The 72,089-nt window shown below is 42.2% G+C and overlaps 2 protein-coding genes across 2 annotated transcripts; both read right to left on the minus strand.

Moving 5' to 3' along the window:
• Nucleotides 1–15,185: 15,185 nt before the first annotated feature.
• pdgfra (platelet-derived growth factor receptor, alpha polypeptide) lies at nt 15,186–36,202 on the minus strand. The gene is made up of 29 exons (XM_085773259.1): nt 36,030–36,202; nt 33,853–33,928; nt 33,465–33,743; nt 32,789–33,067; nt 31,709–31,848; nt 30,631–30,793; nt 30,020–30,212; nt 29,262–29,377; nt 28,807–29,106; nt 28,451–28,717; nt 28,177–28,304; nt 27,182–27,350; nt 26,867–27,056; nt 26,591–26,706; nt 25,928–26,054; nt 25,610–25,806; nt 24,347–24,441; nt 23,674–23,806; nt 23,272–23,376; nt 22,363–22,473; nt 21,796–21,949; nt 21,101–21,252; nt 20,674–20,789; nt 19,972–20,094; nt 19,758–19,869; nt 18,905–19,004; nt 18,585–18,690; nt 17,632–17,864; nt 15,186–17,000 (listed from the first exon to the last, which is right to left on the minus strand). Exons 2-29 carry the CDS (start codon nt 33,908–33,910, stop codon nt 16,853–16,855), a joined length of 4,410 nt encoding a protein of 1,469 aa, XP_085629385.1. The 5' UTR covers nt 33,911–33,928; nt 36,030–36,202; the 3' UTR covers nt 15,186–16,852.
• A 5,083-nt stretch (nt 36,203–41,285) lies between these two features.
• Nucleotides 41,286–42,500, minus strand: gsx2 (GS homeobox 2). Its single transcript, XM_085775374.1, has 2 exons — nt 41,964–42,500; nt 41,286–41,737 (listed from the first exon to the last, which is right to left on the minus strand). The coding sequence occupies exons 1-2, from the start codon at nt 42,334–42,336 to the stop codon at nt 41,397–41,399; spliced, it is 714 nt and encodes a 237-aa protein (XP_085631500.1). The 5' UTR covers nt 42,337–42,500; the 3' UTR covers nt 41,286–41,396.
• Between the last annotated feature and the right edge of the window lie 29,589 nt (nt 42,501–72,089).

The following is a 72,089-nucleotide window of genomic DNA, read 5'->3' on the forward strand; positions in this document are numbered from 1 at the left end:
ACAGTTAGGCCCTGTCCCAATTCTCCCCCTAACCCTAAATATTTGCCCTAACCCTACATTTTGCGCGTTCACGTGTAGGGGTAGGGTGTCCCATTACTCTAGTAAGCAAGGGGAAGTGCGATTTTGCCCTTAAAATCAGCCCTCAAAATGTAGTGAGGTCCGATGCGGGCTTAAAACGAAGTGGAAAATGAAATTACCCGTTGTCACGCTCGATCGCCGTTTAGACAAATCTGAAATGCTTGAAGAAACATTACTATTTCTCTCTGTGTGTGTTTTGTGTCGCTATGTGTGGTATTTATTGGGGGAATCACGGTGTCGCGTCAGTGGCTGCAGCTGACAGGGACAGCTGATGGCGGTAGCTAAGCTAACGGTGGTAGCAGCAGGACGTCAGCTGTTAAAACCCTCCCGTTGTGGGACACGACATGAAACTACTCCAGTTAGCTCAGTCATGTTGTAACTCAGATATCTGCTGGAGAAAATATTTTTTCACGGACCGTTTATTGAGTCACTGAGTTATTAAAGTTAAACAGGTAGCTAACCGTTAGCCCCGCTAATCTCTGATAACCATGACTAATTACAAAAATTGTTTAGACTGAGATAAACAAACACAGCTAACGCAACAGGCAACACAACAGCGGAACCGCCGGCATTATTCCTGAATGAAAATAGTAGCACGCTCCACCGGTATAATTGTAAACATGTGACGTATGTTATCACGTTCGCTACGTTCACTACACTAGTGGTGTCCCATTTCCATAGGGAAAGATTTTCTGCCACTTTCCCTCAACGAGGGGAATTTACGGTTGAGGGCACTCAAAACCAAGTGGAAGATTTAAGGGGGAGAATTGGGACAGGGCCATAACCCTGGACTCAGAGAGGAATAGCACTAGCGTATCATAACAAAATATCGGTAAATGAACAAGTTTCGCAGCTGATAATGTGTTATTTAGAGGCTGCATTCCGGTGCCTGATAGACTTGCATTATACGGATGGCTCTTGGCGGGAGCTAATTTCATCAGAACGACTATGCTAGAAATAGGTCCAGATTGTAAAAAAAAGTCCTCTTTAGTGTCAAAGTGAAGAGGTGCTCAGAGCTGGAACACTTTTTGTTTTACGTATCAACATGACATTGCAAGGGGGGAGTGGACTTGATTACAGGTCTGGTGAAGCACAGCAGAGGCCTGTACCCTAACACTACACTTCCAGGCTTTATTTCTGCCTTCGAGTCAAACCACAGACACTAGCTGCTCTCGGATGCCCGCAAGGCCTGTGCATTAGTTACTGTTTTAAAGGAGGATGGCCTTCAAGATCGGTATAAACACACAACTCTGACAACTCTGTTTGTTTATTTATTTTCACATATCAAAGTTAAAAAAGATATAACATATAAAATCCAAAACAATATGAAGGGGAATGCCAAAAAACCCTAACCCTACAGTTCTAAGCTAATGAGCATACATTTGTGAGGTACAAAAGTTGTTCATACATAATAAATACAAACATGGTAAACTCTGCTCTTGTCATTATGCCAACAACAAAATAATAATTTTTAAAAAAGCAAACTACCAAATCTCTGAATTCTATTGTGAAAATAATGTTATGATGACAGCAAAAAAGGCAAAGAAAAGACATGGCATATTTACACTCCCAAAGGGGCAAATGCTAAAAGGTGACCTATACTTGTTGTGGTTATTTGTAAAGTTATGTTTTTTTGTTTCATTGTTCCCAACGGTCACCACAGACTTAGTGGAGGACAACCACAGGGCATCCGGGCCGACCAGAAGGTCACTCTGCGGGCACCCGGGGGCAGCTAAAGTGTCCGTGGTTTGACTCGAGGGCAGAAATAAAGCATGGAAGTGTAGTGTTAGGGTACGGGCACATCCTGCTTAACAAAAGGACACAGCAAAAACACAGACACATACACACAGAAAAACAAAGCAATGGAAGTTAAACAAATTTGTTGCACACATTGTTGATGGGGGAAAAAGCAACAACATGTGGACTGTAGATTATTGAACACTATGAAGGAATTTTCTCAGAGATGTGATGGAGTCTTGACAAACCCGAGCCAGAAGCAGAGCCAAGTAAAGTCTTTAGAAACATTTGAGAATCTCCTCCATAGCTCTAAGATGCATGATCGCAAAAGCAAAGAATTTCTGGGTAACAGAGAAGCTGTACGACCAACAGGTCATCAGCTGATTTCACTGTGTATGTAAAACTTCTGACTGAAGATGATCTGGTATCCATGGTTGAGGTCGCAGACGTCATGGTGTTGACATGACAGTTGAATGACAGCAGAGAAATTTTAAAGCAATGTACTTTCTCGACCTTAAAGGGATAGTTCAACATTTTGGCAAATTCCCCTATTGCCATAACCCCTATAATGATAGGGGTAAGTTCATTACCTTTAATTATCTGTGCATGTTATTTTTAGATCTGTGGGGCAGAGATGCAAGCTGCTCAGCGAATACAATGGAGGTGAATGGTACAGGTTCCCTGTCTCTCATCAAACTCATCAAATCCAACAACTCCAAAACGCTCTCGTGGACAAGTTGTGACCTGCACATTCACCAGGCTTTGAGATAATAATGTAATATTACGAGAGATTTCGAGGCAAATGCAGCCAGAACTACAATCCAGACATGGCTGCTGGCAGCGTGATTTCAAAAGCACAAGTAGTTCCAAGTGATGAGATACAGGGGACCTGTACTATTCACCTCCATTGTGTTTGCTGAGCAGCTCGTGTCTCTGCCCCGCTGATCTTAAAACAACATTAAAAGTAATGAACCTGCTCCTGTGACTATAGGGATTATGGCAATAGGCAAATTTGCCAAAATGTTGAATTATCCCTTTAAAACATTGTTTCTGAATTGTGCCCCCGCTGCAGGCTGAACTCCCTCTGCAACTGTACTCTGCAACTTTCCTGTGCGGGTAGGAATGCAAAATCCAACTCCCCCTGTAACTCTGACCAGGGGAGTAATCATTCTGGTGAGGAGTTGTAAAATTCTGCAACACCGGTCCAATATTTAGGCAGTCCGTGTTCAGAAACTACATAGTGTTGCTTTAAAGCTGACTGGCTGAAGGTCACCACGTAAAGTTGTGATTTAAAGGGGAACTATGCAAGTCTGGTCACTTTTCCACTGTTTTGCTAACCCTCCTCCTGGCCACGTGCATTTGTTTTCAACGAAGCTTCAAATAAAGCAATCAATAGAGCGGTACATAATGTTATACTGTATATCATATCCGTGTTACAACGTGTATATTTGTGTAGTCTTATCTGTCACAAACAGGAGATTGCGGGTTACAGGGCACGTTTGTGTCGCGGTGCCGCAGAGATGAGAGCTGGGACACCAGGTTGGCAGCACTGATCTTGCAAAGTTGGTTTTCAAGTTATGTGTCATGTGTTAGACCAAAGCTGTTTAATCAAGACAAAAATGGAGCATAGTTAAGCTAAAAATCCTGCATAGTTCTTCTTTAATTAAGACATGTGAGTCGGGCCTGTAGGTAACAAGAAAGTTATGATTTAGCTTTACAAGTTGTTGTTGACTGAAGCAGTTCATAGCTGTATCTGTTTCGTATCTTAGCAATGAGCTGATGGTGCGCCGGTACACTGCAGGTTCGGTGCCAGGACTGAGGTCAGGAACTCAGTGGATGTGTGACATGTGAGTGACGGCTGCAGAACGTCTTTCAGTGCCTAGTGTATGTAAACATGTCTTAGCATAAACACTACCAGTACCTGCAGAAGAGGCGTGTAAAAAGTGTGTCGCATGATCTAGAGATCTGGCCTCGCACACTTAGACACAGAGAGGACCTTTCGATGTCGTAGCCTATTGACATCAGGTTAGCCAAAGCACATGAAAGTGACACCTTTCGCCATGGTTGTCTGTGTTTAGACGGAAACTGAATATGATAGAATGTCATTTCTTTGCCAAAAACAATTCAGACTTTAATTCAGAGTGAAAAGAAATCACAGTTAAAGTCAGTGCCGGTGCTCTTCTCCTTAGCAGCCACCATGCACACGCTTTGCAGACAGCGTTTACTGCATAATGTTGTTTTGCACAGTTTGCATTTCATACCGCCTCCGAGCTGGACAACCACGCTGATGACTTCTCTCACGGTGGTAACCCTCTGAGGGAAGCAGGTATCTGATATCCACATTTACACGCCTGCCCTGCAGTGTGAATTTTCAGCCTAGCACTTCCTCCAATTTTACACATATCAAATGAACTTGTTGTCATCTCTTCTAAATATAATGCTTTGTTTTTATGAGCCATAAACCTATCAACGAGATACTAACAGACGGCAATGAAATTTTGAGAGCCACAAGAGGGGAAGTAGCAGGTCTGACACAGCTTTACTTTAAAATGCCCTATGCTATATTTTCAACGGCGTGGAGTCCCGGCTGTCAGTGATGTATCACCCCACGGACTGTAAAAATCAAGTTTCCCATCGAGGCAGGCTGTTTGTTGCTTGAGTTCAGACACATTTACGATGTAGATAAGATTTGAAATTGCTGCAGTGGGAGAAAAGACATTTTTATGAGAGCTGGATTTACTCCGCTGAAGCTGTTTTGATATTTTACTCAAGAAAGTTTAGTTGCATATGAATCACAATCAGACAACTCTTCAAAACTCCTCCCTCTGTGGCCTATTGTTTCAAAATTTCTCTGGAACACGTAGGTGAAGAAGAAAAGCCTGTGAGAGTAAGCTCCTGCAGTTTTCCCCACAGGCCCTGTTTGCATATGCCAATATTGACATACTGTATCCAATGAGCGCACTGTGCAGGAACCTAAATACAAGAATCTTTGCGCAGCCCCTATATGAAAATGAACACATGACATGTTGAATCCTGTCAGTTCAACAATCGCTGATCCAAATCACCTCCAGAGAGGGATTGGTCATGTTGAGTAGAAACACAAAATATATAATGTCCTAATTTATATCTGTCATTCACAGTTAATAAATTCTCCCTCACACGCAGCAGTCTTTGATACTTCCTCCATCTGGTTCACCTTATATTCAGAGCTGTACGAGGGCTTTGTGATGTCAGAGTGCCAAGTCAATCTTAAGAAATGTAAAGCATGTGTTGATCATTATGTCTTGAACTGCCCATGTGTCCTAATGTGATTTCTTGTTGATTTCAAAACCACAGATGAACTGTTGCTTGAATTCATGAGGTCTCGCTCTCCTTTACAAACAGTGCATGAGGGAACCAGGGTGTGTGCATAATATAACTATATCAATCTTCCCCTCCACACATGCATGCACCATGCTTTACAGTTTGAGGGTGCATGCTCATCTCCTCTGGGATCAAACCGAGAAATCTGTTCCCAAGTCATTTTCAACAGTGGTTTTTCCACTCAGGCTGCAGACAGTCTACCAGTTGTTGTGCAAAGAAATTTACAGAAGATTGTTGTCTTGTCCAATTTCCCTTAAATCTGTTATTTTCGATACCGTGTATTTGTTTTGTTTTTTTAATAGAGTGTCAGTCTCCTCTATCCGCAGTGTGATGTCTGCTGTGAGCTGTAATTTCTCAGAGCCCTCGTGTAGTTACAGGGTGCAAGTTTATAATTAAGTTGTTGAAAAGAAATGTCATACATAGTTTCCAGGACACATCTGTCATCAGTGGTTTGTGGCTTGTTTCTACTCTTCACTCTATAATGACTTAACATGTACAGACTAAATGAAATAATATTTACAGTAATTATTCAGTGCAATTTGTAACCACTTTAATCCCTGTACCTCTCACCTGGTACCTGTGCTCTATACTGTATGCACACTTATAGAAGACTTTAAGATAGAGAACTACAAATATTTGTGGTTTGCACATGAATTATCTGACAGTCAAAATATATAGGCTATTATTATTATTATTATTATTATTATTATTATTATTATTATTATTATTATTATTATTATTATTATTATTATTATTATTATTATTATTATATAACTAGAAATATGGTGTGAAATTATGAAGCAAACCATCATCCATTACCCTCCTGATGAGCCTTAACTGTTGTTAATGACATGGAGGTCTGAACAATTTCATGGACTTTTCCACTGTAGCTGAAGGATTATAATGACCGCTCTGGGCAACAGTAAGTTTGGAAGACAAATTGTAGGTAATTTTTCTCTCATACCCGTCATCTGCGCTCACATGAACAGTGAGAAACTTTTATTACGCAGAGATGGCCAGAGCAAAATAATCAATAGTTCTGCAGCTGCGATGGAGAAACCAACAACCCATTAATAACCAATTCATTGGTTCTGTTGCACACATGGAGTTGAATCATGCTCCATGTATGATATAATGTATTTAGTCAAGGGATTTAGAGACTGTGTTTTGACAGCTCAACTCAGTGCAGCTTAAAAACACATGCGAATAAACACAGCAAAGGAAGGAAACAACAGTGGTTTGACCAAATGTAAGAAAACATGGATCCTGAAACGCTGCATCTTTTTTTTCTCTACATCTCTGTCGGTTGTTTTTCTCTTCTGTATTTGGTTTTGTTGTGTACTGTACCTTTGTTTGCATAATATTTTCCAGGTTACAATGTCTTTAGCTCTCACGTCAAAGCAAACTGATGAAAACAGCCATGAGTAACTTACTGCATCCTAAATTCAGAAAAAACATAACGTTTGACAGATTTCCTAAAAATGTTTTACTGTAAGACACCTGTGGGAATCAAACCTGCAAAATATCACAACTTGGATTTAAAAGAGCAGGTAGCTCAGATGTTATTCTAGAAATATTTCAGATGAAGACTCTGTGGTGTCTGCGCTGAACCAGATGTTCTGGCTCACCTCAGGATTAAAACTGTCTCCTCTAAACATCAGTTTAGGGCAGTTTACAGCACACAGGGAAAATATGTGCAGTTACAGTGTCTGTGAATCTGATTAAGTTGGCTTCACACCACGCTGAGGGTCGATCATGGCCATTATATGAAACAGTTTTGGAGACAGATGCACTTTGCTGACTTCAGAGAGTTTATTTCTGTCAGTCTGGCAAATGAAAGGAGTGTATCATTCCCACTTAAGCCCGGGGCTCCTCCTGAGCACCAACACAGCCCACTGTCACTGATCACATGAATGGGAGGGAGTCATCCCCAGGCCAAGGTCACAAGTCAAGAAGCACATGACTACTACATTGGCTCGGTAGCACACAAGTGCATATGCGTCCACAGAGGCGAGCAGACACACCAGAGCAAACATTGACACACACATATGCAGAGCATACTAGGATATAAAAACAATTTTATGCTAAAAGAAACTATTCCAATTTAAAAACAAGCCCCACACACAATTGCTTTGGGTAAACATTATTGTATCCAGGTCACACCCCCCAGGAAGCAACAAGAGCCGCAGTGTTCCAGACCAACAGCTATAAAACAGAGAGATAAGAGAAAAAAATTAAATAAAAAAAGAAAACAATCATCACTCTGTCCAAAATTTCAAGATGCCTGCGTGTGTTATGAAAAGAGAGGAGGGGTGTTGGGGAGGGGGGTGCAGATGCCATGGCTGTTATGTTCAGTGTCAGTCTGCTTGGTTTATACATCTGGATGAGGAGCAGTGAAGAAGAAGAGCGCACAGAAGATCACATTATTCTCAGTAACAGTCAGGACGTCTGGTGAAGAAAAAGCTTTAATTCAGCACCAACTGAGTGTAGTCACTGGGAACTAAGGAAATACTGTAATGTGAGGCGTCCTGGGTGCATTAATGTTTAAATATACTATGTGAGCAGAGTGGTGTAGGCAGCAGAGCAACTGAATAGCTGGGTGTCTTGTATCCTGAACCTTTATACCTGACCTCCACAGTCTAAAACCTAGTGGTGCCTGTCAGAGACTTTCTTTTCAAATCAACTTCCCTGTCACAGATAATTAACATAATAACATCATCTAGTGACATATGCAGATGCTTTAAAGGTGGTGAGCTGTTTTTAGCTTTGGAGAAATTGTTTTTCATGGTTTCTAACTGCTTTCATTTAAAATGCAAAAAAAAAAAGAACAGATAAATGAAATAAATAAAATCATTTTTTTTCATACAAGAAAAGAATTTAAAGGTGTAGTCTTGCATCACTGGTCTCTGACTTTTACCACTAAATAGATATGTGACCAACACAAACAATTAATTTCAGTAAATCTGTGAGGAAACATTTACTTTATATTACGTAATAAAGTGTTTGTGATAACAAATAAAGTTTCTTTGAATTCTCATCTTGTTCTTAATCTCAGTCATTGAACCTTAGACTCAGGATAAGAGATGTAAGGTGATGATCAGTTATTTTAAATGATTGTGTTGTGTCGTGTAGTCAAGGAGCAAGTTGAACCAAACAAACATGATCTTGGTGCCATAAAAGAATAAATATAAAAAGAAGTATTAAAATTGCTGTTTGGAGCCCAGTACTGTCCCAGCCTGGAGCCATCTCACATGATTCCTGAAAGCAAACTCTCTCCACAGTCATGAGTTAGCATGTTTTCCTGGCTTACAGCGATTTCCCAACAACAGGGCCTATGTGATTGCATTGCCCAATGCTTTCACAATGGGTTTTTGGTCCTTCTGTAGCATATATTTTTTGTTTATGTATGTGTGTGCGTGTGTGTGTGTGTTTGTGACAGCTCTGATCCCTCTGGCAAGCCTCCCATGACCTAATAAGAATAAGTGGTATGGCTAATGAATGAATAAACAAACACAAATTGCTGTGACACTAGCTGGGGGGGTTCCTACAAATTCTCTTGAGAATCTTTGATGTGTTTCTGTTTACCTTGACTGGATCTACTGTACCTGTGCTAGATGCAGCTGATTGGACTCTGAGCTGATAATGCAGATGAGAGTGAAGCAGAGTGATGGTCACTGACCCACATCTCTGCAGCTCTCCTCATGATCTGGACTTTATGAGTGTCCAGATGAAGTCCCTCCTCAGTGACTGTTTTCAAAGAGACATCTTAGAGAAATAAGATTCATCTGGTATGACGACAATAAGATTGAACAGTTTGGTTTCAGCTGTAAAGGAAACGAGACATAATAATGAATAAGGAACTCAGTTTGATAGGTCCACTTCCTCTACTTCTAGAAGAGCTGTCTTTGACTTCTCCCTGTGCCTTTGGGAACTTTCAGTAAAACAGTCTTGTCTTGTCCAGATCTTTGCCTCGACACAGTCCTGTCTGTCTCTGGGCTCTGCAGGCAGCCGTTGCGCTGAAAGGGATCAGAAAGCTTTCCAATTGGACCGTACATGTTGTGTGTGTTTTTAGGAAACGAGCTTAAAAGTACTATTTATGTAATCTGACTGCTGTTTATTTTAACATCCTAGTGTGGGGAATCAATGGCTGTATCAGAGATGATGTTTTAATCTGGATGCGATGCCCCCTCCAGATAAACAAATAGCTTGGGAAGTGCATGTAGGCCCCTCAGAGGAAAGGCTTGAAACGGGACACCAGCCTGGAGGGAGCACAACGGCCAAGAGACAAATCTATTTTACAGCATATCTGTCCGAGTCCTGGACTGCTCCTGGGTCTGCTCTCCCTGAGGAACGGGAGATGGAGACCGCACGGATGGTCAACGGGGCGTCGAGTTTCAGGACGGAGACTGATGTTACATATCAAACAAACCAAAGAGATCGCTAATCTAATTGTCTCACACTCACTCGTGCAGCCAAATATATCAAAATCAGATTCCCTCTCACTCTCACAAAGTAAAACATGATACAATCAAATTTCCCCCCCAATCTCTTTCATGACTTATGATCTGCCAAGGTCTCATACAGTCTTTCCCTATATTGTTAAAAGAGATCTTTATTTGTCATCCTTAATCAGATCTGGTGTCAGCTCGATTCTCAAAACATTTAGTTGACGCACCACATGTTATTGCCTTGTGCCTTGACGTATGTGCGATTCAGCCGACCATTAGCAACCCAAAGAAATGAATTGTTGTTGCAGAAAGGTGGGGTCGACCAGAATCCACTCATACAGTATGGTTTGTTTGATTCCTTTGGTTCCTGGGTTTGTTTGCCCTTTCAACCATTCGTGACATCTGGACATGGACCACAACACGGCACCAAGTCATTCCATTAATAAATGAATAGGTGATGACAGATTCAATAATGTGTGTCTTTGTCTCACCCTCATGCCCCTTCAGCAAGATTATTATCCTCACAGAGATCGTTATCTGTCTCACATTAGCACATTTGTTTTGTCAAGTTGATTTGTTTAGATTTAATGTGTGTGTGTGTGTGTGTGTGTGTGTGTGTGTGTGTGTGTGTGTGTGTGTGTGTGTGTGTGTGTGTGTGTGTGTGTGTGTGTGTGTGTAAGTGTGGCATAAAAAAAATAAGAGCTGGGGTGGCCTTTAACTCACTTAGAGCTGCCGCCCCATGTTGAGGCTTCAGTCCTCACTGCAGGTGGCCCCGGTTCAAATCCTGCATAGGGCAGCCCTTTCCTGCATTGAACCTAACAGCCCAGAGGTAGAAAAGGCACATGTTAAAAACACACATAAAAAGTGCATACACACATAAATACACACACATATACATACAGTACTCACAGATGTTGATGATTTAGATTGTTGTTCCTGTTTCATTTTTTTCAAGTTGATGAACTATGATTATCATTTCTGTTTCATTTTATTTCTACCTGATTTCACTCTATTGTTATCATATATCTGATTATTGCTGCTGTGGTTGTTATTAGTATCACTATTATAAGTTTTTTTTCTATTATTATTATTTTAACTTTTTCTTTCATTCTATGTGGTTTTATGGGTGGAGCCCAGGAAGATTAGTGGCTGTTGTGCAGCTGCTAATGGGGATCCAATTAAAATAAACATAAACATAAACATAAATTCCCCCTCTCTGCCTCCCCATTTCCTGTCTCTCTCTCCACTTTACTGTCAATTAAAGACAATAAAAAGCCCCAAAAATATACTTGAGAGCGCTTTCTCCAAAGGTATACATCCGCTGTACTTTGTGTTTATTGGTAGTAAATAATATAGTAATAGTATTGTGCTCATGTAAAATCACCCAAATCATAATTATCCTGCTAAATTAAAAAAACAACAAAACAACTTTGTTGCAGATTTTCAGAAATTCTGACACCAGCTGGGTGAAAACAACAGACATGCAGACGTACTGCTGGTGAACCACTGCTGACAGTTACAGCAAAATAAAGTCCACTAACAGAATCTATTCGGCTCTCTTGAGTTATTTCCAAGTTTATTATTACTAAGATTACGATCAAAATTAACATTAGTGTACCACAGAGAAATGGACAATTTGTCTCAGGCACTTCCCCTACGCTGCAGCTGGAAAAGAAAAAACAAATCGTTCCAAAAAAAAAATCATATCGATGTGTTAATAACTAACAAAACTGGTTTATGAATAATACACAAGGTTCATTAAAAACAAACAGCAAAAAAAAAAAAAAAGTAACAAACATGCTGATCCAGGGCCAGAGCTCCAGAGAGAAGCCTGAGAGAGGAGATGTACTGTAAAACTACACTGAGATGATTTTTGGCTCTTACAGTAAAACCACAAATATATTCTATGGATCAACACTTCAAATAAAACGCAGTTAAGGAACACATTAAAAAGTCATATTGACACAGTGATTAAAGTGATTAAAGAGTTTTTAGATCTGCTGTCGGGACTCTGAACCTCCGGAGTGCAATGATATCATTCAGCCCGTAGAATATGGGAGTGGTAATTACTATCCTGTGGGCTTTTCCTTGAGGTGGCCTGTCGTCGGTGTGGAGACTCCAGGGATGTTTCACACCTAGAACCTGCCAGGTGGCATCAGGCCTTCCAGATACCGCACAAAGAGGCTCTGACGAGGCTCTCTAAAACTCCTGAAATACAGTTGTTGTTATGATCTGCCACAGAGATTAGACTCCATGTGGGTGTTCCAAGTTAATGAGTTGTCAACAAAAACACTAAGACATACAGTACTGTAAGTACAGGGAGAGCTGTGAGAGGACACACATCATCTCTTCTGTCTTTTTGACATCCAAGACAAATTGGTCGTCCTCACGCTGGTTCACAAACAAATCTATGCCAGTCTCTTTCATCAGTAGATTTCTCCTAAATGCTACTGTGACATACTGTGCTGTGACTGTTGTCTGACCCATGTCATGTCAGGTATTATTGTAAGCTCTCTCTCTCCTGAACAATGATGTAGGCTCCAAAAATTGTCATCTCCTCCGTATCCACAACCAATTGTAAAAGTATGATTTACATTTACAATCTATGGAATTTTACAGTACAAGTCTTTAAAGGCCATTTTCTCAAAATGAGTTTTTCCTCATACTCTGAACGCGGCGAAATCTCCACTTCAGCAGCACTTACAGACACCAAACCTTCCAGTTTTATTCCTGTCTATATTCTGAAGGTTTTTACAGAAGGGATTGTTGATATATCATTCAGAGCCTGCTTTATACAACATTTTATTCCTAAAAACATGGCGAAATTTGATTTTTTTTTTAGGGCTGGTGACAGTATTTTCTCATTTACAGAGTGATAAAAAGAGATATCCAAAATCTCCTTTGTAAAAGCTTCTGACTCTAATATGTCAACAAAATAAAAGAAAAAAATTGAAAGTGGCTTTATCCATTGTTCAGATTTCAGTTCTGGAAATGTATGCAAATTAGTGCATATTTCATCAGATATTGCCTCATTTACATATTTAAACATTCAATTTGACAAAACTTGTAATACATAAAATATTTGTCTTAATGTGTGTAATAAACTTGGGAAGTTTCATGGTGATGTCTGTTATTTAAAATTTTGACCCTATTCACCTGTTGTGTCTCCCCTTAAACATCGGAACTGTTGCTAGAGTTCGTTAGCTCACGGACGTTAGTGAAACACACAATTTTTGAATTTAAGGAGATAAATTCTCATGAGATACAGTTCTCTGGAATGGATTTCCATAAATCCAGTACTTCAGTTCGGCTCACAGTTATTTTATTGCTGCATGTTCACCACTGTAGCCTACTTTGCATACATGCCTCATGTCAGACAAAGTCCAGAGACAAGCACCTTGTTATTTTTTATATAGGGAACTGTCTCCTCTGCCCTGCACACCACAGGGGACGTCATAATACTCAGGAGGAAAACAGCCTGTGGAGCCATTCTGGGCACAGTTTGGTCTTTTCAAATAAAACTTGAAAATATTATTCTGACATATTTAATAGTGTTATTGGCTTTTGTTACAAAGTGATTTGCTCCATTTCAAAGCCCTTGCTGTGAGACAGCAGTTCCCCTCTTGCTTTGACAGACTCTCCCAATTATTTCACTAAGCCCCACATGTGAGAGTTCTTTTCATGTTTTTGGCCCAGGTGCCAATTTTTTTTTAGCATAAAGACATTAAAAAAAAGAAAGAAAGAAAGACAACTGTTGTAGTCGTTCACACGGTTTCTGCTGCATGAAAATCTTGAAACTATTGACACTTAGCACGCAGACATATTTACCAGCAGCCTCCAGCACAGCTCCGCTCATCAGCACTTGTCTATCCAACTCTTGCTGATCCATGGAGCTGTTTTGGAGTAGCAGATATTGACCCTGCTCTATCAGCACAGGTCTGCCTTAAGGGTTCAACAGTCTGAGCAAACTTAGGGGAAAAAATGGGAAACCAGTAAAACTGGCTGGTAAGACTGAATTTGTTTGACAACTATCTATGTCAAATTAATTTGTACAGCACATTCCACATGACAACTGTAGGTCAATGTGCTTAAAATAACAGCAATTTATATACAATATACATATAAAATAAAGCATATAAAACAATAGTCTATTATTCTTGGTGCATTTCTTTTCATTTGCATTGGTGTGAGTTTGAAAGTTTGAAGTGGTGGTTTCAGTGTTCCTAACAGCACAGGGGCCTCAGGACACACAACTTCTGGGACTGATTAGGCCAGGGGTAACGCTGTGGAGGGTGTGTACTCTGGATCGCCAGCGTCTGCTGAAGTCATCTTTACATCATGCTGATCTGCCTGCTCTCCTGCTGTCTGTCCACACCCTGAAGCCACAAGTCATCATTTAGTCACTACCTCCCTCTAGTGGAGGTAGATGTTAATGACAATGTCGGCAAAATACACTGGAGCTCTTTTCTTTTGTAGTGTGAAGTCTTGAGGTGAGATCATCGCCCTCTGCTGTTTCAGATTGTATCTGCAGGAAAAGGAAAACTCACACAGCATCTAATCAGCATTCAGTTGACAGGTAAACTCTGTTTGCAGTGATTTCAGAAGTAAGGTACTTGGACTTTTACTCCATATTCTTAAAAAAGAAGGAAAAAAGAGAAGAAAAATGTATTTACAATTAAACTTGTTTCCTTTAGTGTTTGACTTATCACCTCTTGCCTGTTGCTCCTCTTCCTTTATCACATCAATAAAAACTTTCACGACTGTTCACCAGTCAAAGCTTCAGCCAGGAAATATTTTACCTTCTCACATGGTTTTGTGCAGAGATACAAAAGAGTTATTGTATCCAGTATGTCATAACAAGAGCTTGGATGTCAGAAAGCCTAGAAATGAACACAGACTTATAAATCAATGTTAAGTTGTTTTCTTTCTTCTCTCCACTGTAACCACTGGACTGAGCTTTGTATGAAGTGGCCCAACCTCAGCCAGCTGCAACAACAACATGCTGCTTTCACACTGATGACTGGTATTATAAACCATCTGATAATGTCTTGAATTATATGATGAAAATAGTAATAATATATGGGTAAATGCAGGATGAGCTCATTTCTGTTTGATATGCACATTTTGCCAATTATACTTATGTGCCTGTATATCAGTTTTCTGAATGGAGGGCTATTAGTACTTAGTGATTCTTCCACCACAGGCTGCTTTTGTGTATTTGACCTTTCCCATATTTGGACAGGACATTTGTTTTCCTACTGTTGTGTTATTTATGTTGCTGTTATTTATTCATAATATATTATATTGCCCAATATCTAAAGTCAGTGCCATTATTCTTGTCCGTATTTCTTGACTGAATCATCCACTGCAGCTCATTTTTTTCCTGGATGAAAATCTACAATGTATTTTTTTTTATTTGCTCCCATTGCACACAAACATCCACCTTGTATTATTTTCTCTATTGTGTATGACCTCTTTTTCCTTGTGTATTACATCACAGACAACTTCCTTTACATTATAAATCATTTATTGAAATATAAATCATCTGAATGTACATGATGTAACATAATGAAACATAGTATTAAATCATCGTATTGGGTGTGATTACCTATAATTACAGATACTGTACCGTTAACAAAACGTCACTCATCTGCGGCACAAACATTCACATCCACGCAGCTTCAAACATTGAAAGCCATGACAATAATGCTTTTCCTTTTTTTTTTCTCCTCTCTGCCCGAATTACTCGTCTGCAACGTCCAAAACACAATGGAAAAAGGAAAAAGTGCAACAACTGATTGCAGAGTATATCACAGTCAACAGACAAGAGGCAGTGGCATAGCTGGTACAGTAGCTGGACGATACAGAGGGTTACAAAGAGTCTACACACACAGTAACTGATGTATGACATCAGATCCACATGAATCTCTAGTTCATCTAGTGTCTTTGTGTAACTAGAACCTGCTAACAGACTTCAGGACAATAGATATAATATGAGACTAGAGGACATAACCTGCTGTTCTTTTTTTAATCTCCTTTTATTTGGGTCTGTATTTACTACCATGTCTTAGATCACTCACATGAGAAAATCTGAATATTTCTCATGAAATGTAAAAATAAAAATAAAAATCTAAAGCAGTTTGGAAAATGTTTTCTATTTCCTTTGTTGTAAGTGTCTTCACTTGAGCAGATCGGGGTGCAGAAGCCTCATGTGCTTATCTAAAATATTTAAGTTCGATCCCAATAATTCTCTCTCATAAAAAACAACAACTCTGGCATTATTTACAAGTACAATCATACTTCACTTTTCCATTCCAGCCTACATGACAGGTGTAAAATATTGAGAACATCAGGTTGGGTTTTTTTTTTTTTTGGGGGGGGGGGCAAAAGGTGAAACAACTGCAAAGATACATGCAACTCAAAAGCTCTATTTTCATAACCATTCAGACAGCTATTGGTCATTAACTATTCGGTATTCACAAATAATACATGTATACATAGGATGACGTAAAAAAATAAAATTGAAATACTGCAAGTATTTAACCACTGAAAACATTATATGGTCATATACAAAAAAAAAGCACATAGTCCAGATTTTTGTGCTCTTAAATCCAGGTATTGCTTCTGATTGTGCCAGCATCAGGTGCTTCTCTCACAGGAGGTGAGTGTGTGGGGCGGGTTTGCTAGTATTGGACTCATCATCTAGTTTAAATAGTGCATCTGTAGTGGTTAAATATACTGTATCATATGACTGATTGTGAATATCCTGTGGTGTGTGTTGGTTTGGAGTTGCTGACCGACGTGCTTGATTTGTCCCTTCTTGCTTATATTGCTGTTAAAATGCCCGATAGACTAAATTCCAAAGACAATCTCTTTATCTGTTTCATCTCGATACATCCATCTCACAGCCTCAGTGGCTCTGCTTCTTTGAATCCTTGATGCCACGATCTCGTCAATGCTCGCTCACTCCTCCAGCCCAGCGGGGGGCGGGGGGCGGGGGTCTAGGGTCCAGGGAGAAGTGAAGGGGCGTACCGTACTATCACCACAGACTCATCCAGACAGCAAAGTGGTTTTGGTTCTGTCCTCTGAAAAAGGGCGACCGAGGAGGCGGGGGGTTTACGGGGTAGACACCAGAGTCTTTGGTTGATATATAAGTCTTTCTATGGTTCTTTCATGTCCTCACACCCCTTGTCCATGCTGCTCCTGCTCTACAGGCTGGGCAGGTGTCACAGGAAGCTGTCCTCTACCAGGTCACTACAGTCCAGACACATCTCGTCCAGCAGCGTGATGTCCTCCAGGGTCTCGCCCTCGCGCTTAGCAAACGTGGAGCTGCTGGAGCCCGTCTCGATGGCGCTCTCCTCGGATGTCTGAGAACTGCATGGGGGGAGGGGGGGGCATAATGAATAACACAGGTTAGTGCCAACTCTGGTGCAATGAAAGGAAGGAAAGAAGTAAAATCTATCCTGCAAAGGCAAAGTGCATTATCTGCATTTTTTCGATTTTTTTTTTTTTTTCTACCAATCAAAAGTGTGGCATATTCTCTTCAATCTGGTAGAATTTGATATTGGTACTGCTAAAAATTTCCAGAATTATTGGGCTTTTTATTTTGTTGTCCATCCAAAAAAGCACTGTGAAACCAAGGCAAAGTGCAGTAACTGCAAAGAGTAACTGTACTCCCTACATTCTATAATTTACTCTATGAAACCAAGGCAAAGTGTCGTATCTGTAGCTAATACCAAGCCAAAGTGAAGTATCTGCACCAAAACCAAGGCAAAGTGCAGTATCTGCCATAAAATGGTCAAAATTGGTCAGAAAGACAAACTACAAAATACATTTAATTCAGTCCACCTTTATCTAATCAATTATAGACTTGGTAGTTATTCATAATTTGATTAAACCTGACAATGAAAAACACAAAAGGCTGTTTTTCTCAGTTTGGCATTTCTACAGATACTGCACTTTGCCTATAGGGCAGAAATGTTCAAGAAGTGTTTGCTCCATTCACCTGTGCCTGTTCCTTTTTCCGTATTCATCATCAGATATGGGGTCCAGGTCGGGGAGGGGGATGATGTAGCCGCTGTCGGAGCTCAGCCGCTGCTCGTCGAAGCCGCTCTCTCTGTCCTTCAGCTTGCCCTGGTTCTTGTAAGCGATGCCGATGTACGCGTCGTTTTCCATGCAAACCCGAGTCACGGCAGGGTGGTCGCTCTTCAGGAACTCATGGTTGACCCTCTCATAATGCTGCGCAAGACAAACACACATTACATTAAAATGATGGAAAACATCTTTCAGCACAGAAGCAAATGATGGAACAACACAGCGAGTAAGTGTAACAGAGCTGAGCAGGGGAAAGTGTGGTGTGAGTGTGACTGTTAGCTGTGCTGCCAGTTGGATGGTGCGATCCAAACTGGAAACTGAAAACACATCACACATCCCATCCAAGCCAGAGGTGCTAAAACAAGAGCCGGTTCCTCCTGTGCACACGGCCGTTAAAGCTCTGTGAAGGAGGCAGAGGTGAAGCTTGTTTTGATGTGCCATGTGTGGTGGGAAGTTTAATGGGGTAATTAAGGTTGGGTGGGTGGCGGTGGCGGTGGCGGGGACTGGAGCTGCGTCATTACCCAGACTCGGTCCAGCCGCCCTGACAACCAGCTGCTGCATTTGCCCTGTAATCACTCGTAGGTTTGTGTTTTACAGAGGCTCCGCAGAAACACCTCCAACAGCGGAAGAGGTGCCACTTTAAGAGTGCATTTCATTCCTACTGCGCTTGGGCAGGATTAAAAAAAAAAGAAGATAGAAGACATCCTCACAATGCCCAGAAAAGGTCTATTATCAGCAAGAGTATAAAAAAAAATGAAGAGAGGAACAGAATGTGAAGGTTCAACCACGAGGTCAAGAACAAGAGGCGGTAAATTAGAAAGCAGGTGTTAAGAGTCCGAGGCAGGCGGCCACGAGGAGACTCACCCTCTTGTAGCTGGAGGGCAGCAAGGAAGCAACAGTGTCACTCAGGCCCAGGAAAGAGGGCCTCTTCTCCGGCTCGCTGTTCCAGCACTTCATCATCATCTCATACCTGAAAAAGCAACAAAAAAACAACCCTCGTTACCATGGAGAGCAGCACGACCTGTCCTGAACCTTGTAATTTTGCCAGTGACTTATGTCAGCGCTCTGTATATCACCAGTCAGAAACAAACTGGTCTGGCTGAGGTTACAGCCCACTGCATTCCTACTCCTCTCACATGGACACCTTATGTCACACACACAGCAACAACACAGTGATGACTTACACATCTTGAGGTGCATGTTCGGGTTTGGACATCCTGTATCCGCTCTTGATCTTGTTGTAGAAGCTTGAATCCACGACCATCCCTGGGTACGGGGTCCCGCCTTCAGACCAGAACATGGATGAGTTTAGAAATCACTATCATTATTTATTTATTTATTTTAATATTATTTGGGGGCTTTTTTGCCTTTAAAGGGATAGTTCAACATTTTGGCAAATTGGCCCATTGCCATAATCCCTATTGTTTTAGGAGTAGGTTCGTTTAATTGTCGGTGCAAGCTATTTTTAGAATGGTGGAGCAGAGCCGTGAGCTGCTCAGAGCTACGCTACGATAATAACGGGACAGAGTTGTTTTTGAGGCAAATGCAGAGACTGCTTGCTGAAAAACTGCCCTCGACAGGAATGCGCATCAGCAGTTTTGCATGAATTTACCTCGAAAACAATTCCGTCTCGTAACATTCCGTTATTATCTCATAGCGTTGTGAATGTGTAGATCACAACTTGTCCACCAGAGCGTTTTGGAGTTGTTGGATTGAGTATATTTGCTGAGTTTGATGAGGGAAACCAAGAAATCCCATGAGCCTCTGTAGCGTAGCTCTAAGCAGCTTGTGGCTCTGCTCCACCGTTCTAAAAATAGCTTGCACTGACAATTAAAGGTAACAAACCTACTCCTAAAACTATAGGGATTATGGCAATGAGCCAATTTGCTTAAATGTTGAACTATCTCTTTAATTAATAGGATACTTGAGAGAGACAGGAAATGGGGAGGCAGCGAGAGGGGGACTGACATGCAGCAAAGGGCCACCAGATTCCCCCCCACTTTCACTTTTCTTTAACACATTTTTGCTGCTGCTCACCTAAGGAGAATATCTCCCACAGGAGGATGCCGTAGGACCAGACGTCGCTGAGAGTAGTGTACAGGTTGTCAAAAATACTCTCAGGTGCCATCCACTTCACCGGGAGGAAGGTCTGTGAGACGACAGAGAGGAGATGAGTGTCATCATTAGGGAGAAGCAACTCGGAAAACTCCACATGAGGCGTAAAGAAAAGTGAAAAGAGGAGAAGACTTACGCTGCCTTTGGAGACATAGTTGTTGTCGTGCATGATGTCTCTGGCCAGTCCAAAGTCACAGATCTTCACTATCTTTCCCTGAGAGAGGAGCACGTTCCTGGCTGCGAGGTCCCGGTGCACGCACTGCACAAAAAAAAACAACACAAAAAAGACACATTGCATCATGCACAAGCCGCTCCATCACATTCCCCCGCCGACACATCCAGCTTCCCACAGCCACCGACTGCATCTATTTCTGCACATATTTCATTCCAGCTGAGTTCGTTTTTAATGCCGTTTCATATTGCTTTATAAAGCGCGGTCTTTGTTAAACATGCCAGTTGGAGGGATGGCTGTGACCACTGGATATTTAGGGATAATAACTATGAAGCTGAATGAGTAGCTTCTGGCTGCAGTGTGTGTGTGTGTGTGTGTGCCTGCATGGTAATTCCAGCCCTGGCTGTGCTGCTACTATATTCAGCCCCTGGCCTCTCTCTCTCCTGAGTGGGCTCAGCAGCCTTCACAGGACTGCTTATCACACAACCACTGATTTCCTTGCCCCCCCCACCCCAACCCCAACCCTGTTGGGCGACACAGCTGTCAGCATATAGGACACAGTTCATCAGAGCAGTGGGAAGCGGGGGGAGTGTGAGGCTGTGGAGGAGTTTTGTTGTGTTCAATCTCCAACTGTGAAAAACAAAAAAAGATAAAGGCACAACTTACATTTTTGGAGGCCAGGAACTCCATGCCTTTGGCCACCTGGTAGGTAAAGCTGAGCAGGTCGGTGGTGCTGAGGCCCTCGTTCGTGTCATCCGACAGCAGGATGTCCATCTCGCCTTCTGGTTTAGAAAACACACACACACACACACAGGAAACACCATGGGTATATGCTCATTGTATATTGCAAATATAGCACTGGCTTCTCCAACCTGACTTTTACTAATGGCAGGGAGAGACCTGGCATTATTATGCATGCGCTACAATTATCCTCTCTGTGTAATTGCAGGGTTGTACCAGGCCTAAATTCTGACAAGGGTGTACCCTCTTCAACCAACAGCGACTGAAACACAGCAGTAAAGCCGCAACGAGTCAACGAGAGAGAGAGAAAAGGAGGACGGAGAGAGAGAGGTGCAGCGGGTACGGCTCCAACCTTTCTGCAGGGGCGGGTGGTCGTAGTTGGACCTCTGGATGTCTGAGTACTTGGAGGAGTTGTTCATCTCCAGCATGGGCACATACTGAGTGTTGTCTGCCTGCTTCATGTCCATGTAGTCGCCTTTGCTCTCGAAGGACAGGATCACATAGCTGGTCAGAAACATAAAAAAAAGGAATGCTGTTAGAGATGCACCTGCGGTCTATCCACATTATGTTACACATGCTACAGAATGTCAGTGTGTATGTGTGTGTGTGTGTGTGTGTGTGTGTGTGTGTCTGAGTGTGTCCTTAAACTCCCTCTGACTGTGGTTGGAAGGAGATGCGGTTGAGGCAAACACAGTAGCCAGGGTTAAATCATGTTATGGTCATTTTGAGGTGTGGTCACTGTGAATCATCCGTCAACACAGATGAGCCTTGGTAGAGAGAAATGGGGTGGGGTGGGGTGGGGGGGTAGGCTGAAAGCTGAGACCACTTTGGGCTGCAATTTGATTAGGTGAAGACACCAGACAATCTCCTCAACCGCAGAGAAAATGGCGATAAAGTTACTGATTAAGGGGGCAGGGGGAGGTGGTGGTTGCGTGTGTGCAAAAATTTGGTGGAGGAGTGTGATGATGGGAATGGTGCATTTATATGTATCTGTGACTTATGCACATACAGTATGGCAAACCACCAAACATAAATACAGTACTGTACCTCCTGCTGCTCTCATCTGCCGGGTTGATCCCGAATATATCCAGCTCCTTCTTATTTTTCTCCGGGTTCAGGCTCAGGAAGTTCTCCCTGTTCTTGTGCAGGTAGTTGACCAGGTCCCCGTAGAAGCAGTACTCTGTGATAATGTAGATAGGGCCTGGGAACAACAAAACAAAGGAGTGCATCGGCGTCAGTCTGCGGGCTAATCTTATCAGGGGCTCATAACGGCTGAAAGCCAGTCAAGCCTCCACTTTCCCATAAAAAGGCTATTAAAATACCACACCCACCCAGAGCGTAGACAGGCCTGTCAATCTGTCTTGCCTTGCACAGCTGTAAATGTCTCCAGCTAAAAAGTCTGAATGAGCATATGTAGGTTTTTGGCAGCATGAATGTGGGTGGTGTTGTGTCTTTGTAAAGTGGTGACTAGATTTCCAGGGAAAAGGCAACAGCGGTTAAACTACACTGTTATTATACAGCGTGTGTTTACCTATGCATCCATGCATGCATGTGTGTTTGTGCTTATGTGTGTGTGTGCCCTTTTGTCCCCAACTTTGTGAGTGTATTATTCACCTGACTTGGTGCATGCACCCAGGAGGTTGACAATGTTCAGATGAGGTCCGAGGTGAGTCATAATCTTGAGCTCAGACATCAGAGCTTGTTTCTCACTGGAGCGTGCTGTGGCTGAAAAGAAACACACCAACCATGACTATCACTGTCACACATTCAAGCGAGCCAGCAGACAAAACAGCCAAGCAGGTACACCAGCATCTTCATCTGAATCTCACAGGAAATATAACTTCATCTGGCCAAAAAGAAAATGTTATCTTTCTCTCCATCGCTTTATTCTTCTTTGATGCTATTATGCACCAGTTGAATAAAATCACCTGCTGGTTGACATGCTGTTGCATGTACAGTACAGGCTTGTTGTTTTGTGCCACTGACTGCGTTTTAGAGGCTTGTAAATGTATGATCAGGGTTTTTAAGTACCACAACACCACCCATATTAGAGCCTCACTTTTCTATGACCTTAAAATATATTTAAAGGTCCATATATAGTCTAATGGTAGCTGTCAATATGTAGTATAATTATGGATCAGATTTAGGCTCTATGTTATGTAATACTGTGGAAGTATCAAAGCCTCGGTCCACAGAGAAATGCACACAGCCTGTATTCTGAGCCTTAAAAACAGCCGTCGGGACTTCTGTGACTTAGTGATGTCACAACAAAGCAGTCAGATATGCCTTAAACCCAACCACCAGGATTTGGTTAACCTGGAATCTGCTATACCTGTACGTTTATTGGCTCACTCAGAAAACATGCTCAGAGGAGAGACTCCTAACCCCAAAATGTATGTTCTTGCTGATCAACACTGTAAAAGTTTAAAACATTGGATTTTTAGGACTGTGGGAGGTACTAGCTTCACTAATGGTAGCATCATTTTCATGTCTTTCATGTTAGTTATTGTCTGTTAAGCTCACGTTTTAGCATCTTCACTGCCACTTTCATGACGGGCTGGGAGCGGCTGAGTCCATAGGCGGTTCCCTCGACTACCTTCCCAAAGGCTCCAGAGCCCAGGATACGACCTGATGAAGACAAGAGGACACACCATCAATTGCTAAGGAGGAAAAACAAAGAATGTGCAAACACACACGTGCACTTTAGATGACTCTGCTTCCCCATCTGTGACTCCTACAATGGCTGAATGTCCCCTTGATCACTGAGTCAAACCAATCCCCCACTGCCCAAGACAGATTAGTTTATCACAGCCTCACTTCAAAGACAGACTGAGACATCCCGACTGGAACATCCCTGCAGGGATGCTGCAGAGTCATCAGCACCAGACTACAGTATTAGCAGACTGAAAACGACTGACGGCTCACCGAGCACGAGTCTGTCACGGGGGAACTCCCATCTGGAATCGTAGGGAAGCTGCATGGGATCCACATAGATGTACTCATGGCCGTCTGGGCTCACAGACTCGATGACCCTCCAGCGGATCTCATATCGTGGTTTCTGTAAGACAGAGGTTGTGTGAAGAGCAGATTAATTAACCTCTGTCAAGTCATAGCTGATGTTGGTTTTGCTACTGGGTCTCATTTTTGGCTCTCAATACCATAATCAGGTGTCTTTAAAAGTGATTTGGCCTTGGCTTTGTCACAATCCACCTATAAATGTAGTTTTATTTACTAATTATCATTATCATTATTATTAAAGTTATATGTTCATGTATCTTTTTGATCATAAAGAGGGTCTATAGGTTCTATTTATTCCTTAGTTACTCTGACATCTGTTATTTCTGTTGGATCACTCTGAAAACACTCATCCAATCAGAATAGAGAGCCTCCTCTCTTCTGATTGGCTCACTGACTTGTGGTTACTTATAGATCAACATTTAAAAAATAAAACACAGGTTGAGGACTAATATCTCACACTAAAAAAAACACATTTTGTTTTACGACATTTTCAACAATGAATACAGAGAAGAAGGAATGAGTCAACGAATGAGTGAGCAGGTGAGACGTGAGAATAAATGCAGAGTGACAACAGCAGTACCTGTTTCCAGATAACAACCAAGACAATGAGTGAGATGATGACAATGACCAGCAGCACCAGCACAGCAGCAGCTACAGTCAGCTCAGGGTGAGGGCCTGTTCAGGAAGAGAGCCAGTCATCACACATGTTAGATGGAGGCACATCAGTCACACACGCTGTAACAACCAATCAAACATTTTCTACGTGCTGCATAAGAAACATGGGTAACACTTTACAATAAGGGTCCCTTAATTAACGTTAGTTAACACATTATTAAGCATTAATATATAAACTAATGTGTTAATTAATGCTGAGCAATGCATACATAATGATAACTAATTACATTATTCAACTTTTATTAATAATTTATTAACTAACTTTGAGTAGTAAACATTAATCAACTGCTTACTAATAGGCTACATTAATTAAGATAATACATAATAATGATTGTTACTGTAATATACAGTATCTGTAAACAGTTAATTAATGCTTAATGTGAGCACTTTTAAATCCAGGTCAAAAACATTTCTTTTTTCATGTGCTTATAGCTGAGCTCTTTTTAAGAACTTTAAATTTTATTTATTTTATTTTATTTTACTTTTTAATTCTTCTTTGCCCTTGCTTTTAACTCTGTGTTTTTTGTTTTTATGTAGTTCTTTTAAAAAAAAAGAAAAAGTTTTGTCTTCATGTAAAGCATTGAGTTGCCTTGGTATGAAATGTGCTTTATAAATAAAGATGCCTTGCCTTGACTTGCCTTAATAATGTACTAACTACTGTAACATAAATTAAGGGACCCTTATTGTAAAGTGTTACCGAAACATGTTTGTCCAGAGCAGACAGTTCAACCTGTAGCATGTCTAGAAATCTCAGGGCCCAAAAGGTATGCTGGGGGAGATAACATGAGGGTGGGACTGGGGAGGATGAGGAAGGAGATAATGCTCTGGCAAATGGGGAGTGGGTTTAGGGGTGGGGGGGGGTGTAAAGCTCATCTGGGAGGAGCAAATGGCCTCTGGTTTCCCTGAATGAACTGTTAGGATATGAGTCCCTTCCTATCAGCTGTCTCACCACAAACTCATCATGTGACAGCTGCTGCCACACTGACAGCACTGACCCCCCCTCTAACACACACACACACACACACACACACACACACACACTCTGAGTGTCAGAGACAAGGTGCAAACAACAACATCAAATGTCAGTTCAAAGCTGGGTAAAAAAATTAATTAATTAAAAGAAAAATGAGTTGAGAGTGTATGTGATGATTTGTGTGTGTGTTCTTACCGTTAGACACCAGTTTGACCTCCCTGCTGACCACGGCCATTTCGTTCCTGGCCAGGCAGCGGACAGCCAGTGTGTTTTCCAGATGACCAAACATAACCTGGCTCTCCAGGTTGTTCTCCTCGTCCATGTGGGAGTCCACTGAGATCTCTGTGGAGTTGGTGAGGAGGGGGGACCAGGCGGACGAGTCGTTGGCACAACTGGATGGGAACATAGTAAAAGAGATATATGATCAGTCAAAGTGCTGAGGGGCCACATGTATGTAAACCAAGAGGTGTGAGAGCAGATGGATGTAGTAGGAAAGAAGACTGGACGACGTACTGTTTGATGTTCTTGCAGATGAACCACTCCACCACAGGGACGGGCTGTCCTCTTGTAATGCAAACAACAGACTGGCCTGTGGCTGAGCCGTGGTGGATGTCCATCAGCTCCACAATGGCTGCAGGCACTGTAGTAGAGACCAACACCAGGTGTCAGAACAGCTCAGTGTGTGTAAATTACGGTAATTAATGAGGAAATAAAACTGTAGCTGGGTTTAAGGCCACATCCAGAATGATGAGTTTTCATTCTAAATATAAAAATAGTGGTTTATTATTTATCAGAAATAATCTTTGTCCATACTATCACACCTGAGAATGTGTATACATTTATGTGCACTGGGCATGGATGAGCCAATGTATGCAGAAAGTAGATTATCTCCTCTGCAGTTGGTTGGCTGCAAGGAAAAACTGTGGATGTCTACGTCTTTATCACGTTCCCAATGCAGTTCTTCTCCATTCCAACTAAAATGTGTCGAGCTTTCAGCCAAAAATGGGATATGCAGCATTTCTAAAACTCTGCATTTCAGAAACTCCAGAGTAGCCTGGATGCCAGCGATAAATGCAACTAGAATGTAGTAGCGTGGATGCAGCCTAAAAGGTTGTGTGATCAGCATCCAAGGAAAAAAGAAAGATAATGAAGGGTTTGGGCATTCCTCTCTCTGACCTTTGACCTCGAGGTTTAAGCCAACGTCCTGACTTTGGTTTCCATTCTCCACCCGCATGGTGTAGTTCCCATTGTCCTCCTCCTTGGCCCGGATCAGTGTGAGAACACTCATGTAGCTGGACGGAACAATAAAAAAAGGAGAAACCCCGATCACCACACGGTCATGGAAGTTCACACTGAACCTCTAATGACAGGCCGGACCAGCGAGTGGGAGTGTTACTCCCAGCTTGTCATTACGTCTGCTGTCATTACTCGACCTCGAATTGAGAGTCTCACCTGGTCTCGCTGAGCTGCCGGAGGCTGGTGGAGATCTCCGCTGTCACGTCGCCCAGTCGGTTTCCATCCTTGAGCCACATGACACGAGGAGCGGGGAAGGAGCTGATTTCAGCCCTGAACTCACGGACCTCATCTAACTCTGCTGATTCATATTCTTTGAAGTGCGGCTTTATGGACATGAACTCACTTGCTGTTAGAGGAGAGAAAGTCGACAGACAGAAATCAGAAATCATACAAAACTAAAGGAAATATAAAAACTGATGAAAAATTGTTGCATGCTTTTTACTGGAAATAAACAAAGTTCAGCTTTCATACCAAAAACATTAATGGCCAGATGCTTCGTCTGGTTCTCATTACTAATAATATCAGTGATGGAGCAAGAGTAGATGCCGCTGTCTTTGGTTGAAGCCTGTTGGATGGTCAGGGTATAGAGGATTTCCTGATTCCTCTTATTCTCACGTACTGTTTTGACAGCACGATTAGCCTGTCAGTCAAAAGGAGACAACAGACAGTGAGCAGTAACCCTATAAGGGAATACATTATTATCACATTCCTTGGTTATATAAAGATTAAGGTTTTTATCATACATGAAAAACACATACAGTAGATAAATTGTATAGTAGATACATCTGTGTAATGCACTTTTGTATGGTGTAACATTTTCTCTGACATGTGTGTTGTCACATTCTGGGGATGTGGTCTCAGACTTTTGGACAAAACTGTTGTCATAACAATGTATATTGATAAGCTTTATGTAACTTATGTAACACAATGTTTATAATATAGACATACATTACATTATATATGATTTCCCTATAGGTACATATATTTCATATAGTTAAATATGAATGCAAAACCGCTGATACGCGTTCCTGTCAGGAGCAGTTTTTTGGTAAGCAGTCTCTGCATTTACCTCGAAAACAACTCTGTCTCGTAACGTTCTGTTATTATCTCATAGCGTGGTGAATGTGCAGGTCACAACTTGTCCACCAGAGCGTTTTGGAGTTGTTGGATTGTGTATTTGATGAGTTTGATGAGGGAAACCAAGAAATTCCATTAGCCTCGGTAGCGTAACTCTGAGCAGCTTGCGGCTCTGCTCCGCCGTTCTAAAAATAGCTTGCACTGACAATTAACGGTAACGAACCTACTGCTAAGATTATAGGGATTATGGCAATGGGCTAATTTGCCAAAATATTGAACTATCCCTTTAAATTCAGCATATGTACAGGTATTACATTTGCCTATTGGAACGTCAAAGTGTTTGAAATTCAAATTGGTCTTTGTGCTGTTAGGATGACCTGTGTTCTCACCAGTTTGCCAGGATATTTCCAGTGATCATCCAGAATCTCAGACCCCCGGGCCAGACAGGTGACTGTGATGGTGTCTCCCACCAGCAGAGCAGTCCTGGTGGCTGTCAGCTCCACATACAGCCCGGACCCTGAGATACCACAGATGACCAAGTTAAAACGTCTGTCACAGTAAAATAGTAAAAAAAAAACTAAAAAAAAACCACAGCCACAGTTTTGAAAGGCATGATGCCTCTTTACTGGCTGACACCCAGGACGCAGACATGTGAACACACACCTGTCGAGCCGTGAACGATGTACTCCTCGCTGTTGTGGTCCTCTCCGTTTATTATGGCCTTACACTTATAGGTTCCAGCAGTGAATATCCCCAGTGCACCCCTCTTGCTGTCATAAACACAAGGCACCGGCTGCTGGGTGTCAACATTAATCAGAGTCACGTTAGCGTTGGGATCAGACACCCGGCAGTGGATCTCCATCTCCTCGTGACCGTACAGGACATGGTTAACGTAAGGTGTCGACGATGGCACAAAGGGAAAATCTGGATCTGAGTTGGAGACAAAAAAGTTTCTCTAAGTTTCTAATTTTAACATAATGACATAAATTATGAGCACAAAGCTGCCGGGCTCCACAAACCTGGCACATAGATGTAGGTGGTGCTCTCCTCTGCCTCATCATCTGTGGCGTTTCTGCTGTAGAAACATGTGTAGTAGCCTGTGTGCATCACTGTGGCGCTATCCACAGTGATGGTGGTGACAAACAGGCCGCTCTTGTCCTCCTGCGTTTGCTCGGATACATCGAACGGCGCGTCCCAGGCCAGCTTTGCCTCTCCATGGCAGGTCAAGGTGAAGGCGGAGTGGAGGGGCACCACCATCTCATCCGTCTGAGGCAGCAGCACCGGGCCGGAGGACGGAGGGAACAGCATCGTAGTGGAGGCTGAAAGAAACACATGAGCAGCACTCAGTCACAGATCATACTCTATCTATCTATCTATCTATCTATCTATCTATCTATCTATCTATCTATCTATCTATCTATCTATCTATCTATCTATCTATCTATCTATCTATCTATCTATCTATCTATCTTACCTTTCACATTGAGGATAAAGGAGAACTGAGCAGTGCGAGAGCCGCTCACAGCAGTGATGGTGTAATTCCCGTTGTCTTTCTCCAGTGGCTGCCGTAGCGTCAGGATGCTCTGGTACCTGTTGGACCGAAATCAGAAAATATTTATGTTATTTACATTACAGTAAATGAATGAATTTACATTTTGTGAAACATTCTTTTTCATTCTGTTGCCGAGAGTTAGATGGGAGACTTTGAATGATGTTTCTTTTATTTGCACTAAAAATGTCAAATGGATATTTTGTGATTTTACACCAGGGCATGAGACAGACTATTAGTTCAGGAAGTAAACACCTCTCTAGCCAGGAAATAGTCACTCACTGAACTGACATTTTTCCTCTTTGATTTAGAAAAGTTAAATTAGTGAGTTATTAATAAGTGTATTTTGTTATTGTAGGCAACAGCCAGGATACTGTAGTTGTTTCACCATTTCTAACCCTTATGCTAAAGTAAGCTAATCACCCACTGGCTTCAGCTTTGAGCTTGCTTGCTTCTGTAACTTTGTGATGTCACAAAAAAGCAGTCATCTCTGGTTCGTTGTTACTAGAGCTCCACAGAGAAGCCTGAGAGAGGAGATGTAAAACTACATAGAGTTCATAAAACCCTAAATATAGTATATCGTCTTATGGATCAAGAGACCTTTACACTCAAACTACTGCCAGAAATACTACAGAAAGAATCCATTCATTAACCTCTTATCAAATCATAAGCATTATTCTCACCTATTCCCCTCAATGTGGCTTGTTTTGGTGTGGGTATAGAAGTTTTCAGACATGGCTTTGCCATCTTTCAGCCATGCCACTTTAGGGGCCGGGTAGGCATTGATGAGAATAGTAAACTCAGTCTCCTCCAGAAGGCTGACAAACTCCGACGTTAGAATCCCACTGTGGTCCAGAGCCACGAAGGAATTCTCCGCTGAAGTAAGAGACAGAAAAGGAAATGAATGAGCTGGTGACTGTGGATGAAGTTGAATAAAGAAATGGATTCAGAGGGGACAGTAGAGCAAGGCAAGGACAGAGATGAGGCACAGGGACAGAGAGGGCCAAGGTGAAACTGAGGCCTGACACAAACATCTGTTGAAGCCATCCCATAAAACACAGTAGCTGATGTCGAAAGCAGAGGTGAAGCTTTACGGTCGGAGGGTAGAAAATGACTTCCCCAAACCACTGAAAGCACTTTGTGCACACATGTGAAACCAAGACTCATTTAACGCAATGATGATGGGAATATTAAATGCGGATGAAGTCAGTGGTGTTAGTCCTTTTATAGCATTTAAATCCTGTGAAAAACTCATTGAAGGTGTCCAGGAAAAGTCTCAGGGGGGACGACTTACCAAAGACAGTGACAGCCACGGTGCCGGCTCGGACCATTCTGTCTTTTATGGATGTGATGGAGCACTCGTAGGTGCCACTATCCTGAGAGGTGGCTTGTGGGATATGGAGGGTGTAGATGACCCGGTCAGGGAGAGTCTGTTTCATTTGAACTGCATCCACAGCCTGTAAGAATAGAGGAACAGTATGGATATAAGATTCTACTCAGCGGAATAGAAAAGACGGCTGGTAACAGGATATTTGAATCTTTTAACTCTCAGTGTTTTTCCATTTTACAGGTACCTTTTTAACATATCAGAGTGAGTGCAGCTGAAGGCAAATGGTTAAAACACTTGTGAGGCCACAGCAGATAAATCAGGATCACAGAGGTTTTTAAAAGCCTGTAATTGCAGCTGAGACCAAAACCAGGAGTCAAGAGTCCTACGTTCCTACCCTCACTGTCTCTGGAAAAGGCTTTAGAGGAATTCCATGCAAAAAAAAAAAAATGACAACATGCTCTATAGATTAAGAATCTGAAAATAGGTACAAACAAACATAAATTGCGCTTGAGACTTCTTCAGGTCTTTGCAGTTAACACTTCAAAAGCATTAAATGTTTGACTGGCTGTCATGTGCAGACAGCATCTGTGCTGCTCCTCTCAAGGTCGCCAGGGTCAGAGAATTTACCGTCCTTCTTCTCCTCCTTTTGAACTGCCTCCTTCCCTCAAGCCATCCAGGCTGAACTTTAACTACGTCAGTGTCTCTTGCATGGGGTTAAGTGCAGCAGGAGCAGCTTGGCGGACCATCCTCATAATGAAGACGTAACATCCAGTTACTGCTTTCCTAACACATACTTTGTAACCACTAAGGGCCATTCTCAGAGCTATATTCCACTTGCCACTGCTTGGGTTTAGATCCAAAACCATTATTCGCTAATTTAAGGCTCGGTGCTGCTGCTGGGTAGGATATGACATGGAAACATGACAAGGGGGTTGAAGGAAATAGTGCGAGACAGACAGGGCGGGCAAATGAACCCATTGAGGAAGTTTAAATTGAAATTCTAAAAAACACAGAGAGGGGAAAAGGGAGGAGGCGCTCTTGCCTGTTTTTTGGGATGGAGCCACTGCTGCTGGAAGCCCGGTCCGGTGGGGGCCGTGCAGGTGATGTTCAGGGGTTGCCCGGCTCTCACGTTCTCCTCACTGGCTTTTACTTCCACGTCGAAATCCTCCATCTGCGCGGGGGCTGCAGGGGGGGAGGGGGGGGGACCACCACAGAGCAGATATCAGCACCATCATCCCACAGGTCCCAAGACAACTCGATTAGCGTGAGCTCATTCATCATCGAGGGGTGGCTCAATAGGTCGTCATTACTCACACACTCACACACTCACACATACATAGAGTAAAAACAGGCGAGTTAAGTCATCTCCCCCCTGTGATAATGACATAACGTCATTGCCTCTCATGCAGTGAGATCACCCTGCAGCCTTCTCATGGCAAACACACTCGGGGAGTGTTTTCAGCTGTGCAGCTTGTGAATCGCGAGCTTCACTTTTAGAAAGAAATCCACAGTTGTAACTTGACCCCATCTATTGTCTACGTTGCGTATCTACAGTATGCAGGATTGCATAGATAACATAAGGTGAGGGTGAGGTACACCCTGCACAGGTCTCCAGTCTAACACAATGTCAACATATAGAGACACACACTCACATTCACATCCCCTTATTTCACACATATACACTGCAAAAACTCAAATATCTTACCAAGAATATTTGTCTTATTTCTAGTCAAAATGTCATTTCTAGTCAAAACAAATCTCATTGTAGCCTACTTAAAGAAACATCACATAAAAAGTAGCTTGCTTTTAGACAGTTTTTACTTCTTTAAAGCATATTTTCACTTAAAATAAGTAGAAAAATCTGATAGTGGAGCAAGTTTTTCTTCCTTATTACAAGCACAAAAAACTTGCTTTCACTGGTAGATTATTCTACTTATTTCAAGTGAATATTTGTTTGAAACAAGTGAAAATGATCTAAAAACAAGTTAATTTTTAGTCTTATTTTAAGTGGAAAGAGATTAGTTTTGACTATAAATGAGACATATTGACAAGAAAAAGGACAACTATTCTTGGAAAGATTTTGAGTTTTTGCAGTGTAGTGTAGATGTCTGTCCCCACTCACCCTCATGTTCCACAGTATAAACAGCGCTTTTGCCCGTCTGGCCATTCACAGTGGTCTCACACTGGTACTGCCCAGGAGCCAGGGTTCCAAAGAAGCCCATCCTGTTGTCATAGAAGGCCGGCACCTCCTCTCCACCGGGGACACTCCTGAGGATGACGTCCGAGTAGGGGTCAGAGACGCGGCAGGAGATGTGGGCTCCCACAGAGATGTGGGCTCCCATCGGGTCCACAGCAACCATCAGGTTTTCAGGGGTTTCAGGAACAAATGGGGCCCGGGGATCTGTGTGTTCAGACAAGAGGAGCCGGGTCACACACTGTGATTGCAAAACATTACTGACATTGATTTCATAGCTGCTATAGTTTTCATTCTAAGGAAAATGTGTTTTTTTGTTTTTAACCCAATGCTGTTGTCCAGGCCAGACTTACTGGCTTTTATAAAGAATAAATAACCTGTTTACTGTTTAATCTGTCAAACACACTCTTGCTCAATTGGTTTCACTCTGAGGTTTTGCTGCCACAGCCTCACTTTGTCTGACATGATCACCACCAGCTTAAGTTATTTCTCTGACTGAGAACTCACTAATATCCCACAATCATTGCTTGCAGCTGTGCAACTGCTGAACTGTCTCACTTTAAAATGTACATGGGGAACCATTAGAAATAAGAAACATATTCACCTGGCACAAAGACATAAATTCCCGGATCTTCCTCGCTGTCCGGCTCACCCTCTGGGGTTTCATAGACGCACGTGTAATCACCGACGTTTTCCACCGTCGCGTCGAAAATGTTCAGAGTCGACTTGAAGTTTTCCTGCGTAACGACGGTGTTTTCCGGCAGCGGTTCAGCCCAGATCACGGCTCTTTCCCCGGTGCAGCTGATGTTGAGGTTGGAGCCCGGCTGCAGGATGAAATCCTCCGTGTCGGACAGGATGGTCGGCGGCAACAGTCCGCAGGTAACTGAGCGACAGTGGAGGGGGGAAAAACATGAGTGGAAGTTGTGGAAGAATAAAAGTGAGAAGAGAAGAAACAAGATTTCTCACATTTCTCATGTTTGACTCGAGCCTACCTGAAACCAGCGCCAACAGAACCCCCACAGAGACGACGCACGTCCTCGCCTCATCCATGACTATGGATGTCCAGGCCTGCAGAGACAGAAAGGCGAGTTGTTCTGTCAACAAGTGAGCTCAACTATTAGTTTGTGTTTTGTCATGTTCCTGATAAGATATGATACAACTGTCTCCACCATTTATCACAACTGACAACACAACTATGTAATCAATAAATTGGCTAATGGGCTTATTGACATCTCCATCTCCCAGTATCTCCCACACTGACCCAGGCTGTGATAGTCCTATAGACTTATTATAGAGGGATCTGGAGCAGCTGTCAGTGCTGCGGGAGTAGCACAGACACGGGAGGACTGCTGGGTCCAGGGGATGTTGGACAGGATGGAGGGGACAAACTCCTCTCCTCTCCTCCCTGAGCAGTATGAGAATGCGTCGGTAGAGGGCGACACACTCCACCTATTGAAGGCATCCGACCTCGGATCTCCCCAGCTCCAGTTTGCCCGCTCGCTTTTCTGAAGTTTTTGTTTCCGTTAAACCAAAAAAAACAAACAACTTTTTGTTCTTTTGATGAACGGATTTTTTGTTCAAATTCCTCTAAGCTTTTTTCTTTTTTTTGTCACTCTACCAACCATAGTCTGTTTTTAAAGGAAATGTCTAAAGGCTGTCTAATGAAGACATCTCCCCCCAGTTTAGTGCAGATTCATATCAGATCCATGTAGCGGATCCCTCTGCTCTGGTGCTGGAGTCATTTCATTTAAAATAGTTTCATTTTTAACTCTAGGCTGTTTTTCTGTTTCTCAGACTGACTGAGGGCCCCACTGTGGAATCTCCAGTCTCTGTCTGTTGTGTCCCCAAACAACAAGACTTGGCCCCTGCAAAGCTTCCTGTGGCTGCCCGCCTTTGGCGCAAAAGACACGGGCTGAATTATCCGTGGGTAACCTGGGTTTGTTAACTCTATCATTAGTGGACCCGCTCCACACAAACCTATATATTCGCATGGGAATCATCTGACAAGACGCCTAATCCTCTTTGACGTGTTTGTGCACACGCCTCGTCTGAAACAATTTCTATAAGGGATTTTTTTCTGCCTTGGTTTTGGAGCAGATCCTCCAGCCACTGCGCGTAAATCTAACTCAGTCTGTGGTGCCACTCAGGACTGTCTGCACGTCCTGCGCTTCTTTTATTCCCCCCTCGCTCTCCCACCAAGCTACTCGACAAATGTGGCAGATACCAAAATGCATCTGGAACAGCTGATAAGGCTCGTCTCAACTTTCAGCTCTCCATGGTGCAACTCCGCGTCAAATGGATGTTTTCCACGGACATGTCTGTGAACAGTCTAGAAAGGACAATTGAGCGATACGCGTCAATGCAACTTTTTATTTCTTTTTAAAAAGTTTGAGTTTCTTTTTGTTGAATTAATTGAGCAATTTCAAGATGGGCCAGTATTCCTTTACAAAAAATTCCCCTGGTGAGCCAGCAGGGTAGCTGGTTAATGAAGAATGCGTCGTGGCTCCAAAACACACTCGGTCCTTCTTCTCCTTCTTCTTAACCCCCCCTCCTCTTCTTGAATCCATTCAGCCTCAGACGGACTCACTCCAGCGCCGATTTTCCATTTTAATTCCTCACATTCCAACGAACAGACGACAAAAACAATGTGATGTACAATTTCCAATGTGTTTCCCATTAGATGCCAGGCAGCATCCCACAGTGAAAGCCCCTCAGTCCTGGAGGTGACACCTCCAGCTGTGAGGCCGAAACCGAGCGCTTTTTATCCAGCGGAGTCAGCGACATGTCTCTGCTCTGGCGTCCAGGGGGGTGGGGGGTGGGGGGGCCATATGTTGCATGGAGGGGAATAGAAATCTAATCTAAAGTAATTTCTTAATGCTGAAGTAACCGAGCGTAGAGACTGTTAAGATCCAATTAGTGAGTGAAACGTATTTAAAAAAAAAAAAAAAAAAAAAAAAACTTTTCCAAAACTATGATAAAAAATAAAAATGGCGCACTGTGTGAATCTAATGATTGGTCAAACTAATTAAGAGCGCAATTAAACTCCTACTGGACCCACAGCGAATGATTCCATCATAGATTCTCCACAAAACAAAACACCCCAAACTTTTTTCTTTCTTTTTTTAAAGACTGAAAAAAATGTTTCAGTCATGCACAACCTTTCAATTACCTTTGAATAATCCCCTCTTTATATTCCCTTCGTGTAAGTATATCCACAGTGAATCGGTTGCTCCAAAAGGCGCAGTGAGGGTCCTTTGCAGCGGCTGTAATCCTCAGTGATCCTGCGCTGTGAGAGCATATGTGCGACCCTCTGTCCGCATCCACGACCGCCCTCACAACTGCGCTCCGGCTACAGCGACCTGTAACTGATTCAATGTTACAGTCCACCCTCCTCCTCCTCCTCCTCCGCCTCAACCCCCCCTCTTCCCCTCCACCCCTCTCCCTCCGAAAAAAAAAGTAATCATCTGGCTCAAAGTAAATAACTCTCAGGAAATGACACCCCCCTCTCCTCTCCTCTCTGCCCTTTCTAGCGCTGAACCCCTTTTCAAAGTAAGAGTCTCTTTTTTTGTAGGCTATGCAGATGAACGTTGGGTGTTTTTACGGGCTTTTATTCGGATACGAGGATTTTTTTTTTTGGTTCGATGTGCATTTGTGAAACTTTTGTGGCATTTGACGATTCTTCACTTCCTTTATTTCTCACACATGTTCTTGTTTTGTGGGTTTGATTGTTTCGATTCACGTCAGCGGCCGTTTTCACCAGGTTACAATAGAACGTGTTCTTTTTTTCTTTTTTTGCTGCTTTATTGATGCCTGACAGACAGGGCAGCAGTGACTCAGACTGATCCTGTACACCGGTCAGTAAGTGGGGACAGTGGAGCTGCGATCTCATAGAGGGCGCTCCAACACCATCATATATCACAAGCCACATCCTCTCTCTCTCTCTCTCTCTCTCTCTCTCTCTCTGTGAGAGGCACACACACTCACACTTCCCCTTTATGTTATTAAAATAAATTAACCGTGCAGGGATAGCTCTTTCTTCTTTTCTGTACCACAGAATTCTACCCTTATTTACTGCCACACATGCGTCAGCTGTTTACCGAGCCCTGGCCTTTTTTTCTTTTCAGCCCCCATCACACTTCTACCCCGGGGCTGTCCTGGCGGGCAGCAGATGAATAATGGGCACCTACGAATTACCTATCAGTGGGCACAGAAGAGAGGCATCAGACCGGTGTCTGTCCACGGAGCAGAGCCGCGGGGCTGATGCTCACCGACCTCCCCTCCAACCCCCCACCCCCCTCCTCTTCTCCGAGCTCCAGCTTGGCGCAATTACTTCCACATGTTGCCGAAAAGAACAGTGTCCTTGTTCTCCAAACAAAGGATCTCAACTTCGGAAGGTCGAGCTTTCCTCAGACTGGTTTGAGGTTCCCCTGCTTTGCATAAATATCAGCCTCACGGAGACGTCCAGTCGAGTTATTATGGAATATAAAAAGTTGTAAACAAACCCCACATCAACACTCTCCTCCCAAAATCCTACTGCAACCAGTGTCAAGTGAAAACTTTTGCTGAGTCACACAACAACAGCTGCTGTTCACAGGAGAAGATGCTGAAGGTCTCTGTGAGGCCTGCAGCAGACCTGCTGAGAGATGGCACAGGCCTGATCAGACTACAGCAGAGGTGTTTGCATACAGCCCATCATGCAGGCCGTGCCAAACGGACTCCATCCTCTGAGTGTTTCCCGCCCTGCCACCAACTGTCCACCAGGGGGCTTTGGGGAAAGAAAAAATGGAAACTGTAGTAAGTGCCCACTGGTGCAGGCGCTGAGAGGAAACTTGTTAAACGGGGATCATGATGCGTTCTCTTTAAAAAAAAGCAGAACAAACTCCGCCTCCTTTGCGTTTAAGGCACATTGTTGCTTAACGCGGTGCCAGTTCTGTGCATGGGCTTTAAAGCCGAGAGGAACATCAGCCTGAGCACCTGATCATCACTCACTGCCCACACTAGGGAGATTTACAGAGATTGATGCGTTGAGAATGAGTGTTCACTCTGTTTTCGGCTGATCACGTTTGCGTCAGTCAGGTGAAATACTCTGATTAAACCACTCTCACAGCTGCAAGTGTGAAACACATTTGTAACACAAGTGACCTTAATACGGGAAGTCGTCCAACACTGGACCTGCAGTATAGATACGTGTCTGAAGATGACTCCACAGACTGACGGTGGCCCTCGGGCGGCGGTCCCTGTGGGAGCTGTCCAGCGTGCTGAAACCTCTCCTCACCACAGAACTGACACTCTATCTATCTATCTATCTATCTATCTATCTATCTATCTATCTATCTATCTATCTATCTTTGGGTATTTTTTTTTTTACATGACAAAACCACAGCTAGCCTAGATAACACATAACAACTTGATAGAAAAAAAATCAACACTAAGAAGGCTGTAATTACGGTAAGATAAAATACAACTGTTACATTTAAAGCTTAAAGTAAAGAGAAGCTAAAATCATTGAAATGCTGAGGCACATTTCTTGGATCATATGAAGGACCACAAAGCAAATGGAATTTTAAATTTTCAATATGAGGAGGGATAAATAAATTCTGCGCGCGCGTGTGTGTGTGTGTGTGTGTGTGTGTGTGTGTGTGTGTGTGTGTGTGTGTGTGTGTGTGTGTGTGTGTGTGTGTGTGTGTGAGAGAGAGAGGGAGAGACCTTGTCTGTGCACAGATAGATTTATCCACTTGACTTTTAGTTTTGAAAGGTCACCATTATGATAAGTAAACACACATATACCACAGCACAGCACGGCACACACACACACACACACACACACACACACACACACACACACACACCACCACACAATCACAAAGAGAGAGAGTAGTGTGAGAGAGAAATTATCCTTTCAACACTGACAGGATGTTCACAAATTAGACCCCCTGATTATTCACAGAGCAGCAAATCCAATAGCCAATAAAACCTGTGGCTGTAGATAATAGGAGGCCATCCTCGGTTTAACAAATAGTTTTCACAGTGTAGATGAAAGCTCTCCAATAAAACCTCCACCAGGACGCTCACATGTTTAAATTTAGATGAGAGCTATAGGCCTCGTGTATGGCGGATGAATATTGCAGCGCTGATCCATAAATAAAGTGGACGTCTCTTCAGGAAAAGACAACGCTGCTCCCCTCTTCTCCACACTGGCACTTCAGCTTCTTCTCCGCATGAGACAGCAGCTGCAGCCGGCTGAAAGGCGCTCTTATTAATTGTCTTTTGTCATGCGTAATTGTCACATTTTCAATAGTGGCCGAGGCCTGACGTCTTTGGAGTGGTCTAGTTTGTCTGCATTAGTAGCTATAGAGCCTTTCCTCTGAAATGCATATTCTACACTCCTTAATTTACATTAATCTATCATTGATAGGCTTTTATTAATGTATTTACTTACGTATCCACTATTTATGAGGTAATATGACCGCAAGTTTGAATGAGTGTGAGAGAAAAAGAGACAAAGGGATCATCATTCCTGCACAAACAGGTCTGCAGTCAAAATGTGTTTCTGCTCATTATAGAGGTGAACAAAAAAAGGGGGGGGAGGGTGATGGGGGTCTTTCTCAAAACTGCAGTTTATTCTATTGTTAGTGTCTTTAAATGCTGCATTGGTCTTTCACACCTGCAAGGGAGCTCTAATTCGATTAATAGGAACTTCAATATATATTCATCAGATGGCTTTCCCGCAGTAATATATGATCACGGCGGGATGTGAAAGGGGATCATTTATTCCTGCTCTGAATGGGCCTGTGTGGGACCAAAACTTCACCTGCTTCCCCTCTCAATTAGGAATGTATCCCAAACTCTGACAGAAACGAGTTAAATTAGGCGTCAGCTAATTTCCAGTGGCCCCTCCCTCGTAATCCCTCCTCAGAGTCTTTCCATTTGAGCAATGCCCCCTTTAATTCACCATAAGTTGAAAGGTTCAAATAGTGCCTAATGAAACAGTGACTAAATCGTCCCCTCTGCCTTGGAGGAACCCTGTAGCTGTCTCTCAAAGCTCTCTCAGCACACAGCCGTCGGGGGTCTCCGGCTAAATGCGGGTCCCAAGGCAGGACAATCTAACCTGTCAAAGCCTTTGCCCACTTCTATATATCCTTGTTCTGTGGGTTTCAGGCAATAGCAGCATAATCAACCAACGTGGGACCGAAAACGCAATTAAACTCGCTTTGGACAAGCAAAAAATCTTTTCAAAAGCGACCATTAACGGACTATTGGCTGCTCCCCAGGGGCGTCATCGGGCAGCCTTTTGTGGGCAGATCTGAGGAGAAATTACAGCTACACTTTCATATAAGCTGCACCCCATCCATTTAGAATTAAACAGTTCATGTAAATGGAGCTCCGCTTCGTGATGTTTTCGAACTAAAATACATCCCAGTGAACACCGGGGTCTGCGGGTCTAACGGTGCGGTAATGACAGCTTAATAATAATAGCTGTCAACTGATAGAAAATAGTCGGAGGAGGAGGTTGGGTTGTAAAAACAAAAAAAAGGGAAAGAAAAACCTGTTGTGGTGAACTGCGCTCACAGTGGACGTGCACTTATGTAAGCTGCTTTTATGCAGAGTGGTCAGAATAACTGAAACTCTATGAAATCCAATACAAAACCACCTCTGTGAAATTTACATTTTTGATGAGTAAAAATCCAAGTAGGATGTTTAGTCATTTTATGGCGGCTGCCTTATTTTAAAAGTGCTTGAAAGTATTTTTGTGTTACTATTTCATGTGCGTATTATGTGGAGAAATGAAGGAAATTATTTTTTATACTCCACAACTTCTCTCACACAACTCACAACACACACACACAAACACATGCACGCACGCACGCACGCACGCACACACACACACACACACACACACACACACTGATAGATAGATAGATAGATAGATAGATAGATAGATAGATAGATAGATAGATAGATAGATAGATAGATAGATAGATAGATAGATAGATAGATTATTGACTGATGTGATAAACACACTATAGTGAGTCAGCACTAGGACAGATTCTTAGGTCAACTCGTCATGTTTATTACAATAAATACAGATATACATAGTTTACAAATGTTTCGTGCAGGTTCCACACAGGTTTGGCCTAGAGTGTTTCTATCTGTCAACACCACGCAACAACCTCACTGACAGTCATGGGAAAGCAGGCAATTATTTACTGGGGATAATAAGACAGACTTGGGTCTGTTACAGCATCATGTTTCCACATATTTCAAGAACATAAATTCACATTTTTCTTTTCATTAGTTTTTTTTTAACAGCATCATCATAAAGGTGAAGTGAGGACATTTCCGGAACTTTTCTCAGACTTCATGTGGGACTTTTTTTTTTTTCTATTTTTCTTTTTTTTTCATTATTGTTATTTTCTTGGTTTCGTGATGCCATAACCCATAACTGCAGAGTGGGCAGAGTGCAGTGCCAGCAGTGGGAACGAGGGGTGAGGGGTAAGTGAGAGAGGGGTGGGGGTGGGGAGGGGTCGTGTTATTCTCAGATGGGTGACACCTCCTTCTCTTCCGTAGCGGAGGCAGGAGACAGAGACTCCTCGTCCTCTGACCTTGAATAGTCTGTGTGACCGCTTGTGCACTTGCAACCGCTGTGCGCGCTCCTCTGGGTGGCTTTGCCCTCCTTCTTGTGCTTCACGCGGCGGTTCTGAAACCAGATTTTCACCTGTTTTTCCGACAGGTTCAAATACGTGGCGATTTCGATTCTTCTCAGTCTCGAAAGATACATGTTCGTGGAAAACTCCCTTTCAAGTTCCAGAAGTTGCGTGCTCGTGAAAGCCGTGCGCATCCTCTTGCCATTCTGTATGTGGCTGCTCTCAGAGGCGCCTGGTGGAGAGAGAAACAATGTTCTTTAAGTCAAACATCTCATTTCTTATCATCACTGTAAATATAACACTCTACTGATTAGATGGCACAAAACATCGCGCGTAAATCACCGTGCGTAAAAGCCGAGCAGTGGCAGCCATGCACCTGCCTCAAACTGCACCATGAAAAGTAAAGAGGCAATCAAACAGGTGCCGAGCAGTGGAAAGTGAAGCAAACAAGTGCTTACCAATAGAAAGACAGTGGTATCTCCTGGGATCTGTGACGCTGAAGGTGGGTGTGCAGACAGGTGTATGTCCCGGGTGAGCAAGTGCAGGAGACTGATGCGCTATCCTCTGACAGTACTGCGGCTCTGCTCCTGGGAACTGACTCTTCAGCATGGGAATGCCGCTGCGAGAAGAGTGGATGTGGGACGTGACGCACAGAGGGCAAACACAGAAAGTCCCGTTTTTCCTGGACGGACACACCGGTGCCGTGACCGTCATGACGCTCGGAGAGTGCATGCTGATGGGAATGAGGAAGTCTTGTCCCGGGTGCTCGACTGGTCCCGGTCGCACCGTATCCTTGATTATTAAAGAGTCAACGTAAAAGGACCTCGACATGACTGCGCCGCTGAGAAGTGATCGCTCCGTGCGCAGGATGATGGCTGTTTCTCATCTGAACCCCTCGGGATCTCCAAAGGTGCTTATGTTTGATGGTTCAACAAAAGGGACCCCGAAGAGGGTTGGCCCTGCAGCGTCACCCACGTGCGCAGCCGGCGGTAAGGGTTTATACTGTCAGCGACCCAAACCACGTGATGTCTCCCCCGGCCTCCAATCACAACGTGCAGATTTACTCTTTTTTTATCCCCGAATTTGGAGAAAGTCTCGGACACAAGAAAAATATAACCAGGCACCTTTTTTCTTTTCTTTTTTTCTTTTTTACTCTACTGTGATTTGTTTCATTTTATTCATTTAGAGCTCCACGGAGGCTCCAGACAGCAGACCTGTTATTGAAAAAGTTTAAATAAAGCCTAAAAATATAAAACCCTGTAAAATTTGTGCTGTAAAAAATATTCTAATGGCTTATTTAGAAAATATGACGAGAAAAAAAAATGAACACCAGTAAATTATTGTTTGGAAACGGCTGTTATTATATGAAGCCAGATCATCCTGTGGCACTTAACAGACATTAAATAAATCAAATAAATTATTAATAACAGCGACAGTGAAAAGTGAAATAGAAAAAATAAAGTGTAACTTCTACTAGAATAATCTCCACTTCCACCCTGAGGTCAGTTTGAGTTGTTTGTCGTTGCATAACAAATCAAAGCTATATAATGGACTTTCTCCAAACCTACTTTTAATCAACAGTCGATTTATTTTTTGCAAATGCGATTGGCTGAATCGCACGCGACTGTGAGCAGTGATTGCCTGGCAGTCTTAACAATCACACATTGAATCCGGCTGGTCCAGGTTTCACTTCACAGCAATTAAAGAATTATGAACCGATGACGAGTCTGGGCCGCGGTTATTTGATGGCGATTAGGATTCAATTAGAAAGTGTTTATAATGGCGGGTCTGTGCGGGGGTAAACAGGCAGCTATTTCAGAAATGCGTTAATCCCTCATCTTGTGACAATAATTAGCGGGTTTGATCCGCAGGCGGGTCACCGGCAGGTTTAGCTTCTGCTTTCATCTGCCAAGTAACGCCTCGGACCTTCAGACAGAGGCGAGCCGGCCGCCGGTGGGTTTATGGTGCAGCCGGTCCAGGTCCAACACAACATGTTAGTTTCTCCTGTGACCTCAGACAAAACACTTAGCCCATGTCCCACTGACACGAGTGGAGCAGGCCTGCTGCGGAGGCCCGCTCTTTGAACACCACTGACTATTCCTAATGCGCATTTCCTCCTCAAATAAACAACACTTTATGGTTATTGAAGCAACACATTAGTACAAACTGTATCCGTTTACTGATTTGTGATCTTAAGTGTAACTCACTGAGGGAATTAGAAAGTCTTTAAAATCCAACCTGGATGAAGATAAAAACAACAAAAAAAAACATGTCTGTCACACACACTGTAATTGCTATAATAACGTGAATCCAGCTCTTGACAAGTAAGACGCACAGAACTGTTATGGTACAGATAGTCTCAAACAAGAGAGAGAGGGAGGGAGAAAGAGAGAGAGGGAGAGAGAGAGAGAGAGTAATCCAAGCGGAATGATGCGTGGCGCGCGCCCTCATCACACCATGCGAGCTCCAATATTATTTTTCCATAATTCTGCACGATAAAATTTCATTGTCTATTAAGTAATCCCACAAATGAGATCCTTTATGAGGCTATAATGAGGCCTAATTGCCAGGACTAGTGGAGCCACGTGGAAGGATTTAGGAAGCATTAAGCCGTCGGGTACTGAGCACAGCCTGTTACCTAGCCACTACTTTCATAATTCAAGGAGAAAATTAGTCCATTTAAGGGAAAAATCCTTTGATTCCCTTTATTCTGCTCGAGGTGACAGGGCTGCAGTTTTTTTGTCTGCTTCAGTTAAGAAAGAAGCCGGTGCAACAAATGAGCCCAGGCCAATATCACAGACAGATAAATAGACAGACAGTAGATAGATAGATAGATAGATAGATAGATAGATAGATAGATAGATAGATAGATAGATAGATAGATAGATAGATAGATAGATAGATAGATAGATATCTCAGGTCCCCACCTCTGCCTCCTCCTTCTTTACTTTATAGTGCAGCAGTTACCCTCCACAATTCACCCCCTTTCAAATCATGCTGATGGGTAATTAATCACTGGCCTATTCAATAACATGGAAATAACATTTAAACAGGGGATTGAAAGTTTTGATGGTTCTTCAAGTTTATTTCCCTCAGTGGAAAACAAAATATGGAATGTGAATATAGTGTTTTCAACTGTGTATGTGTGTGTTAATGGGTGTGTATGTGTGTGTGTGTGTGTGTGAGTCCAGCTCCTCCCAGTAGTAAAAACACACAAACTTGTTAAAGCGCACTGCTAAAGTTCCCCCCTCTCATTCACGTCGCATCCCATGCTATATTATACCGTGAAGAAGTCCATTAAGGTTTTGTTGAACAAGCATCATTAACTTGTATCAACGCCTTTTTACAAACCTTGCATTGTTGTGCAGGGCCAGTCTGCGGCCCATCTTGGCCAATACAGTGGATGATTTGCCCCTTTATTAGTTACCAGGCAACAGATCCTGAATACCAAAACTCAAAGGAAACACTCTGGTCCTTCCATATAGATCTCAATGGCAAAGGGGGAAAATGAACAATGATCCTGTGAACAACATAATGCCACGCAATGACTTTTCATTAACAATTATCTGGTTGATGTGAATAGCAGCTGCAGTGGCTACTCTCCATCTCATGGTTTTGCAGAGAAAAGGGGAGCAGGGGAGAGAAAGAGACTCGCCACTGAATAGTGTCCTGCAGGAGTTTTTCGGGGGCTCGGGGGTCTCCATGAATGTGGAATCTAATTTATATCTCAGTGAATAATTAGGTTTCTATGCAAAAATGAGTTGGAAATGATTACATCTTAAAGCACCGTGACAACTTAGCCACATAAACAAAAGAAAGGCAGTCTCTCTTTAATGTCTCTCACCGGGAGTTGATGAGGTTTTCAATGCAGTGGTCCCAATCAATGAGCTACGTGGGGAGACACTACAGGTGAATAGGGGGGGGAAAATTAACTAACGGATATCACTATGAAACTCCCCAAGTTTATCACTTACATTAAGACAAATATTTTTTGTATTACAAGTTTTGACAAATTTTACATTTAAATATGTAAATGAGGCAATATCTGATGAAATATGCGCTATTTCGCATACATTTCCAGAACCAAAATCTGAACAATGGATAAACCTCCTTTTAAAATTCTTGTTTTATTTTGTTGACATATTAGAGTCAGAAGTTTTTACAGAGGGGATTTTAGATATCTCTTTTTATCACTCTGTAAATGAGAAAATACTGTCAACAGCCCTAAAAAATCTAATTTCGCCATGTTTTTAGGAACAAAATGTTGTATAAATCAGGCTGTGAATGATATATCAACAATCCCCTCTGTAAAAACCTTCAGAATATAGACAACTGGAAGGTTTGGTGTCATGCTGCTGAAGTGGAGATTTCAGATCAGAGTATAAGGAAAAACTCATTTTGAGAAAACAGCCTTTACAGACTTGTACTGTAAAATTCCATAGATTGAACAATTTCTGGAGCCTACATCATTGTTCAGGAGAGAGAGCTTTACAATGATACCTGACATGACATGGGTCAGACAACAGGCACAGCAAAGTATGTCAGCATGTTAACTTTTGGTAAATTTAGGAGAAATCTACTGACGATAGGAGACTAAATAAAATAAAATAACTTTTGACTTTTCTAAAAGAATACATGTTCAGGAAGAAAAATAGCCCAAAATCTCAAAATTGATCGGTGCATGAAAAAACAGTGTTTTTGCCTGTCTTGTTTGGGTGTAAAAAAAAAAATGTATCGTGGAACAGCTCCTCTGTCAAGAGACTGTTGTGCTGAGATATCCCTGTAAAATATCTAGCTTCTGTGATTGGGAAGAGACAACAGCGCTGAGGAGCACGGCCCTCGGTCCTATAGAAAAGTAAAGTGACAGGCTGAGTGGAAGAAGAGGCTGCTGAACAAAGCCAGCAGGGCCTTGTTCTGGTGACGGCCTATAGAGATGTCCTGCACCAGGCTCCCTCTAATTAGGGAGACGCTTCTCAAGCCTCACAGAGCCGCTCAGACAGGACACTCCAGGCTGAAGTGTGCCCCTGCGCCAACGAGTGCGTCTGGATGTCCACACTCAGCTCGGCATGTGTGTGTGTGTGTATGTCTGCGTTCACACAATTAACGAGTCTCGAAAATGAGATAAACACCGACTGATAGTGACGCAGATCACGGTTAACTTCCCAGAGAAACGTCTTTATTAAAGCTTATTGTCGGAGCCCTGATTTGTCCGTCTGCCTCCTCTGTTGTTTCCAAAAGACTAAGCAGATGCCATTACAGAGGCAGCAGCAGCACACAAGAGTCCTTATCTCAATCTCTTCTTGCTTGAGTTGTCAAATAGTCCTGAATTTGGAGTCCTTATTGTATAATAGGAGGCCGCTCCATCGCCGGATACTTTGTGGTGCATCTCCACACTGCAGGAGTGATCACTCATTATTCTGCTCCTCACTGGTTTTTCCGAGGAGATCAAGATGCAGTTGTATCTTCGTTAATGAGTGGCCTTTTAGCAAAATTATTTGTCTTCGGGGTGATGCCTTTAGGCTTTGTCTGAAGCCCACACATCTCCACATCAGGCCTGGACACAAGTTCTTATACTTGTGTTCCCAGATTTTATATGGATGGCTCCAAATCAGCCTCTCCTTGGACCAAACCTGCTAAGTTCCCCACTGCCACCACCCCCCCCCCCACACACACACACATACCCCCTCCTCTGCTCACACCAGAGAGCTCCTGACTTCCCATGAAACCTAAATCAGGAAATGTTTCAAAGAGTGAATGACAGCAGTCCCTCCACCCCGACCGGTCTCTCCCTCCAATCTAAAAGGACCTGATATTGTAGCCTCTTTTTCTCCCCCTGTTGAAAAGGGAAATCCCTGGGATTGAGCTTGTGTGCTGGAGCGGAAGCAGACTGGAATGTGTGTCCGGGCCGTGTCTTTTGTCGCCCGGCCGAGGCCGTGAATAGACGTGGGCCGCACTCTCTCTGTCCTCTGTTTATCAGACTGTGAAGAAGCAAACAAACCAAAAATGTTTCATCCACACCTTACACCTGTCAATCACTTCTCCTATACTGAATGAAGTCTCTATCCAGTCAGCTTGTAGGACACACACACCCAGGAACCTGCAGCCTGGTATTTTGAATGAGCCTCCTCTTGGCTGTGCTGAGTGTAGCCACAGATGCAGGCTTTCACACAGACCTTTATTTCATGTTTCTATGTGTTCTGTCCTCAGATTAAATATTGATTTAGAAAAGTGTCACTTTGAGTAGACTCTGCCATTATGCTGATTCTCATTGTTGCCTGTTAGTGTCTCTCAGGCAGCTTGTCGCTCCAGCCTCATCCCAGCTTCACCCTGTTGCAGGCCACATAGAGGCAAACAGGCAAACATATTTCTTAATTGAGATGATGTCCACATTTTCCTGTCTATTATGCAAATATCGGAAGATGCAGAAGTTTAAAGGTTGGACCCCAGCCCCACTCCCAGGCCTTATTCTGCTCATTTGGACAATGAGGCGCATCGATCTGATTCCTCCCACGTCTCCATCTCCATGTCGGCGTTTCAGTTTTCATTTATATTCATTCCTTTGCTCTGTAATTGAAATCCTCCAAGCAGTGTACACAGTTCCTTCTTGTCAGGGCATGTGATTCTTTTTCTATCTCTCAGAAAGAGGATTATCAGATTTATATATGTTAATGGACAGCAGGCAGCCACAGAGGGTCATTTACTGTCTTTTCATGAGGGGGAAACCTGCAGTGTTTTTGTGTGACTCTAAGACAGAAAACTTTCAAAACCTGGAGGAGAAGAGTTTCAAAAAATCAGTTGTGAACTGGTGTACATGTTCTAGTAAAGATTCTGGGAAGGAGTCATTTCAAAGTAAAAGTACCTGAGAATTTATTCTATTAAGATTCTATAGGAAGAAAAAAGTGAAACTACCTGCTCCAAAGATCTGTGAAAGCCTCTTTTTTTCGAAGTCACATAAAATTATTATTTACCAACATAAGCTATCATTACAATTAACAAATTTTATTGTTTTATTTTAGGCTTCAGTTGAGGGCATCACAAGGTTTTAATAGCAGAGAAACTCCAGAAGTGTTTTAAACCCAGCAGAGCTGGTTATACAACAGGCAGCTCATTGTGTGGTGGGTACTTTGGGGCATCACATGAACTGGCTGGGGCTTTGGTGGGAGGCAGCTGCATCCAACCCACTGGTTCTGTGAGTCATCACCGGGTGCAGCAGTAGCGGCAGCAGCAGCAGGAGCCGCCCTCATCAGGATCACAGTCAGGAGGTCTGGTTTGGTTTGTGCCTGTGATATTTTGTCATAAAACAATTCAGTTTTTTAAAGTGAAGAAAGTCCTTCTCAGAGAATGTCAAAATGAAACAATATGATGAGGTACATCAAATATGGGTCTCATAGGCTGCCTCTTTCATGCAACAGTTTCTGAATGAAAGACAAGCACACATATCAATGTGGATATCAAAACATGTCAGAAATAAATTTAAAAAATGAGAAAACGAAAAACAAAAAAATAATATCAATAGGATAGCAAATGAAGTGAAACATATTATGGGTGGATATATTAATATGATAAGTAAAAATGCAGCCTGAAAGTATGTCTGAAGCATCAGATCAGATAACATACTTTGTAGAATTAAATCTTAATTTACATTTCAGATTCATTCATTCATTATTCATTATTTTACTGCTAAGACCATCTCCTTTAATACTCACCATCTAAAAATTAATATAGTTCTTATGTAACTTGTTTGTTGTGTCTTTCACAACAATAGCTCCATTTAATTCTTATTAAAGCTACACTAAGAGAGTTTGTTCATGAGTGCAGTATACTGGGAACAAAATCTAATATGTTGTTTAAGCAAACAAAGAGCAGGAAAATATTTGTGAACAGAGAAAAGTCTTTAAAATATATTCTGAAGAATATGAATTTATTTAATGTCATCTGGTGCACATTACTTTTTGAAATAAGAGTTTAATGGGTTCCATTATTTTTCACATGATCATGTTTAATTATTATTTTTGGACATTTCAGAAAGTTTAAAAATAAATCCAAGAGAGGACTGAACCTGTGTGAAATTACTTATTATGAAGTTATAATTTATTTCCAACTTTCAGTTAAAGTTTGTACACTACTGGCCATGTTAAATATGACTCTAGTTCCCCCAAGACACAAATAAAAGATCACATTTTTTCCTGTTTTATTTCTTTATTTTTCACATTTTTGATATCTATGAAATAACATACATTAGATTTTTCTGCAAACAAAATAAAGTGTCCTCTAAGCTAAAGCTAGTCGATACAGATTTTTCCAAGTAACCACTAACCTGACACAGGTCCAACACTGTGTCAGTTGATGAATGATATGAAAAGATGAAATATATTTGTTGTTTTTCTAACACTCACTGTGTAATCCAATGTGTTATTTAATAGTTCTTATTTTCTCATTCATGTAGGTTTGTCCAAACTTGGACTCATATTTTCTCCTAAATTATTCTCTTATTTTAAGTCAACCCTAAATTTCAGATTTTCAAATTCAAACAATGAGAAAAGATTTCAACAGCTGCCTCTCGAAACTGCTGAATCCACAATAAACTGTAGTTTACACAGAGGTGAGAAACAACCACTCATACCTTCAGATTTTCATAAAGCGACTCGTGGTCATTCATTGCAGTGTAGCTACTGGTCTTTATTTCTCTGGGAGTAAATCAATTTATAGAAAGTGAACAAGTGTTTTTCCTTCACATTGTTTGTGATGGGCTTCCCTTTCAGCGCATGGAGACAGTGGAGGTCAGGGCCAAGAGCTCCTGTCTGCATCATCCCCAGCTCTGTGCCCGCCAGATAAATGGAGAGGGTGTTTGTAAGCCGTCTGAGCTTTGTGTTTGCACAGAGTCACAACTTTGTATGGGGTCGAGGGGGAGTCCGGGGCAGCTACTGAGATTTGTATGCAGACTACATCGCTGAGCCGCCCCCCTGGTCCACTCTATGTCCTCTCACCTGCCTGTTGCAGTAAATCATAGAGCTATCAAGTGAGGCGTGTTGATGGGCCTGCACGTGCAAGAGCTTTACTGCACCTGTCGTGTCTGTGTGTGTGTGTGTGTGTGTGTGTGTGTGTAATGATGAAGTAAAGAAAAGTCGTTGCAAATGTTTCATCTGTTTCTATGGGTGTTTACTTCTCTCTGTGATTCTTCTCACAGGCCTGGGGGTCGGTGATAAGAGAGTTTTGGAGGTTTGCCTAATGGTTTGTGTGTATGTATGTGTGTTTGTTTGTGTGTGTATGCATGTGTGTGTGTGTGCACGTGCACGCCTCTGTGCTAGTAGCAGGGATAGAAATCGAGGTAGCTGGGTGTCAAACAGGAGGTCTGCAGATGCCTGTCCGGCTGAGAGCTGGAAGGTCCCTCCCTTTGACAGAGTATCCATTCAGAGTCAATGAGCTGGGTCAAAGCCTGCACGTCAGGCTGCAGCTCGGCCTAGCACTGGGGCGGTCCAAGAGGTCAGTCTTATTCACATGGCGCTGTCATGCAAATGAACCCACCCACGCTTAAACAACTCTTGGAATTTTTATGCCTGCTCCCTGGCCTTTTTTTCCTCCGTTTCCCCCTTTTTTCCCCACTTTTTCACTCCCTCTCTCCCTCTTTTCCTCTCCAAATCTCTCTCCCCTGTATTCACAAAGTCATTGAGGACACATTCAAAGCTTTTTAAATTGGCCAGCTTCATTGTGCCCACACTAAAGTGGGAGGGGGGGAGAGGTTGGGGGAGGACGGAGAGTGGGAGAGCGTAAAGAGGAGAGGGCCTAAATATACTCCGCACTGAAAGTAGTTAGATCATGTTCTTTTCATGGTCCGATTAGAATCAAATCGATCCCCCCGCCCCTCCTGACACTCCACGGTTTGAAGAGGAGCGGCCAAACAAAGATTTCTTGGCTGAGACCGGGAGAGTGAATGACCAAACCTGAATGCTAAACACACTCTTAAAAGTCTCATTCTGGAGCGCGACAATGCCCGAGAGAGTAAATTTGTTTTAAGTGTGAGTGAGAAATGTTTGTGTGGACGGAGAAAAGATACCTCGACAGTGACGATACTGTATAGGAGAATCTTTGGATGAGACCTGATCTGCATATAAATCAGAAAAAAAAAACACACAGACCTCAGTGGAGGATCTTCTCAATACAGTGTTTAATAAAGGAGAGGATTTTAGACAAAGGTGCTTCATCAGAAAGAAGTATCTTTCAATAAAAGAGTCCTTTTAAGTGTCATCCATTACAGGTTTTCTTCAGGACCAAGGTTACGTACACAAAGTACAAAGAAGTGGGCTGGGGTGAGAAGGCTGGAGGTTCGGCCCGTGGTGTCTGATAACAGAGAGGACAACCGCCGGACATCACAGCTCCCCCTCCAGGGGGGTGGGTGAGGGTGAGGGGAGAATGGGAGGATGGGAGGAGGGGTTTGAACTTGGTGACACCCCTGTTTTGCACCTGCAGCTGTGGTGATCAGCTGCTCAGTCCTCCATCGAACTTCTATTTCACAACTGTCTCTGTTTATTGGCTTCAGTTTTGAAAGCAACAAATTGAAACTAAATAACCACCCACAGAAGCTGGAGAGAGGGGTTCAGGAGGTGGTATATAAAGTGTTAGATGAAGTATTATGAACAATCTATTTACTAGATGGCATGAAAGGAAGTGTGAATGAGCTGTAAAACTTTGTCTTGAATTGTTGCTTGAACACGCTTGTTATGGATTTTTAAAGCACTTTTCTGATCTACTTTATGGACTTTGTGATCTCTGAACATTTTTGACCCGTAGAGGAAGAAGACACTGTGGAGTGAGTCTAAAAGTCACATCATTTCGATGGATGTGACCTCTACACTCATTACATACAGGTTGTTATAGGCTTAATTGTGGAAAGTCCTGTTTTTATAAGTAATGTTACACTCCATTCACACATCGACAATAAAAAGTGATTAATACAAGAAGGAACTGGACATCAAGATAGTCCAAAGAAGTTCATCTAGTCGACTTTTGATATATTTCTTTTGGAGTTTATACTGTATGTAAAGGCTATACTTTTGGTAATGTACCTTACTGACAGTTTTGATATCAAGGTGAAGAAAGATGTTGAACTCTAACACTACCGGATGTGATTTTAGTTTATATTAATATTAGATTAATGTCAAATCACGGTACAGATGACGTTGGGTTTTGCTCAGGGCTGGCCCTAGGATTTTGGTGGCCCTAAACAAGATATTGTTTGTGGCCCCTAAAACACTCCGAGTGCAAACACCAAATCACACACACAGCTTACAGCTGAATGAACATACACACACACACACACTACAGTAGAGATGGACAAATGAGTGAACCACTCATCTCTCGAGTTGCTCGGTTTCTGCAGCAGCAAAATGGTGCGCATCAAAGTAGAGGTGTGCTCACTGCACTGCCTTACTACAGCAACACAGTTCTCTACCTGGGAGAAAACTTACTATACTGAAAAGTATATAGGGAAAACTATGTGGAACATGGTAATTTGTTAAATGAATTGAATTGAACCCCGGTTGGACCATCCTGATCATGTGGCCTTTCCAAGCTGGTTGTGGCCCTAAACAACTAAATACAGTAATGCCAGCAGCCGGCCCTGGTTTTGCTTCATCGTGGCTAGAGTAGATAGAGTAGCCTGCTCTATACCACATACACACAGTTCTTACTGCATAGTTCAAGTCTGACCCACAATCCTTTGCTGCATGTCATCCCTTCTAATTCTCTCTCAGTTAAATTGAAGTCAAATTCAAATTCAAAGACTTTATTGTTGCTGTGCAGTACACAACTAAAATGTACTTGTGCAGTACAATACTCACATTCACGTACCATACTCACTCACACGCATGAATAAATATATTAAAAACATAATTAAGAATAATTATGGGTATCCCATATTGCACCATGTAGAAAGTGCACTCACTCCCTGCTGCCGAGTTTCTCCGGAGGATGGTTCTTCTTTTCTTCTCCTTCTTTCTTTTTCCATTTTTTTGGCAGGTGGCAACCATAGATCAGTGGTGCCAACCAGCTACAGGTAAAAGGTACATTCCCGCCATCTTTCTTTGTAGGTGGTTAATCTTCAGTCGTAGTTTTCGGTAAAGGTTCCGCTGGCCTGATGAGTTTAATTGCTTCATTAAAGGTGTTCAGAAATGGTTTGTCCTGTTTGTCGCGCCTCCTTCTACGAGTTTCCATGAGTTGCTGCACAAGTTTACCTGAGTAAGGAAAACGAATTTGATTGGTCGTTATCGAGCAGGCGGGATATCCAATGTTTGGGGCAAGACTGAGCTCAGTGTGTGTGTGTGTGTGTGTGTCTCAGATGTTTGATTGACGGATGACGGATCCAATATCAGTGGCTGATGAATCGTGAGCAACGTGACGCATAATTCATAAAATACTCCACTTTCATCCCGGATTTACTCGAAAATAGAATTTTGCACAAAGTTTGGCCTACATTGTCTGATAGATGAGTTATTACATTATTGTTATGACCCACAGTGGGCTCAAATTCAATTTTCTTTTCTGAACACCTTTAAACTCATCAGGCTCATTAACAAAGTGTAAACTAGGAGAGTCAACAAATTAAGCAGACATCAGTTAAGATCACTCTTTATTTTAAATAAGGGTTAGGGTTACAGCTTGGAATAAAGAACAAATGCTGATGTAAATAAAAGATGATATTTCCCAAAGCATTTGGGAGAGGTTTGTTTTGGTTACTTGAATCCAACAAAATATAAACAAAATTAGTTGACATTATTGGACGTTGTCATGGCATTTGAATTGTGGTCACCTGATGTCACAACCATCAGATTTCACAAGACTGTGCCCCAGTAAAAAGACAAGCCCACAGGTCTTCATATTTGTTAAGGCAACATCTACTGGCTGCAGTAATTATGACAGGAACAGAGGAATGAGTGTGTTAATGTAGTATAAAGTGTGTGAAAGTCCATGGCAGGAGAAGGTTGCTGGTGGTTGGATGGATCAGTTAGACCCAGGACTTTCATACAGGACTGTGAGGACTCTTTATGAAAGAGTGTTTTCCAAACCCCTAACCAGAGTGGTAGTTTCTGTGCCTCAACCTAACGAAGCCATGCCTGCTATTGTAGTAACCATGGTGATGATCAGCACGCCAATAGTCGCTGTGTTTATTATGGTAACCATGATAACCAAGGTCCATTTCACATGGCGCTGTAGATGCAGTATGTCAGAAAACACTCGTATGAGAGAGAGAAAAAACAGCCTGTGTGTTTGTAAAAAACAAAAACAAAAAAACTTCTCTGTTAAAGTCAGAGGACTTGTTGTATTTTACACACAGAACCTTTAATGGCTCAGACCCCAAAAATATTGGGTAACACTTTATTTGACGCCTATCTCTATAACGCATTATAACCATACTTATAATGAGTAATACTACAGTTATAGGACTGTATAACTATAGTTATAAACATTCATAAATGATCATAATGCTTTATAACAATAATCATAACACACTATAAAGCATTTTATCATGACTTATAAGGTCAGGTATTATAATACGTTTTAACTGTTAGGAACTCGCTGACAATGCCCACATCAATAATGCATTATACATATAGATATAATGTTATAATTGGCTTATAAATGTGTATAACTATCATTCTAAACACTCATAAATTATCATAAGGCTTTTTAACAATAATCATAACACATTATAGAGCATTATAACTTTATTATAATACTTGACCTTATAAGCCATTATAAAATGCTCTATAATGTGTTGTGCTTATTGTTATAAACCCTTGTGATAATTTATGAATGTTTATAATGATAGTTATACACGTTTAGAAGCCAATTATATATATATATATATATATATTTATAATTCATTATCAATGTGGGTTATGTCAGCGAGTTACTAACAATTATAATGTATTATAATACCTGACCTTCAAGTCGAGATAAAATGCTTTATAATGATTTATGAATATTGTTATAAAGCATTATGATAATTTATGAGTGTTTATAACTATAGTTATATAGTGCTATAACTGCATTATAAGTTATTATAAGTATGGTTATAATGCGTTATAGAGATAAGCGTCAAATAAAGTGTTACCAAATAGTATTTGTATGTAATATTTTCATGTATTGATTTTTGAATATTTTGGAGACACCAATTAACCTTCTGATTTTGCAGTTTGTATGAATGGACAGTTGTGTATTTCCAGTTGCTGCAGAGGGTTTGAACGTCATGCAGTGTCAACGTCATGTAGCTGCAGCGAGGAGTTGGAACGAGCTGATACAGAACACAGTGTGCAGAATGAGTCTTTCACTCAAGGGAAGATGAGTTTAACGACCTTATGGGGAGTGAAGAGGAAAACGGGATGCTAATTGGTTTATAACTGAAACCTTCTCTCCATCTCAGATGGGTTACACCTCCACTCATCTCTGGTCACATTCTTCCAACCCTCTCCGCTGTGTTACAGGAACAGTCTGAACTTGTCGCTCATAGCTTGTTGTTTGTGTGTCTGAATCCCAAGAGAAGCCAAACAACAGTGTGGAGGTGGACGGACGGAGGGGTGGGACCACCCTGCAGCTGCCCCCTTCTCTCTCTCTCACTCCCACCTCATCCCTTCTTTCCCTCTCCTATTCATCCTGCAGCTGCAGTCTTGTGCCCCTCTCTCTCCCTCTCTCACTCTGTCATACAAAGTTTCTCCCTCTCTCTCTCTCTCTCTCTCTCTCTCCCTCCCTCTTTCTCTATTTGTCCCAGAGACACAAAGATGGATGGAGAAGCTCCTGGAATGGGGCGCACAATAGGTTGTGCCACAAGGTGAGCAGCCTCAGCTGCATACGGCCCAGTGCTGCCTTTTTTAGCTCCTGCGAGGCTCCTTACCCGACTGGAGTATGTGTGTGTGAGGGGGGGTCTGAGCGGCACAGTATGGCAACAGATGCTTTTGTTCGGCCAAAAGTCTGAAAGGGGCCTTGGGCAGGGGGCTTAGCAGTGTCAGAGCACAGAGTCATTTTTCTCTCCTTTTTCTCCCACTCTGCCTCTCTTTCTCTGTGTCTCCCTCTCCCCAGCTGTGCCTGCCGTGGCGGCTGAGCAAGAGGAAATGTGAGGGCAACGGCGTGATGGAATACGTAAGTGGGGCGCGCGGTTTTGGCCTGTTTTGTGGGCGACTTCATTAAAGGGTCGTTTATCTGGCCTGTGATCCCATTGTCCTGGGCCTTCTTTATCAGCCCCGGTGTGTCAGGGGGGTGTAATTGGCCGATTGGCCACGGTCTGCGCATGCTGAGGTGATTTATAAAGCTGTGAATGGAGCTGACTCCTCTCCGGGCAGCGCTCCCTCTCCCATATAAGAGACACTGCACTGCAGAATAACACTGAATAAATGCGGAAGAAATGTGAAAAGGATGAAACGTCCCCAAAGCTCTTTGTGCGAGTGTGAAATCAGAGGCCTGAATAAAAGGCCCTGGAATCACTCTTTCCCTTGTCATCTATTTTCTCCACCTTTATGCTCTTTCTGACTTTGTTGTCTCACCTCTTTAGACTTTGTCCTGCTCACCCGCCTTCACTCGTCTTTTCATTTTTAATTTCCCTCCATGTTTCATAGTCAGAGTCTAACCTTCTTTTTACCTCTCAGCCACTCACATACATGTGGTTCCCAGTCGTGGAGAAACCTGCAACACGTAGAAGAATGTACTTTTTTTTTATAACCATATATCTACTCAAACATGAGACTTGAGTTCAGATAGTTATTTTCAATGGATTACAACGTGAAAACTTCTGGTAGTTTCTTGATATGTAGGATTAATTTGCACCGAACTGAATAAAAGCAGACAGATGTAGTTTTCTGGAGTAGTCAGCTGTATTTGACAGCAGGTGGGAGTGAGTGCTGGCTTTATGTGGTCCCATGGTGTGTTGAGGTTGGCTCTTAATGACCTCCTAATTAAAGCAGGCCCTCCTCTCAATGGGCTGATCATGTAGTGGAGGTCAGGGGTCATTTACAGGGCTGCTGGTGGCCAGCGTACTCGTTCCATGCTAATTGCTCACCAATATACACAAATGAACACTATGATAATCCTGACAGGTAAGTGTAAGGGTATATGTGCTTCTCTGTGGATTCAGCAGTGAAGCAGGGATTTTTTCACATTGATGGCAAAAATGTATTTGTTTTTTTTTTGGTCAGAATGAGTTCACCATCCAGTCTCTTGCCCTGAGAACACACACAGACACACACACACTGTTGCTCTCTGGCAGGGACTTGTGCATTGTGCTGCCACAGACTGAGACCTTGAGTTCATTAAGCCAGACTGAGTGTTTGTCTAACAGCTCGACAAGACAATTTAAATCCCTAACAAGTGTTTGTGGACAAACACACACCATTTACAGGCAGATTCACAGGCTACAAGCTTCAGACTGTGTCGTATCTTTTAAATGTTTTTCTTTTTTGCTGTTGCAGTAATTGTATGAAAACAACTACAGACATATTTTAAGATTACTGCATGAGCCTGTTGATAAATTAAAGTAGATTATGCAGTGGTTGAAAACACAATTTTCTTTCAAATGTGTTTGTGGGAGATGTACTTGAACATAAAAGTAACTAACTGTAACAGTAAAATCTTTTCAAAGTTCTGTGAGACAGAGCAAAGACCCGAAGGAGCCCCGGTCCACATCAGTGGAGGGAGGGCAGGGTGAGCGGAGGTGGGAGGGGCATGGCTCGGGTTTAATGTAGCTGATTGTGCTCCCGTGGAAAAAAAGGAACTGTTTCTTCTGTGTTAATTTTCAATTTTGCTGCTGTCTGTGTGCCCGGCCTTTGTGTCCAATTCTTCTTCCCTCCCTAAACGGCACCACCACCCCTCTCTTTTTCTTTTCTTTTCACTCCTCCTCTCGTCAGGCCGTCTAGATTATGTTGCTAAGGAGATTTTTCTTTTTCATTCTTTCTCTTCTTTTTTGTTTTTTCACTGTTTCCCATTGATTTGGTGTTAATGTGTTTTGAATGCCCCTTGGTGTGTGCCGAGCGCTGGGGGAGGAGGGGAGCACGGGGTCTTGCAGAGTGGAGGAATTTCAATCTGAAGCAGTTAGGTGGGGGTCTGTGTGGGTTAAGGCCCAAAGAGAGGCACTCAAGTGAGAACTGAAGTGGTTTGCAGAGCTGAGGAACCTCTCGCTCCCCTCCTCCTCTTCCCCCTCTCTTTATCAGGGTCACTCCTTCATTGGCAGCCCACAGGTGCACTGTCAATCTTCCCTTTTCATACCCAAAAATCTAACCCATGAGTTAAACAAACATATTTTTCCCTTAGTGAGAAAATTCAAACCAAAGTGTCCAGCATCACAAAGCGGGCGCACTGCTCTTCACACAATTCAAGGTTTGATACAAATCGTATTGATTTGAATTCATGGTTCAGAAGGCTGCATTTCTGATATGATGAGAAAATGAAAGGTTCAATTTCTTTTTATGGATTAAATAAAAAGTTTAAACAGTACACTTTGTGCCAGCATTCATGATCCACATTTTAGCCCTAGAAATCACATCCACATTGCATGAATGTTAACACTCAATTAATGTCATTTGGTAAGCCTTCAGTGCTAATTGAATGTTTGCTCTTCGTGAAATGAGGCAGAAAATTTGTGTGAGGACACTGGGGTGGTGGATGAACATGCTACAAGTCAAACTTTCAATTTAGATCAGTTCAATAAACTTGAGCAGGCATTAAAAAGACACAAACACACACAACCAATACACACAATCAGTGTAAAGTGTGACATGCACATTAGGGAAAGCAATATGATGAAACAACATAACCTGTAGGCTAATATTAATAATGAGAATGTAGTGCAAAGAAATTATTGTACATATAAATAAATGACTTGATAGAAATGTGGCTGTATGGATAGTCCAAGTGCAGGAAAAAAACAACAGCAAAAAAATGTTATAAACAGAAGCTACATCGTTGTGTGCATTTTGATATGAGGTACATGGACAGACTGCAGCAAGGTCAATGCAGTGAACTGGCCTCCTGTTACAGACCTCTGTATGTTCATCCTTGTGTGCAGATACTTTAAAAAGTGACACATTTAAAATGTTAGAAATGGATGTAGTATCAAAGCCTTTAAGGTGGATGGTTGGGTGTCCATGGTATCTGTGAGATAATGTTGTCAGTATCTTTTATCTTGTGTTTTATAAGCTGAAAGTGTTCAGACATAACACATGGGTTGCACTGAAACGTGCTGTATTATATTATGCTCTGTCCCATGATACTTGAAATATAGAGTTTTCAGGTGTAAAAATGCTCATATGGGTTGTTCTGGGTGACATTGTAATATCTCTACTTTGGGATGAAGAATTGCTTTGTTCCTGTGGTCATGACTGCAGCAGTGAAAACATTGTATGGTTGCTGATTTATTCCTGTGTAAATCTGCAGTGAGATGCTCCTCAGCCGCGGTGGGAAGAAGGACTTCATGAAGGTGACGCTATTTCATTTGAGTCAGCATGTTAGATGTTGTAGTTATTTCCAGGTCAACACTAAGTTGTTCCGTCTGCGCTGTAGTGTTGCCATAAGGAACAGGAGCCAGGTGCATAAACTGTGTAGATTAATGACAAACTCTGATCAGACATGGAGAACAAAGATGAAACTGATGAAACTGAGTCAAAAACCTGCATCAGTTTACTTCAGTATAATCGCTGTGAAGTCCAGTTTCACCATGAACGTTTCAATTGTGATGACACATTTTATAATAGAATGACCTGAGGAGCTGATCTTGTATTTTCTCTTTACTGGAAAAGTGTGTTTTTACATGATCAAAGGAGTGTGTGAGGTGACACATGTGTGGGAAATGGCATGTGCATGGTTTCTATGTGTATCCATCAGTTATCAGGTCAAGCATTTATATTCATAATAAGAACGATACTGAGGATAGGCTCCTGACTGTAGATTAGCTTTTACAACAACAGACAACTGACAGACAACTGACGGTGTAATTTTCCAGGTGGAGCTTAAATTGAAATGTCTGTAATTGGTCTAATGGGACTAGTCATGTGGTTCGGGGTATACCATACAGAAACAACTGAATCCTACACATCTACCACAGCACTAGGTGTATAAAACAACATACTGTACATCAGGGTTCATAATTTTACTGGTCTGTGTTTTACCTTCACCCAGAAGAATCTGTCTCTGCCCTAACTCCTGGGTTAAAAATGGACCAACTACTAAATTGGGTTATTCTTTTTGACCCAATTTCTGGGTTAAATACTTGACCCAAAGGTTGGTTTATTGACTATATTGATTTGGGTTAACCCAAATGTTGGGTATGGGTTATACTGATAAACACACTCTACACTCCAAGTCACTGCCACTCCAATGCTGACTTTGGGTTACTATTCACTCTACCTTATTTCAGTAAATAAAACTTTGTCTTACATTATAAATAAAGCTGTTTCTGCTGCCTGCACTAACGGCTTGAACTGGTGCTGCTCTGTTTCTCCATGGTCTGGATTAATCACTGGAGACTCTAGAAGCAAAAGTCCTTCTGTAACACTCTTGAATGAACCTCACATTCAGGAGCAGAAGAAAGAACCAACAGTTAGCGAAGAGATAACACCTTTACTTGTCTAGCCCAAGTCATACATGGATAAGGCAGGTAGGGAAGGCAGTCAATCCACACAAAAACCAATGTCCAAGATTACAGGCAAAGTAAAAAAAAAAAAACCCAGAACCGAAACAACCCAAGAATTGGGTTGAAATATTAGCTCTATAACCCAGAAAATATGTTACTCCCTGAAAAGTAACCCATAATTTTAACCCAACACGTGTAACCCAGAAATTGGGTTAAAATTATAACCCAGGAGTTTTTAGTCTGTAGCTGTGTGAGAAGTGTCCCTGCATAATCACACCTCACACCATCTCACCTACATTGCAACACAGTCAGACAATCAGGGATTTGCCTCTGGAAGAAGCTGTTGTTTCTAACAGATGTGTATGCCATTTGGGTTGCCTTTGGCGAGGCTCAGTGCAACATTACAAAAGTAAACAGTTGGGTAACCAGAGGAAACTGCAACATTTAACTCTAATCATACTGCATCAGTCCTTGTGGGCTTTCTCAGTTACCCAAGAACAGAGAGGGTTGCTGAAAGTTTGCTCTGTCCTCTCTTCATACGGAGCTGACACACAGAGACACATGATCCTTTAACTTTCATTATTCAGACCTTGAGTGATAAAGAGTGCATCTTAAAAATGAATAAACCACCAGTGTGAACATAGTGTTAAGTAGAGATGGTAATTTAAAGGTGCTATAAGGAATATTTTGTTTATTAGCAGTGGATTGGTGAATAGTAGTATACGGGACAAATGTTGCTTCTCGTGTGGTTGAGTAGGAGTAGAGAACCCAGTGGGATTTCAGTTTCTAGAAATGAAGCGTTTGCATGAGACCAGTCAAATATTCTCTGAATGTAAATCTACGTATATGCACCACTTGCACTGTACAAATGTTTTGCCCATAGTAGCCTAGAGTTACGGCAGCTCGTAGCAGTGATAATAATATGCAAGAAACATTAGCATGAAGAAAGACAAATGTTTGCATGAAAAAAAGAGTAGCATTAGCTCATACCATAGAAACTCACTGTTTGTTTATGTGAATGAAAACTTGCTCTATACATCATGTGTAGTAACATTTTAGGCCATTATTGCCAGCAACAACGAGCATTTTCCAAAAATTAGTTTTGTAGTTTGTACAGTTTAAGGGACAAAAATATATTTTCATGTTAACTACCTTGTGGCACAGTTTCTACCACAGTGAGTCGTCCCCGGCAGAGAGCACAGACACAGGGTGAGTGTGAAAATGATCTTTATTTCTGAAATCACCACCACCACTACTGCTTTTTGAGAGCAATTATCGCAATTAAGTAGATACTCTAATCTATATTATTTATCATAATAAAATAGTAATTGATTGACAGCCCTACTCATACAATATAGTGTTGTATTGACAGCTTCTCCCATCAGATCCCAAAGTGACCAGTTAATCAGCTATTGAGCTTCAAATGAAGGTTTCAAAATAAACAGGAACAAAAGCTTGTACCTTTTGTTTTGGCTTTGGCAGTAAAACATTTTGTAGATGTTATGTGTTCTCGTCATCATGTCTGGCTTCATGAGACTAATGTTACAGGTGAGTGCCTGAGGTGGTGCATTATGCTAGTTAAATCCATTCTACTGCAGGGCCTAGGTTGACCTCTGACCTGTGACCCTAATTTAACTAACCCTCACCAGTGTACTACAAGGAGACAAACACTCCCAGCTGCAGACGCTCTCAATGGCCTTTAACTGAAGGGGAGGAGACTCTATTATGGGGAAAACAGTCAAAGTAGGCTCAAGACTCTTAGAGGACTCTTGTAGGAAGTCACTTGAGACTGTTGTATCAGCAGAAAACAATAAGACAATAGACTTTCACCGTTTTTAAATGGAAAATTAAGTATTTGATTAAACCATCTATCCGAATAATTATGCTGTCAAGACGAATATTTTTGTTGATTTTGCTCGAGTCTAATGTATTCTGTTTTAGTGTTTGCACTTCCCTCTGTGTTTATTCTCAGTCTTTGCTGGGAATTTCTCTGTGTATTCTCAGAGTATTTATGCCTGATGTGCCAGCATCAATCATACAACGTGTGAACAGGGACAAATCACCTGACACATTTCTGATTTACTCTTTTATTTCAACAACGAGACTGGTTTTTATATATATAATTTGAGATTACCATGCGGCTTTGTCGTCAATTATGGTCGACCCTGTTTGTTGAGTTGGTCTCCTCTCTGATTGGATAATGATACGCTGAGCTGCGATCAGAGATATAGAGAAACAAAGAAACATTTTACTCTCCAATGTAAACCAGCAATTATGTCTCCATGTTTCACGCCCCGCTGATGAACTGTAACCTTTACTCTGAACAATTGTGGGTTTTTACAGACATTTCAGACATGAAAAACACTCTGCACATGAGCTGTGATAATATTATGAGTTCAGAGTAATGTAATCTCTTCACCACTGAATGGATTGATTTCACAGGGAGGAGATTTGTTTGGACAAAACAATGCTATTGGGCTCTGATGTTCTTGTTGTCCTTTCATGATACTTTAACCATTAGTGAACCAACAGGAATCCTCCAGAGAGTGGGAGCTCATCATTTATAGACATCAACAATGGTGGAAGCTGCTTTAAACGTATGTTAGATGTGTTTCTGCTCTTATTTGACTCTTAAATGACTGTTCATGAAAAAACATTCCTTGGACACTAGTATTACGTTTTAGTGTGTTTTCTGTTCTCTCCTTCTCAAACTTGCTGGTTTTCTGATTCCCAGTGTGTTCTCTCTGTTCTGCTCTTTGCACAGTTACTGTATTCAGAACTGTTTGGTTTGCTGTTTTTAATTTTTTCCCACAAATACTGTGTTGTGATTTTGTCATGAAATCAACCTGTGGCAGATGAAATCATCCAGGATCATACAAGTTTTTCTTAAAAAGCAGCTGTACTCACACTCCAACAAACGGAATTCAACACTAAATGGGACAAATGAACAACGTATAAATCTCACTGCAGAGATGCCACTGGAGACTCTGAATGAAGTTAAAAACATTGTAATACCACAACAAAAGACATGTATCCCTCTGACACTGCTGTTTTTTTTTTTTCGTGTTATTTTTCCTTAAAATTAAATAAAGAATGAGTTAAAAAAAAAAACAGCTGGAGCCTGTTCAATATAATAGTGACGCCATTAAAAAAATGCTTTTGTGTTTAATAGAAACAGGACAAATTAAGGGGAATATGAGAGATATAGATAATACCTGTTCTCAGCAGTCATGTCGTAGACTACATATATATTTTTCATGATATGTCCTTTATTGTGTAAAATTAAACAAATACATCAATAAATAACAATATAAAACCACCACATGGACATGAACCAGGTTAAACACTTAATATCCATGTGAGGTGATCTTTAATCAAACAAGACCAGTGGAAGATCATTTGCAGATTTCCATTCACCGACTGTGTTGGAGGTTAAATGTAATGGTCCAGGTTATTTCTCTGAGTCCTGTGGGAACCATGACAAACATCCCACCAATGTGGAGCGCCATTTGTTCAGAAGCAGCTTCTCACACCAACAAAACTCACAAGCCACAACTCTTCACACGCATTCATCCGCTACATGTATGTGTGCACTTTCTGCAGAAACCACCTGTTTTTCCCTTTTACATAATACACACATACGGGGAAATGCACACATATGAATACACATTTGCACACACGCACACACACATCCAGTGCAACAGTAGCTACAGCAGCTGCGGTGGGGTGCCATCACTGGTCATGTCTTCATACGTTTGATCCTTTAGGCTGCATGGGCGCTTTACTGCTGGAGGAGAAAAAAACAGCAAAACTGAGCTAATGTGTGTCTTTGTCCTCCATGGGAGGGGAGAGCCTTTCTTCTCCCCAAGTACAAATCGCAAGACTTTGGCTGCATTCTCTCAGGACAGAGGGAGGCAATGGCGGAGAGAAAGATCCCAATCAGACATTGATCTGAACCAAACTAATCCCCCATTGGTGCCAATGTGACCTTAAAAAATCGGCTTAGAGCAGCTCGGTTAAACTGGACACGGTTTTCTATTTAAGTGGCCCCAGCACAGCCCACCCTAATTTTGCCACCCACAGACATTAGTAGAAGAGAATTAAGACACATACATACATAACCCCTTTTCAGCGCAGAGAGGGTGGGGCTGTGGGTGGTGTATCTGCCGCCTTCACACAGCGGAAAACTGCTCCACAAGCGGGATAAGCTGCGGGCCTGATCAGAGGAGATGGCATGATATCCTCTATTTTATCTCTGAACCTCTGCCACCATTGTTTAATGTTCCGTCTAAAGTATGGAGCTCCTCTGTGGGTTTATTAAATGTGTTATATTTTGACATTTTTTCTAAAATATAGAGATAAAAATCACTTCATCACTTTTTTCTTTTTTTTCATTCTTTGTTTCTTTTTTTTGTTAGAAAGGATGCTTTAATTTGGTTATTAATCTTATCTTAACAAAGATGAGGTGTAGGGAAAATTTAGTTTTCCTTTTTTCTTTTACAAGACAAGAAGTTGTTTCTCATACCTTGTTAACAGTTCTGAAGAAGGCAGAAGAACACGCAAGGTATGAGAAACAACTTCTTGTCTTGTAAAAGAAAAAAGGAAAACTAAATACTACATTCGGACATAATGAACTTCCACAATATATGTAGGGAGAATAACTAAGAGTCAAAGGTCAGAGGTCAAACCAAACCCTCTTCACTGTTGTTTCAGTGGTTATATCACGTTCTTCCAATACAGATGCATCCGTTTATTTTGAAAGTTAGTCTTCATGGATCTTCTTCAGTCTTCTTCAGGATCATTTCTAAAGCACTTGGATCTGTAGTCTGTTGTAGCCTGAAACCCAGGAAGAACAAAGTCTCCCAAACAAGAAGGAAGCAGCCAATGCCTCAAAAATCATTTGCCGTGCTCTGTGCACCAGCCAGTGTCACATAACTCACTTGGCTGCAGCTAACGTCTTCACTTCTGCTTGTGATTAGTGAGCATGAGCTTCACTATAATCTCAGCTCCTCTGTGTCTGTGCCCGTCTGTCTGACTGTCTGTCTGTCTGTCTGTCTGTCTGTCTGTCTGTCTGTCTGTCTGTCTGTCTGTCTGTCTGTCTGTCTGTCTGTCTGTCTGTCTGTGGCTGTGCAAGAGAGGTTAGCACATGAATGAACTAGCGGGGTACTGTTAGACCGTGAGACTGAGACTAGCGAACATTAAAGAGACTAAAGAAACATTAAAGATGTAGATCTGCGTTGTGGCCCGCTGGTTTACAGGCTCAGGGGGGAAGACAGATGCCTATTTTAAGCATGGGTAAAAAAAAGTATCTCAGCTTTGTTCAAAAGCTCAAGCCTATTGTAGAGATGTAAAAAAGAAATCAACCACAGTAAAAACCAACCATATCCTGTGATTTATACCAGCACCAATACAGCCACAATCGTCCACCGCCACTTCCAGGGATCAACGGCTAAACCAACAGCCAGTGAGAGGCATTTGGGGTTGCTGGCAGCGAGCCAGGGCCCATAGAGAGGGGGTCCCATTATAAAGCCAGATCCTCCTATTATACAGCCTGCACCACAAAGACTCCGCTGACAGACATCACACGCAAGAATCGCAGAGATACACTGAACGCAATTACACATGGAGCCCATAGATTCTGTCAGGGTGCCATTTATTTTATGACTTAACTCTGGTATGACACGTCTCCGTGTGATTACAGACACGGGCAAACAGTCATCATACGCAGCAATGGGAAAACCTTTCAAAGAGTTTTTTTTTTTTTGGGTTGTTGTTCGGAGATCATGACAGATTGTAATCATGTTTCATGGAAAAAAGATTTTGTTTGTTTCAGTTCTTTTCTTTGTGCAGCTCTGTAAACTGCACGGTGAGGTGTCTGTTTACTGTTTAGTCTGCACCGTCCGACAACACAGGCCTGGCCTGCGTCCTGTCCACTACTGTGTCTCTCTGCAGGCAGGCAAAGTGCTTTTAACTGTGTGTGTGTGTGTGTGTGTGTGTGTGTGTGTGTGTGTGTGTTTTCCAGCACCTTCATAAATCACTCAGTGGAGTTCTTCTGGACGTCTGGCTGACACATCAAAAGGCGAGCTATCCGATCGAGACATGAGCAGTAATCTTAATCACCTACAGCACGAAAACACACACACATACACACGCACACTGACACAAGCTCTGAGACATGCAAAAATTGTCACTGGTTGTCACGGTCACACATTTGTCATCAGAGAAATAGACAGAGGGGGATTTGATTGTTAATCTCCTTGCAGAGATGCAGTGAGGGGGATTTGGTCGTCACTTAAGGTCGTGTGTGTAAGTGAAAGACGTTGTGAAGTAAAAACTGAAACTGGGTTACCGGTGTTGTGCCGAAAAACGACTGCTCCCATTAACACAGGACTGCAACGGGTGATATTGAACAAATGCATTGTACTTAGGCCTACTGAATACTGTAGTTTGTTGTTGTGGATCCTTGATACTGTAATTAGCACATAGTTATGTGTTGTTATGTAATTGTTATTTAGAGGTACATTGTGCAGGAATTACTCCCATCTAGCGTTGCGGTTGTATATCACAAGCAACTCAATCGTATTTTTCATGCTGAAATTGGGCAGACGTCCGACGGACGACAGCCGCTGCACGTAACGGCATAAACAAGCCTCTATGTAAACAAGTGGTCCGTCAGCACAAGGCAAAACAATACACGTGACAATGTGTTGTCATGGCGATGTCGTATTGTTTACCTGACCCATGTTTTGCCGGCTTTCTCTCGACTTCTGTGACGGCCGTCTGCCCGACTGCAGGTGAATGCAGCATCAGTGTAACGCTCCATTCCTCCTCACTGCGTTACCGCGGTGACTTTTCACAGACGCCACCTCGACCTGAGCCGACAGCTCCGGTGTCTCTGCTGAGTTTCCGTGGTTTCCTACCGTCACGCTGCCACTGAACGTAAAAACATGGCGACACCACATGGCAGCCAGCACCGAGCTTACCCACTCCATGGAGATATGAATGATATGAACGATATGAACGGCAAATTCAGAGCTGAAAGGAACACTTCAGTATGTTGATGGGGAGGATTACTGATTAATGAAAAACATACTTTTGAATGAAATAATCGATTTTTCGTGAATAGATAACGGGAGAAGTTACACAATGTCCCTTTAATATGACACCAAAGCTTTCTGCATTAATTAATTTATCCTCATAAAATCACTGTCACCCCTTGCATTAGTGAGTACTGTAAGTGGGGGCAGTCTCTTTTCGGCGCAACACCGGTAGGCTACCTACGCTTTGCTACACAAGTTGTCAGCTGAAAAACATTACATCTGTACTCAAAAGACGACGACTTCAACAAACGCATCATGTCACCGGCCCCCAGTGATCCAGTTTGACAGCGGGGTCCAGCATAAATAACAAAAACACCAAACCACATCTGATCTGGCTCCATGAGCAGAACATGTCAACAGTGACGGTCTCAACAATCCCACATTTGAAGTGGAACAATCCTTTCTCTCTGTTTGTGTGGGTCTCTGTTATTTCCATGTTAGTTCCAGATCAAAGTCCAGAGTTTTCCAGCTCTGGTCCCCGACAGGTCGGAGCACAAGCAGAGAGAAAACACACGCTGGAAAAAAACACACACACACACACACACACACACACACACACACACACACACACACACACACTCAGGGTAAATGAGGCGGCTTACAAAACACACACCACTCTTAACTCCTCAAGAGAGACAGATGCACTCGAGATTATCCTTGAGATGCTCTCGATGTGTCTCTTCAAAGGAGAAAAAAGTAGAAGAGCAGTCATTACGGTGGGTAATCATGCTCAGGATCAACAATGTGTGGAATTGAAAACTACAATCAGTGTGTGTTAGTGTGGATACACACTCTCTATAGCCAGCAGAAGGAGAGGAGAGGAGGAAGGCATGGGTGAGATTGTAATAAATGCATTTCTTTTGGATTCTGTTTGTTTGGGCATAAAATCCAGAGATAATCGTGGGAACATTTTTTTATTACTTGATTTTTTTTCCCCTCCCCTCTGATGCTTTTAAAGGATTCTTCCTGATCCCTGTTTATCTGACAGGAGCTCATCTCTGCTCCGCAAGAACAGACAAACACTGCCCTCTATCTCTGCCACTCAGAAACACAGCAACATGATGCAGCTTCATCTGTTGCTTTTGAAAAAACAAAAAAAACAAAAAGAACAATGTGACCCGCTCAGACTGTCAGGCGTGGCCTGAGAAGAGGGGGCCGCTCATGTATATTGGCCTGGGATGATGGTGTATTTATGCTGTAATAGAGCTTGGGCCTGTTCCTTCACTTGTTTACAGCAGAGAGACATGAGCTGCCGTCAGCTCAGCCAGGAGAGAGGTCGCTCAGTCGGTAAATTGTTTCTTAGAGGGAACCAATAGCATTTCATTTACCAGTCCAATGACAACGTGATGTCTTTTTTTTTTTGTTTTAACCTGGGGGTGTACCTCGGGCTGGGTGGGGGGGGGGGTGGGAGGGGGGCTTCACTCACAGAGTCCCCTCTAAGAAAACAGCCCTTTGTGACGCTGTCAGCCTGATCTGCGTGTCAGCATAGTATTGGTTTTCTCACACGCTCCGATTTATTAGTGAGGTTTTTAAAAGCAAAACAAACATTTTCAGCGAGTTCTTCTGGAAACAAAACATTTGACATGTCCACAGGGCAAAAACTGGAGGGAGGGTATTAGAGCCAGGATGTAACCGAGGATGTTGCTCAAGCTTTTTCCCCCTGTTGATGCTGCTCTACAAGCAACTGGCATGTTTCCTAGAGGCGGTGTAAAGTAGGAAAGATGATACCTAAAGCAGCAGTGGCACTGTGTTCTTATCTTGTGTTTGACCTTATTGTATTTGTTCTTGAGAAGATGTTACAGATGGAGATAAAATATCGATCTGATCAGTTCAGACTGCCGGGGCCTCCATTCAGCCACTGGACTGTGGAGTCTGTCTCCATCACCTACACAGAGAGGACATGGCCTCACAGTCAGTTTCATACCAAGAGGAGGAGGCACCTCCTTGCTGACAGAGTTGAAGACTTTTCCTTGAGCAAAACCACTGCAACAATTAACATGCAAATAATTAGATTTTTGTTTATTTCATCTTTTTTATCTTTTATATTAGCTACATTTTGCAAAGCAATCCATAAAGACAAATACAGTGATAAAATAAATGATTCATACAGCTGAGCTCAATGACAAACCCATCATTCAGTTTAAGGCTCAGTTTAAAATGTTTTTGTGTTGTTGTTTTTTTAAATTGAAATAATCGGATTCATGATTAAGTTTGAGCTCGGGAAACATAAAGATCCCCCACATGTATCCAAAGGAGGATTTATACCTCACATCTGGAGGCATTTAGCAGGTCTACACACACACACACACACACACACACACACACACACACACACAGCCACAGACCCTGACGGACACAACTGTGTCACACTTTTGAATTAAACATTACAGGTTTAATGAAATAAATCATAACATATTTAGTTTTGAAGAATATGGTAGTGATGGACATTTTCACTGTCAATGCATAATACAGTATTATAAGACTAGATTAGTTTCTGATCGCTTGTTGATAATTTTATCCCACTTTATTCTCTTAGCTCAAGTAGCTGCTTTATAAGGTTAAAAAAATAACGAGGTTATAAAATATAAGCCATCATTAGATATTAAACCAGAGCCTGCCAATATGTTTGGCTTGCAGTTGTTATAAAATACATTTTAGAAAATAAAAAGAGTAATTTCTTCTATGAGTTGCTGATGAGGTGTGAAATGTTCAGGTCCAAGGGCAATGATCAAATATACTCCCAGAGTATGAGACTACGTATATTTGTGTTGGTAACCACTGGACTCATTGAGTGAACTACAGGAAGTTAAACCTGGCTACACCTCAGACACTGCATGAGCTTTGATTACAGTAGTTAATACTGTATTAACACTCTTAAAGGGATAGTTCAACATTTTGCCATAATCCCTATAGTTTTAGCAGTAGGTTTGTTACCTTTATTTGTCGGTGCAAGCTATTTTTAGAATGGCGGAGCAGAGCCGCGAGCTGCTCAGAGCTACGCTACGGAGGCTCATGGGATTTCTCTCTCATCAATATTAAGAATCTAAAATACATTTTTACTGAGGAACACTGTGCCATCGGTTTGTTTATTTTAGAAACAGATTAAAGTTTCTTCTAATGAGACTAAATAAATGTACGTTTCAGTTACAATTAGTTACCATAAGTTTCAAGTTTATAAATCCTACAACACACACATCAAACTGTAAGAAGACCACACATGACCCTTCTCTCCTAATGAGCCGACTGCTCACCTGCTCCCCACACAACTGTCCTCCTTCTCCCTGTGACAGCCCACTTTCTTATAACCACTATATTCATTTCAGACCTGACAACTCATCACGTCCAATCGCCCCCACCCCTCCACCCCCCCTTATGGTCTGTCTGGTTTCCATGGTAACACCGTGTGGCCGTGTGGCTCCTGGAGAGGTGACCTATTTAAGTAGAAGAAAACTAGGTACAAATGACAGTGACCTCCGCGGGACCCGGAATAATCTCTGACATTTCTTCGATCAGCCTGACCTGGAGTTCAGCCTGCTGGGAGATTAAAACCATCCCTCTCACTCAAAGCTCCTCTCACTTAATGACGGCTTTAAAGCTTTGTTATGATCAGAGGTGGAGGAGTCGAGATGAGATTGCCACTCAAAGTTGGAAAGTTCTAAAAATTAAAGTGTTTATTTGCAGAGCTTCTTCTGCTGCAGGTAGAAGAAGATCCGGGGATTGAGCTCCATGCAACAGCTCCTCCTCTGTGTGCTGCTGCCATGTGGGAGGTCAGCTCAGTAACCTAACTCCACCTCCACCCTGCGTGAAGGAGGTGGGCCAAGATAAGGGACTCTAATGGACACATGCTGGGGAATTTGACATGGTTTGTTGAGGGG

The sequence above is a fragment of the Trachurus japonicus genome, chromosome 4, assembly GCF_045865225.1.
Source record: "Trachurus japonicus isolate A0001 chromosome 4, Traja_1.0".
NCBI lineage: Eukaryota > Metazoa > Chordata > Actinopteri > Carangiformes > Carangidae > Trachurus > Trachurus japonicus.

What these genes read in the sequence shown, in the direction of transcription:
- pdgfra (XM_085773259.1), bottom strand. Translation starts at nt 33,910, where the DNA reads ATGGATGAGGCGAGGACGTGCGTCGTCTCTGTGGGGGTTCTGTTGGCG. An exon ending in AATTTATGTCTTTGTGCCAG is followed by an intron (nt 33,068 to 33,464) that starts GTGAATATGTTT and finishes CTGAACACACAG; the next exon opens with ATCCCCGGGCCCCATTTGTT. An exon ending in GGAAAAAGGAACAGGCACAG is followed by an intron (nt 17,001 to 17,631) that starts GTGAATGGAGCA and finishes CCCCCCATGCAG; the next exon opens with TTCTCAGACATCCGAGGAGA.
- gsx2 (XM_085775374.1), bottom strand. Translation starts at nt 42,336, where the DNA reads ATGTCGAGGTCCTTTTACGTTGACTCTTTAATAATCAAGGATACGGTG. An exon ending in ATACCACTGTCTTTCTATTG is followed by an intron (nt 41,738 to 41,963) that starts GTAAGCACTTGT and finishes TCTCTCCACCAG; the next exon opens with GCGCCTCTGAGAGCAGCCAC.